The following is a 64,504-nucleotide window of genomic DNA, read 5'->3' as shown; positions in this document are numbered from 1 at the left end:
TGAGGTTACAGTCAAATGATAGATTCTGTGTAGTGCTGTGTGCAGCTGAAACACAACACCCCAAGCCATTCATTAGAGGTGATATGAAAGAAGATTGGTCATTGTTAAAACCGAGTACAAGCTACTGTGATCGATAAACCCTGCAATGATTGATCAGGTGAAAAAAGTAAATGAGAGAGACCCACATTTTTTTTCCACTGCACTGGTATGCTGGTGCAGTCTTAATTACCCTACTCTCTGTTCTCCTGACATGTAAGCCTTCAAATTAAAGCTGGAAGTCTCTGAAGGAAATATCTCTTGTACTATTAGCTAAGGGTGTCAGGTGGCTGAGCGGTGAGGGAAGCGGGCTAGTAATCCGAAGGTTGCCAGTTCGATTCCCGGTCATGCCAACTGACATTGTGTCCTTGGGCAAGGCACTTCACCCTACTTGCCTCGGGGGAATGTCCCTGTACTTACTGTAAGTCGCTCTGGATAAGAGCGTCTGCTAAATGAGTCAAATGTAAATTAGCAGTGTCGCTGCCAGTACCACATGGAATTATGGCTGTTAAGGTTTGGTTGGGAATGAACAGTTCTACACTGTGACACCCCCCTGTGTGTGTGTGTGTGCTGAGTCAGTTGGTTGAGATTGTTTCATTCTTAAAGTATTGGGTTAAAATAATATTAGGCATTAGGAATGACAAAGTGAAAAGAAACAAAGCAAACTGTAATAATATGAATTGTACTTTGTTTGCCTATTTGTAAAGATGCCCAGGAAGTCTCTAAATCAGGATCCATTTGTGGCAAGCAGCACTGTCACAATATAATGACCCTACATTCCTGAACATTCTTTCAGAGAATCAGAGAATCAGAGATTCTTTTGCTGAAGTTGAAAGTCCAGAGATCTGAGGATGATCTCCGAATATCTTGCCACCAGTGATGGAAGCACAGTATGGGCAGATCAATGCTCCAAAACAGTTCTGTCATCATAACAGTCTCAGGGAAGAGCGTTTGAAGAGCATTGCTTACCGTCCAGCCTCCTAATCTGCCCCCCCCCCCCCCCCAACACACACACTAATATATTTAGACTATGTGTCTTCCATAGAGGGTAGTCTCATCATGCTGCGCATGGCATGGGGAATCGCTTTAGGCCCTCTAGGCTTCAATGTCACCCACCCCTCCTTATGTTCCATGTGGCTGGTAGAAATCACATGAACACTCTTCAAAAGCAGAATTCAGAGACTCTCCTCTCCTCAGGGACAACTCTTTCGGTGAATATAGCTGTGCACTGACAGCTGATTTCATTAGTGTGAAGGTGACGCCACAGCAATTGTTGAATCACTTCAACTTATCTTGATAACCAATCGTTGCATGACAGCTTACACAAACCCTCAGCTGACATGATGTTAGTTACACACTTCCATGGTGGGGGTGGGCTCTAGTCAACCTTGGTGTTGTCACCTTAATGCCAAGCTTTGATCCTGATGACATTCAATATAAGCTCACATGCACTTCAGTATTGATTCGTAGCCCCAGGCCAGGCAACACTGCCCCCAGCCTCTGTTTATTATTGCTGAGTTCATACAGTATGTTCAAAAGTGTGTGTATGTGTGTGTGTGCGCACGTGCGTGTGTGTGTGTGTGTGTGTGTGTGTACATGCATGTGTACATGCATTTGTGCATGCGCATGGAGCCTGCCAGATCTTGGTGAGGGAAAATAAATGTTTGCACGGAATGATTGTGTTTGTATGGGAATACATCTTCTCTCCAGCATTCACTGTGCTACCAACAATCTGGGAGAGGACAGGTTGATAAATAATGTGTTTGTATCTTTAATGACCAGTTTTCACACTTGGATTGGAAATGTTTCATTTCCGAATTGTGCTTTTGCACAAGTGGAATATTTATAATATATACCGGTAATTGTACACAGAATTGATTTAATATGTAAACAGTTTATTCAAATTCAAGTCTTTCAAATTGTCGTATGGTAAAAAATGCTGACTAGATTAGTCTTAGTATGCCATGCATTTAGCTGTTTCACTGATATCAGGGCACAGTGTGATATCACATCAGCAAGGAATCACAGGTGCAGAAATGGGAGAACATGCCCATGAATGAACAGTATTGTTGATTACAGGAATGTAGAGTCGAAATAGTTTAGAGCTAAGCGCTTCGTTGCCATAGAGCTACCAGTGTCATTGTTTCCTAGGTCCTTGAAGCACATTTTGCATTTCAATCCCTTGAGGAAATGATGAGAAGTTTACTCACCAAGGACTGACAATAAGATGGGGAATTTGGATTCAATTTTGATTAACAATAGCCAGTTATATTTAAGAGTTACACAGTGCAGGGTATTAGACTACAGCACCATGCATAATCCCCTATCCCAACAATGCTCTCTTGGTGCAATTGAACCAGACGTTAGAAGAATTTCCACTCTGTAACACTAATTGACATTTTTACAGTTTTATTCCTTACACTTTTATTTGCAGCTTTATCAATTTATAGGTACGACGGCAGATTATGAATATTCTGGTTTAGGTCGGACACCGACACCACTCCCACAACAGCACACCCATTCCCAGAACCTCGTCTCTCTCCCTATCTCTTTCTCTCTTTCGGTCGAGAAGTGTGTTCCCTCTGTTGCCATAGCAACGGTCGTTAAGCATGGTCGTGGGAGTTCAGAGTCATCGAGCACAAGTCTGTTTCTTTGTCTGTCTGTGGTCTGCTTTGTCACATCTATAAGGGCTGATCAGTCCCAGAGCAACAGAGGAAACAGGCCGATCCCAGTCAAACTACTGAAAAACTGTCTGACGAAAAGATGTTAACCTAATGAATGATGTTCATGTGGCTTTTTTCTGGTGCTATTTACTGTCATCTCGTGTCTTTCATCTGACAGTGGTCATGTGTGCACTCCGGCCATTCTGCTTCTGGGCAATAATGCAGGCATGTGAATGAAAAGGAATTTATCAGTTGAGGATTTAAGATGGAATATATTATATTGTTTTGTAGTCAGGAGGCGAGAACCCCCCCCCCCCGCAAATGACTTGTGTTTTGCGAGCCACTTTCCTTCCGAATGACACAAATCATAGGTTGTTGACGGGGTTCAGTCTTTAGAGATGTAGAATGGATTGCCGATGTGATTAGGGTCAGTGTGGAAAGCTTGAGGATGAGGATGATGTCTGGCCCCCTCCGACATTCTTTCACAATGGGAGAGATCAGAGGAGATACAGAGGGGAAGTAGGTTGTCATGGCTCTGGCAGGAATGAACATAAGTCAAAAGCCAGAGCAGTAAAATGCCAATGCTTCCACCTCACTTACAACACAATGTTCAAAAGTAGCGTCGTTGCCGGACCCAAAGAATAACTGGAGGCTACAGCATTTGGAACTTCACAACCCCTCAATGAGCAGGTGCTTGTAACCTGTGAGATCAGCCTTGTCAAGGGTGAATGGATGTCTGGAGGTGTGTTCTCTTCACCGACAGATTCCCATCAATCAGAAACGGCAGCGCACGACTCGTCAAGAGATTCATGTCAGTTTCAGCAGTCCAATTAAAATAGCTCATGTGATTTCCAGTGTCACATCATTCATTTGGTTGACAGGTTCTGAGTATTTCTGTCTTGTCTTGATCTTTGCAAAAGTTGTCATCTGGTACAGTGAAGCTGGTATGGTAGTTACTCATCCATAATGTGTTCAGTTGATGGCGTTTGTATTTCATTCCAAATATTCAGTTCCAGAGATGTGTATCTGTAGATTGATTCAGCCTCTCCCATACGGTAACACAGTACCTCTGATCTCCTCTGTTCTAATCTTTCAAAGGACAGCAAGGTCACACACACACAGACATCCAAAACACCTTCTGTAAGCACAATTCAAGATTCAGTTTGACCAATGTCAGAAGAATTTTCCAATATCAGCACGCAATTTGATCCCATCGATTTTAAGAATTATTGATGTGTAATGAGTGTTACTTTCAGCGTCTATTCCCCCTCTGTGAAATTCCTGTGAGTTGGAAGCATATTTTTATCACGTCAAGTATGTGACTGTTCAGGAAGTCCGTTCAGAATGTGGTCCTTTGTCAGGAAATGAAAGGACATGAAGAAGTGGCACTACTGTCTGACTGACTGGACCATGTGACACGCTGCTTATGGCGCAGCGAAACAACCCAGGGACATCATGCATCGTTCTCTCCATTTGTCAAACCCAGATTCATCCCCGAGCTACATTCCACTGGGAGGGTCTGGAACATTTTTGATGTGATTTATTCCATTGTCCCTGGTCCCCCATCCCTCGTCATCCCCCCCTTCCCCCCCACCCCCCGCCCCCCACTCCTCCATCTCCTCTCTCTCCGTCAGCTTTGACAATCCCGGCCTTTGTTTTAGCGAATGAGAAGCAGCATTCTTCCAGAGCGATGACCTCCTCTGTCTCCACAGGGGCTGACACTGAGGACGTGACCCTGCCCACCCTGCCCGTGGATTGGCCAGTGCCCGGACGTTGTGTCCAGAGCAGGCAGCAGCCTGTCTAGTCCTCCTCAGTGGGCTGACCACTCTGCCCTGTTCACTGGTGAGGAGGATGCAGACCTGATGGACCTCTTTGACCGGGAGCAGTAACACAACAAACACATCATCACAACAACAACAACAAAAGACTTGGACTTTTGGACTCTGCATGGGAAGAGTGGAGGACCCTGTGTGAGTACAGTGTGCTGTATACATTCATGGCTGCTCTGAAGTCCAGGTTTTCTGGCAGGGCCTGAACCTAGTATGTATCCTATCTAGTATCCCAAACCCTCTGTCGCGTAAAAGTAGTGTAATGCAAAAATTATTTAATTGTATTAAAGTATACAATTAGACTTCAGAGTGAAGCCAAAGGCATCAGTACAATAAAAGAACAGACCATGCATTCATAACACAACACATATCTAAGTAACTCAACTACAGAGCAATCAAAAACAGTTAAAATTAGCCCCAGGTCAAGGTCTTTCCAAACTTTATGTCTGAACAGAGATCAACTCTGTCGTGATCGTGGTTCTCTGTGGCCCGATGCAGATTATAATAATAATGACAGCTGTCTATCGTGACTAGACTGACTAGCAGGCATAGGTTGATGAAATAATGATAGACATCATTAGGATTTGACTGGCTTTGACGAGGGTTAATCCTGGATGAGAGAAAGCTTTTTTCTGTCTAAGCAGATTCATCTTTATTATAGAGGGGACAAGTGCAGATGTGTTTGGGTATGGCTGTACAGTTCAACAGCACGGTAATCCTCTTGACTACTCTGACACTAGGCCTCCCCAGAGCCCAGTTGAGGTGCAGGGAGAGTATGTCTCTGAGTTCTCAACTACTTTCTTAGCAATTATAACAGCTATCTGTCCTCCTCCCACCACACTGATAGGTTGATACCTATGTGGACCCAATGCAATCTAACGTGACGGTTATTAGAACAGACTACACTCGGATGGATCTCCCTACGGAGGCGGGATTTAACTGACCCTGACTGAGAGGTCGGCTACGAAAGGGCTAGCTATTTATAGTTGTGGTGAGCCGTGCGCTTCATGAAATACATGGTAAGGAGCTTTCAATCTTTCTAAGTGCTAAATGTGCCCTGACAGTCTGGTCTTTTTCCCGCTCTCCTGGCCTCTGATCTAGTCTGGCTGTTTCGGTCGTGACTGGAGGATGGACTGGGCTCAGGGCAGCCGGTCTGATGCACACACACTCTGCCTCCTGTGACACCTGTCACGCGCGCCACCCATGCCCGACAGTCGATGACGTTAGTCCGATTGGTTTGGTTTGCATTCATCGGAACATCCCTGTCGTTGTGGTGATCGACACTGCCGCTCTTCCTTTGCGATTCTCAGCGTTCTCAGATGTGCACTCGGATGTTTCGTGGATGGGGTCTCTCCATGCCTTTGTCATACAGCAGAGACTTTAGAACATGCAGCACCAGCATGATGACACTTAGTGCTTTCTGTGGTTTATTGCACTCTCGTTACAGTTAGCTGTACATTCATCTTATACTGTAAGCTAAAGATTGTTCTGGCACCAGTGGTGAGGCATGAGAGGCTCTAGTAAATATATGGAAATGGATTTCTCTTTTTATGATTATTTCTTTTGCCCAGGGGTCCCATTTTGCCACATCTATTGATGATAGGAATTTGACTTCATGGCTCAGAGCCTGCATATAGAATTCACATACAGTGCAATTCACAGCTGACCTAATTTGCTTGGATGTGCTGCCTGGATGTGCTGTGTGTGTCCGATGGATCAAAATAAACAGATTCATTTGTGACTTTAGTATGTATGAGTTACACTGAAATAAATATGCCAAGCCATTCCCCATCTTAGAAATCTCATCTTATTTTATGTATCTGAAAATCATTCCATTTGGTGAGGTGGGAAATGAGTGCTCCGAGGGCAAGAATCAATCTGGGCGTTTCAAAAGGATGTCAGGGTTCAGGTGATGGTAAAGCTCTTTGGTAACCTATACCCAGGCTTGCAGTATTTGGTGAGCACAGCAACAGACTAAGGGTTAGTGAAGAAATTGACAGCTGTTATGTGACATACAACACTTTATATAAATAACCATGTGAAGTAAAAATATGGTAGTTCAGTCTTCGCAAGTCTAAAGGAAAATATATTGTATAATCTAAGGCCCCGACTAGAACAATGGCTAGGTGATAGGAATTAACAGGCAGCAACAAGTGTTAGTTCGAGACTGATGACTTGAAACAGAGAAATAGTGTGGCTGTCCTGTGGTAAGGAAAGAATCCTTTTGTGTTGCTTTTCTAGGTCTCTGTAAATCGATGGCATTGTTCTTGATTTATGAGTCTCTTGTCTGTGTTTGTGCATTCTCAGCTGATGCAGTTTGATTAAAAGGCCCGCAAATGTTTAGACAACCCACTCAGCCCACCGGAGTTTATGGCTGGACTGCTTAATTGGAACCATTTCCACATGTAATGCTGCATCCCTAGTGGTTCCCATTAGTTGGTCGTCCTGCTTCCTCTAGTGCGGTTAATGGTTTGGTTCCTGTCCAGCTTTCTGTGTGTGTGTGTTTGTGTGGGTGTGTATGTGTGTGTTTGTGTGGGTGTGTGGGTGTGTTTGTGTGGATGTGTGTGTGTTTGTGTGGGTGTGTGTGTTTGTGTGGGTGTGTATGTGTGTGCGTGTCCTAGTATTGGGTCTTTCTGTGACGCCTCAGTCACCACAGAGCTTGGTTCTGTCAGTCCCCTAAATAAATGGCACAAACAGAGCACAAACTCCAGCACTGCCAAGTCCAAACAAGAGCTACAGCTGCCAAGCTTTCGATAAAGTTTTAATGATCTTCATCATGCAAATCATCCAATGAGAAATCAGGGATGATGATCTGTCACATACGATTCAATTTACCAACCCAAATCAGTAACATCATACAGTACATACAATCTATATTGGAAGACTTCTAACCTTAAAACATCAAGGAAGTGAGCACATGGCAGCACTTCATGATGCAAGCCAGAACTCATCTTTATTAACATACTGATACCTTCTCTGGCCAGTTGCCATGGAGGAGAGGAGAAATTCTTGAATTTCAAAGGCATGTGACACTTTGAAGTCAAACGGGAGATGATCTCTATGTGCTTGCTGTTGAGTAGGGAAAGCCAACTTTCTAGCATATAATTGAGTCCACGCTCATTAATCCATGGCTCCAACCACCCGAGATGCAGTATGTAGACAGAGTATTTATACAAAAGGATTGTGTGAGACTCAACCCACATCTTCGCCAGAAATACCAGATATCTTAGTGATCATGCATGAGAGCACATTTTTCCTGATGGACAGCACTGAAAATATACATTTGACACATTATTCATTAAGCAGAAGCTTTTCTCCAAGGGGATAGAAAAAAGCTGTGCATGTGGTCAGAACAGCAAATAATCAACTGTCACAAGTCCAACAGTATTTCAGTGGTTAATGCCAAAGAAAGGTCTATATTGACATGTTTGGAAATGTGGAGTGTTCTTTCATTTCAATGCTCTCTAATATCTTTGGCCATTTTCATTGAAAATATTGTCTCCAAAAAGCAACAAGCCTTTGAAAGATTGGTTCAAGAAATACAGAATATATTAGTCCCGGTTGCGCTTTTGATTGTGTTATCTCCACACACAGCCAGTCTGAGTGTGTGTGCATCCTTTTGGGAGGCTTATGGATTGAATAATACACAGCTACTGGCTGATTTGTGGGCTATTGTGTTGCAGTGGCATTTACTGCAGAGGTATTGTCCCTGGAGTCCCATTCTGCTGTTGACAGTTTTCAGTCTCCAAGGATGAACATAGGCGGCTCAAAAAGCCGTCGTTCAACATTTCGGTTAACTTCGTGATGTGTCTGTTCACGTTCTTGGCAGCTACGAGCAGAGGAAGAAACACTGGATCAAAGCATTATATTTTATTACACCACCAATAAGACCACGGTACGATTACACAAGATTCCATAGAATATCAGGCCGGGAGAACCGTGGTTTCCAATAAACACTGATTTACCTGCATGGTAATCGTGTTCTGCATAATGTAGGCTGTAATAATTATTTGCATGAGGGAGCTGTATTTTTTTGCATAATAATGTGCTTTGACAGTGTTATGAGCTGTCCTATACAGTGGATCAGTAACCCACACTGGGTTACACTGATGGACACTTATATATGAATCTCACAGCAAACAGTAGACTGCTGGGAGGCTGAGGGTCTGTGATTGGAACAGCTTTCCTCTCCATTGTAGAGTAACTGCTGGTAGCCTGAAGCTTCCTGTGGCTGTCTTTTGTCTGCATGCCAGTATAGAAAGTACTCTCCTTGAACTGACCAGATGGATCCGTCTACAACGCAGGACATGTAGTGTTCCGTTTATTACAGCACTGGCCTGCAGGTGCAGCATAATTGTGAAATAAGTCATATGGACTGGGGGTTCTAAATTACTGATTGCTACCATATTCTGCATTGTCATTACCTTGCCAATATTAATGGCACCTCATTAACACAGCAACCCCATTAAGACCGGCATGATGGGATAATTACCCACCATGCCAATGGATTTTTTACACCGGGGTTTGCATCCTCTAATCAAGGATTAATTATACCTTAGTGGCTGTGATTAATGAGAAGACAATTGGTCTTGATCCCATGCTAAAGGTGAAGTAGGTGATTAGCTGTGCTCTGCATTACTTCTTTCCACTGGTCAGAGACATCTACTGAATGTGGCGTGGAAGGTAGAATCAATGTCATGTTGTGGTTCCAGCAATCAACCAGCTCTGAGCTCATTGGACGAGTTTGATTGTTGAGTTTGTTTATCGCTTGTGTTTCACTCCGGGAGCCCAGCAATCTCCTGCAGTGATTCAGGCACCTTTTTCTGGTGTCACAAAAGACGCTGGAAATCAGCAAGTCAAACCTACACTTGATTCAAATCAAACATGCTCTAACTACGTCAACAGCGAAGGAATAGTCACAGGTTTAAATCATTTATATTTACCACCATAGCCCTAACTCTTATGAAGGTAAATCAGAAAACATACCACATCTTCTGGCTGGTTGCACCTGTGGAGTCGACTAGCAGGTCATGTGTTATGCCTCTGCGGATTTGAAAGCTTTGTGTCATCACCTCGCCTGCAGTGAACCTTTAGATCGCTTTGGGCTTCATGATATCTGCTTCAGGCTGTTTTTTTTGTGACAGGTGTAGTCCACATTCACAGTTTGCCATTCAACCCAACATTATGGACTCCAAACACTCTTTTACAGCCTACTGTCACAGACCCATTGCCTTAGATCACATGCAAACAGAGGAATTTTGTTGTGTTTCAGATTGCCTTTTCATGAGGCGATGAAAGGACCGCTCGCAGCCCTTCCTGACCTATTTTCGGGTGTGTAGTGGCTCCACTGGGGGCAGCGGGATCGTAAATCGCAAATGTTTTTCTGCAGAGCTGACCCTGTGAGCCAGATCCTTGTATGGTGATTCAAGCTGACTTTTCATGGTGGCACAAAGATGGTTCATTAGAAGGCTGCTTTTCTACTTCCTGGGCCAGCTCATCATGGCACTGGCTGGAGGGGGGGATGCACTGTCTTGTATTGTATAAAGCCTTTTAGAAAGTCAGGGATCACCCTCACTCTCTCGAGTGTTGACTCTATACTGGAGACGTCTTTCAGCAAGTGTTAAGGTTGCAACTTGTTGTCTTTGAACTGTTAATAAGCTGCTAATAACATCCATGAATAAATATAAATGTCCTCAACCTTGATCATTCAATAGACTCAGTTCAACACAAGAGCTGAGTGTTTCGATTGATCTCTATGTCCTGACAAATGACTTTACTGTTGGGTACACGGTGAACTTAATCAAAAACACCTCCTTCGTACCAACGGTTAAAATACAGCGGCAGGGAGAAACTGCATGTATTATTAGCACAAACCCACTTCCTGTATTTTAGCAAAGGGTTTTCAAGTTAACATCTCCATTTTAGCTTTTGTATTGAGTGGCGTTCAGTCTGACCTTGAAGCACCCTCTGTGATGTGTGCCGCAGGTAATGACGTGGCTCAGGTCCGACCCCGGAGATGCCGAAGAGACGGGACATATTAGCCATCGTGTTGATCGTGTTGCCTTGGACTCTACTGATCACCGTCTGGCACCAGAGTACCATCGCCCCCCTGCTGGCTGCTCGAAAGGGTAATGGTCATTTTTGGGAGCTTCTTGTGAGAATTCATGGTTTCACAAAAAGCTGCTAGCCAGATCCAGACTATTTCATAAAAAATATTTTTGGGAACAATCTCACCAATTGCATCTTGCCAACCGTGCATTCTTTCAGATACCGAAAGTGTAGAACTGCAGTTTTTAAAATCTCAAATGCCAACGAACCCATTGCTGAGCCATGATGGATGGAACTTAATATTAAATCTATTTGGTGGCAAGCCTTCAGCCAATGATGGATTTCTTATATTTACATTTCATATAGCAGCTAAACTCATTTGACTCATCTAGAAGGCAAAACATTCTGAAGAATAAGTGGGTTTTGACATCATGTTCTTCCCTGCCTTAGATGACAGACATGAGAGTCGGCGAGACTCCCGGAACACCTTCGGCCTTAGGGAGCCCTGCTCCATGGAGAACCGAGACATCGTGGAAGTTGTCCGCACAGAGTACGTCTACAGCCGGCCTCCGCCCTGGTCCGACGTGCTGCCCACCATCCACATCATCACCCCCACCTACAGCCGACCCGTCCAGAAGGCGGAGCTCACCCGGCTGGCCAACACCTTCCTCCACGTCCCCAACCTGCACTGGATCCTGGTGGAGGACTCCCAGAGGAGGACGCCCCTGGTCACCCGGCTCCTCCGGGACACGGGGCTCAACTACACCCACCTCAACGTGGAGACCCCCAGGAACTATAAGCTGCGTGGGGACATGAGAGACCCGCGGATCCCCCGGGGAACCATGCAGAGGAACCTGGCACTGCGCTGGCTCCGGGAGACGTTCAGCGTCAACAGCAGTCAACCTGGCATCGTCTACTTTGCGGACGACGACAACACCTACAGCCTGGAGCTGTTTGAGGAGGTGAGCTGTCGCGCGCATTCCCGCTCCTCATCGCCAACCCCTAGATAGGCGCTATTTGTACTTTGCATTGAAATGCGAAATGAAGAAAATGAAAAAAAAATTGGAATGTCGTTCTCAGTGAAGTAGCTCATGCTCTCTGTCTCCATTCTAGATGCGTTCGACCAAAAAGGTGTCGGTGTGGCCTGTGGCCTTCGTAGGAGGCCTGCGCTACGAGTCCCCTAAAGTCAACACCCTGGGGAAAGTGTACGGTTGGAAGACTGTATTTGACCCACACCGGCCCTTCGCCATCGACATGGCTGGCTTTGCGGTCAACCTGCAGCTTATTCTGTATAAGCCTCAGGCCTACTTCAAGTTGCGAGGAGTAAAGGGAGGCTACCAGGAGAGCAGCTTACTGAGGGAACTGGTCACACTCAATGACCTGGAGCCCAAGGCTGCTAATTGCACTAAGGTGAGGATGTTTTTTTGAGGGGGTGTTAATTTTGAGAAGCAAAAATATACAGGTATTTCACGATCTTTCTTGATTAGTTCAGTCTAGAGACTGTGATCATATGACTCTGGGCACATGCAGTACACTTGTAACATACTATATGCAGCCTTAAAATAACACTTCCTGAAACTTAACAGCTGTAGTGTTCAGAATGGAGTGCCAATTCAATTTAAGCCTAACACATCTTTAACTTGCTCTCTGAGTGTGAGTGTAATAGTGACTGAGAAATGCATTTAACCCTTGTGTTATCTTCGGGTCGTTCTGACCCATCAGTCATTGTGACCCACCGTCGTATTGCAACAACTTTACCGCATACAAAAACAAAGTGAAGCATTTTCTTTTAACCGTTGGGCTGTCTCAGACCCCCCACATTGCGAAGGTTAAAAGAAAATTATTTTTATTTGTTTTTGTATTGGGTAAAATTGGGTAAACACAACGATGGTTCGTTATGAACCTTTGGGTCATGTGACCCGAAGGCAGCACGAGGGTTAAGCAGAACAATCCTCTAATGTCCTCTCTGTTTTGAGCAGGTACTTGTATGGCACACGAGGACAGAGAAGCCTGTTCTGGTGAATGAAGGCAAGAAAGGATTCACTGACTCCAATGTAGACATATGATACTTGGTCTGATACCAGGTGATGAAAGAGATATGTAAATGACTCTGACTCCCTGGAGGGCTGGCGGAGGGCCGACACGCTCTCCTAGGCCCCCCAGGGACTTGACATGAACCTGGAAACCTACTGTAGAATCGAAGCTTGTCCTGCTGAATATGTATTGCACATTTGTTATTCAAAATGTAAGAATACTGGATAGAACATGTGTTCGCTGCCCACTAAGCACACTGGCTTTTCAGGTACCTCCTCTGGCTGGGACAGTGGAGTATTCTGGCTGAGTGAGGGAGTCAGTGGTGCTTGTACTGTACAGTTCTTTAGGTCCACCCCTGGCTGCTATGGTAACAGTTCTAAGAGGGGAGCCAACCAGTCCACAAATACAGTACTGTAGCACACAGCCTCAAACACGGGCATCAAATATCAAAGCACAAAGTCACAGAGGAGAGCAATATTCAGCTGAGCGCATTGGCGCCCTGATGACAGGAAGGCTGCCAAGATGAGCTGGCCAGAGAGCAAAGAGAGAACAAGTCAGGCAATGCAGAGCGCAGGACTCATAGACGCTGGATCCAATAGGAAGCATCCTCCAACCAGCCAAAACAAGCCAACCATCCCATCAGTGTTCTCGAACCACACATTGGACCAATCAGTGGCCTGGTGGTCTCTCCTCTCTGTAGGGGGAGCTGGCCCCGGTTGTCCAGGCCTGGCCTGTTGTGGGGTGTGAAGCAGGAAAGAAGAATGGGGGCCTTGTCTGGCGGGGATCAGCAGTGACTGACAGACTGGTCAGGGAGGACATGAACCCATCCCGTGTTCACTGTAAAACACTGAGCTATTCAGACAGCGCCCTCAACTTCATTGCAAATGAGACACACGCATGCAGACACTCAAATGCAGACACACACACACACGTACACACAAAGCAGGGAGAAAAATAGCTAGTCTAACACTACGTTACTGTAATCAGAGCTTCATTTTTTCCCTTCCATTCGTATGCACACATTTCCTGATCATGCAACACTACTGATTTTGTTTCAGCACTTTCATGTTCAGATCAGGGTCTTCTGTACAGATTACAGTATATATCACAGAGTTCTCCAACAGAAATTATTGATATTTAAAGGTATGTGACACTGCTGAATTTAATTGTAGTGTTAGTTACTGAAGTATTATATCACAATGGACAAAGCATTGTGTAGTCACTGGACATCGGCCAACTAAGATTCTTCTTTGATTTCCATGTTTCCATTTTCTTTCAAATGTGGTGCCAAGGGGCCATTATACACTTTTTGATTGGATATTCAAAGGTTACTGTAAGTTGTCAAAGAATCTGCCTGCAATATAAATGAGCCACTGTAATTATGTACATATAAATAATAAAATAAAAAACACTACTCCATCTGCCAGGGTCTTTCTCTTTGTTGGATGGGACTGTGATATCTTATTTTTCCTTTGTTAATAATCAAAGCATTGTTTTCGATTGCTAGACTCTGACAGCTTTCATATAGTATTGGTCTCTAGGGAACCAAGTACTGAAATTCCTCCATATTGTAGCAACAGACAGAACAGTATCTATTTCCCCCAGCTGTCTAGACAATTTGGCACTTTGGGACTGGGATGAAAATAACAATCAGTCCGGTTTTACTCACAATTGTATTACAACCATGTTCGACTACAGCCATAATTAATACATAAAAACTGGGGAAAGGGAAAAGTTAAACAGGCACAGTTGTCGGCCAGCCAACATGATCATCACAGCTATAGAAAAATGGCATTAAGGTTTTGGAGGCTGTTCCAATTAATTCAGTCAGAGTGGCATTTTCTTTAAGCACAACTGATATTCACCCAGGGACTGAGTTGAGCTCCAGTAGTCACCCCCTGCAAAATGTCAAGCCCTTTTATGTTACAGCAAAATGCAATTCAGAGGTTGAATCCATATTCAGCCTGGTCCACCTGTAGCAGAGCGTGGTTTGAGTCACTGGATGTCCACAGCCATGCCCAGGTCAGGAACATCCTCAAAATGGACCTTATAGTCTGCCTCCTGCTCCTCAAACATGATGACCTGAGAGACAGCCCACAAAGGTGAACACCAGAATATCAAAGTGACAGGATTAGAAGAATGTGCAGGGTTTAAAGGTTGGAGAAGAGTGTTTGGTAGTAGTATTGTAGTAGTAATACCTCTACACATGTGTTAAAAATTCCACTAGCTTTATATTGTTTCATTAATAACTGTGTTAATGTACATGTGACAATAACTTTGAACCTGAACTACCTGGTTGACACCACTGTTGAGGAAAGGCCCAGGGAGGTAGAGAGTTTGCTGGGGGCCAATAGACCAGTACCGACCCAGGTTCAGTCCATTAACAAAAAACACACCTTTTCCCCAGCCCTAAAGACATTAGAATCATTAATAAGATTAAATAACTATCAAACTGCAACTTCAGTTATTTATAATTGACCTGAATATTCAACTAAACTGGTACAAAGGCAGTGTAGTGTAGTTAGCTTAGACAATACATGGTAGAGCTGGTTTGTATTTACCCACCGGAAGCTTAACAAAGGTGTCGCTAGGATAGCCATACGTAAACAATCTGCCCATGAAAAACCCTGGGAAGCTGGGAATGTGGGGAAGAGATTTCCATGGTGCCAGGTAGAGGCTGAAATGTGTTTAAATACAGTAGAAGGTGTTAGGTATCTGCTGCATACAGTGCTTTGGAACAGAAAATGACAACTGAAAAAGTGCAAACCTGTCAACGAAACTTGTTTTCATTTCCAAACTGTAGATTGTAAAATCCCGCAATGGAACATTGTTCAAGAAAATGTCTCCTACTAGACCTACAAAACAAAATAAAAAAAGGTTTAATCCTCAAAATAAGCTCATTTATCACAATTTCTATGATTGTGTGATATATAATTGGTTTTCACCTTTGCGTTGATTATCAAGAGCTTTCCCATTTTGCACTCGCCCACAGTTCTCTACCAGCAGACTTAATATCCTTTTCCCCTGCAGGGCGAGCATGACTTTAGTATTGGGCTGACTTTGTATCGGTTCAACCATTCATCTCTGCCATAAAATTAGATATTGACTCAAAAAAACTCATATCAGATTTTAAAGCAGATTCCACAGACCACCTTGATGTCGTACCTTACCATCAGGAACTGCTAGCTCGAGACTTTGGTGCTTAAAGATGCCAATGTAGTGTCTGTCCACAAACACCTAGACATAAATATCCCGCCTGTCAATAACATGCCCAGCCATAGGGATTCCTGTTCTTCTCAGTTATGAGAACAGGTTTCTTGAGACTTACCAGTGCTCTGTCTCGCACATGGTCTTCAGACTTGAGTAGACCTCCACTTGTGATGGTTGTCTCATACAGGGCGTAGCCATAAGACTGGCCATTCCCATTGTTGACCGGAAGATTCTCCATGTTTACAGGCGTTGGGGATTTAAAAGGCTTGGGGACAAGAAAGAGATGCACCGATCCTTATTGCCCTCCTGAGGAATAATCTGCTGACATGGATCATGTGTGCCCATCCACGCACGCACACACACACACACACACTTACATCTTCAGTGAAGCTCAATGCGTCCCACAAGGACAGATGGTGGTACATGATGGCTGGCTCGTAAGCCTCCCTCCAGCGCAGGGCTGGCATGTCTGGGAGCTTCTCAACTCCTGCAGGTAAAGATTAAGAGAGTCACCAGGCAACAGGGTCTAAACAGGGCCTCCTCTCTCTCACATGCTCATCCTAGTCCTTAACGCAGGCGGCGTTCCTATCTACCTGTAATGGACTTACTGTGGTAGCGGCTGAAGAGTTCCCTTAGGAGGTGGTACTTTGGAGTGTATTCCCCTGCTTCCGACAGGGGAGCATCATAATCTAGACGAGGACAACGACGAAAGGTTCACTTCGGGTGAGTTAATGAACACTGCCACTTAGTGGTGACTTGATGGAATATCACAGGAAGGAAGACAGAGGGACAGGGTGACCCACCGTAGCTTGTGATCAAGGCCTTGTAGGAGGGATTGGCCAGTGCTCCACTCTGGAAGCCAAAGCTTGTCCCTCCATGGAACATGTACAGGTTGATGGACATGCCTCGTCTCAGCATCTCCCGCACCGAAGACACCATGTCTGCACAATAGTGACATTTCCAAAGCTAGCTAGATGGACAGTTAACTTAGCGTCACACACTACATACCAGCAGAATTGAGTCATGCAACGTATCTTACCCTCAGGGGCGAGAACATGATGGAGATCTCCCCATACGTCAAACCAACCGGTCCAGTACTCCATCACCATCACGGGGCTGTTAGGCTGTCACCAATGACAACATAAACAACCAAAGGCATTCTCTTTGAATTCAGGGAGCTGTCAATCATAAATGCTTATTGATTGCATATGCAACTAATGTTGGAAATACCCAACGTGGTTTGTGCATACCTGAACAGCATTCAGATATTCTATGTTTCCCTGATTTAATTTCCGAAGATTTACAGCTCGAAGGGCTGGAAACAAAATAAGACATGAGATGTGTCTTTGATCATGATATACAGTGTGCCAAAATGATACTTAAAATATGAGTAAACCTAACACATTGTTATGATAATCTGTGAATATAGTATGAACGTTGTTTATACAATACCTCCCGTTACGCCCCCTGCCTGTAAGCCCTGGGGGGTGTCTGATGTAAGAAGGAGCTCACTGATCCCTCTCGACACAATTGCCTTTTTAAAGCAATGCAGACTTTTGGCACTAGAGACTTTACCAACACATCATGACCATAATGTGTGTGAGTGTTTGAATGTGCTTGTACAGTATGTCTGCGTTTACCTCCTTGATGAAAGGCATGTAACTGTCATCGCCTTTGAAGGATCCATATTTACTCTCTAATTGAACTGCAATGATGGGACCTCCCTTTTTGAACTTAAACAAAAGAAGTGATTTACAGGGCTAAGTTTACAATTCGGCCATGACAACAACTGCAAAGGAGATGTGGTGGTAAGCAAAATATACCTGTAGTGGAACCATCTTTGGAATGAGCTTGTCAAAGAATGTGTTCACTGCCTCAATGAATCCTGGGTAAGTAGTTCTCAACCTCATGTTACCATCCCGGAGAAGCCAACTAGAGAGAAGGAGACAGTGTAAGGGTACAGGGATAAAGGAAGTACTGTGTATGTTTTGAAAATGATTTGTACAAATGTAAGTAGTTCACACACACAGAGAAGATGAGTGTTGTTGAGTTATGTGAATCATAACCCCCACCAGCCCCACCTCGTCTCTATCCTGCTTTCCTTCCCTAGAGCATCTAACTTGTTTATAATGGTTCCCATGGAAACACATTACAATTAAAATAGAACGTTGTGCAGCAAGTTCAAGTGGCCTTTGTGTGAGTAGATTCACCAACCCCCTAATTGTGTTAACTCAGGAATGTTGCAAGGATAGGATACTCACTCTAAACCACAGAACACTTGGGATTTGATCCCATACACAATACACACCATATTCTCTGTAAAGAGTTACAGATTATTGATTGTATTATAAGACAGCGACATTACCTTGGCAGCCCTCCTAGGTCTAACTCTGAGGAACTGTAAGGGCCTGGACACAGAATCACCCACAGTCCCAGATCTGCAGCCAGGTTTATATAGGCTCTGGGAACACAAGAAAGTGACATGCAAACATACAACAAAACATGTATTGACTGTATTACACAGTCAGTGAGGCCAACTATTTACAGATACACTGTACAGCAGAGATTGTCTCCGAGTGGGAAATGCCCTTGATGCATAAGATGTTCATTACAGACTACATACGTACACATCCTATTTCCAACTGTTTGAGGTGCGCAACCTTTACTTAGCAACTACTCCTATCTCCTGAGGATCCTCACAGTAATTGCATCTCAAACTGTTGTTGTGGAAATGTTGCGGTCGTCAGGTGAGATGCATCTGCTACCTCCTCCCCACAGCATTGCAGCCCAATAAATGAAAATGCCTGATACCTATTCTCAGAAGGGGCTGCTCTCACTGCACTTTGTACCAGGTATTCACGTCAGGGGACCGAGGAGAGAGCAGCAGGTGTTTGCCTTTGCACCCAACAGATACAGCTGCAGCAAATTTGCATTCAGTGTTGTTTCATTTGCCTGATTCATTTGTGGTGGTGGAGAGGGGGTGGGGGGTGGGAGGGGGGGTTATCAGAGTGTGACAGAAGCAGAAAGCTTTCCTTACTCTAAGTCCAAATCCGTTTGAAACTGGAAAACGCCTCTCGCCGGCTCATGTAAACTCCAGGGTACATATCTATAGAAGAGAGACGGGTCGCTTTTAACGTTCAACAAGTGGAATGATGATTCAGACATTAGTGAAAATATGTGTAGACAGAATACGTACGTGGTGAGTGTGTTGATGCCACACGCCCTCATCTTCATCATCCGGTCCCTCCAATAGGCTCTGGGCACCCGGAAATAGTGAATGGACCCCCCCAGGATGCGGAAGGGTTCCCCCTCCAGAGTGAACTGGGATGAGTTGGCACGCAAGCCAACCTTCCTACTCATTGTCCTCCTCCCAGACAGGAGACTGGAGAATGGGTTGTAATAGTGATTTGGGTCATACACATTCAAGTAAAGAACTCACATACATTCAAATCAAATGGAATTGACAGCAAAGGATTGGAATTCCTGATGGAGCAGGTTCAGTAAGCTATTGTAAATGGGTGACACAGGCTGTTTGTATATTTGGTATGAAGATACTGGCATCACACTTTACTTTTTTCGCGTGGACCGCATTTACAACCAGTTCTTCAACATAAAGCTCATAGTTTTTTCCCCCGAGATCAAATACGGTTATAAAAACACGCAATTGATTTGCAAGTTGCAGCCATTTAACATTGCCAACTTCACAATTACAACATTACAACATAAACACTGTTTACGAGAATTCAGACGAAAGAAGTTTAGGAAAAATATGGATCGACTTACCCGATGCCCCTGTACATGAGAAAAGCAACGATGCTCAAACAGAGAAGTGCATAATGTCTTTTATGGGCATTCCTTATTCTTAGAACAACCATTGATCTGCTCAGGTTTGAATTAACAAAAACAAAATCAATTCACAGATTGCATGTGAGAAAAGGACTTCTTTCGCGATTTCAGTGTTTATTCCACAAAGTGAGAGGACCACACAGAATTAACGCCAACACAATAAACTGATAGTCCCAACGATGATCGCACCGCCCAATGGGTGGCTCTTATTAGATCGTTTGCATAAAAGTTAGGCTAATGAAACACCGACAAAATGTTGAGTAAGTTTTGTGGTTTGTGGGTTTAATCTAGCTTTGTGGGTTTCTGCAAACACTATATTAGCCTATGCTTCTTAAGATTATTTAAGATTAGAAGTGTTATGTGGAAGTTAACTAGACGTACATTTTGTGTGTGTTTGTAAGATACAAAAAAGTGACCGTGACATACTAGGCCCCTTTTCTTGATATAGCTTAAATGTTATGAACCCGGATGCCTAGGAAGTGACAGGTGAACCCAAATGCAACACTCAGATGCTGATGTGATATGAACCAGGTTTATTGTAGCCACACAGAGGGTGATGATGGTGAGGTCCGTGTAAGCCAGACAGGAGGGAATGAGGAGGGAGCCGAGGTTGTAGGTGATGGAATGGGTAGCCGATGATGTCTGTGGTAACAAGTGTCTGTTTGGGAGGTGAACTGGAAGATGTGGACCGGAGTATTGGTGTATGTGACCTGGAACACAGACTGGACAGACACATACAAAACCAGGACTGGACAACACAGAAACATAACACTCGGTTACTTTCAAGACACTGTTTCTATTAGTTAATTGAAAGCCAATATTAATGAATAAAAACATCCTGGGATGCACTTTATGGCTTTACGATTTGGCCTGTTTAACCTGGTCATGTAGCTCTGCGCATGTAATTTTACTATATTCAAAATACTGCCACAGATGCATGGTAAGGCCTACCTATGTGTCTTGGCTGGGAGGGCACCTGTGTTCTCTAGTCTAGGGCTATTCAAATAAATGTTGAGGTGAAGAGTTATATAGGCCTATTCGAGAAGCTCAATAACTTTTTCAAAATTGTACAGAAAAATCTCAAATATACACCATATTATTCTAATAATGTCTGGCCTACTTCCACACCCATTACTGTTATTTGTGTTTAAAATTAGGTAGTGTTGCCTTTTTAAGCCCAACGGCATTGATTGACACAACTGTAGATCGTTTGAATTGAAAGTAGCCTAATAAACATGCATTTAGAGAAGTTAGTCTTTCACTTTTGGGGTCATGCAAGAATGGCCAAACCGATCTGCATAATATGTCCTGTGGATTCCTCAGACAGTTTGATATAGACATTTTGTGAATTATTGAGCTTTTATATAATGTAATATTTTCAACAGTAGATGGTAATCTGCCCAGCATTGGAGTAAAATAAAATATCATAGTCAACTTAGTCTGGAACGAAACAGTGCGTTTACCATTTGTTACACAAACGCCGTTTGAAACGACTACGCCTCCGTCACATCACTACATATCCCACAATTACTTGACTGAGGCTGAGCTTGCGCAATACACAAGTTACGGCCCTGCGTTAGCTGGTTTAGGTTTTGTTGTTGTTCTTAAAAAAGGTGAAACCGTAAGAAGAGGTAAAGTGAAGACTTTTGTTTAGTTGTCGCATGAGGTAAGAGTGAATATGTGTTTAACTATCTGACTTGCCTACGAGCTTACTTGTTAAATCAGCATATATTGTTGCTGGTCAGCTACTGTAGGGACGGGTACAGTAGCTAAGTTAGCTAGCTCTGTCTAGCTAATGAAAAACATTTGTGGCCAGCTAGCTAGCCTTATTGCCTCGAGTCGTAAGTTCCTTGTGTTTTTATATGGATATTTAATTGCCCTGTTGTACAATAAGGCAACTTTCTTTTTTTGATACTGTATGATTCAGTAACGATTCATCGAATTTTGTGGTGAAATTAATAATTGTATCTTGTGTAGCTGGCTATTTTCTGTCGAACTGAAAGCTTTCTTTAGACTACATTACAGCTGTACTGGGATATGTTGTCAGACATCAGAACAACTCGTTAAAGTTGGATATTAATGCACGCTATCTAGTATCAGTTATCAGTCTAGTGCATTTACATAAGACTATGGTCCAACTGCATCTTCTAGGACCTAGAAGAGGGAAACAAAACCCTGGTGCTCAGGACCCACTGTCCTGCATGTTTTTTTGTTTCCCTGCTCCAACACACCTGATTCAAATGATGTTGGTTATCAGGCTTCTAATGAGCTTCATAACGACCCATTCATTACAGTAGTCTGAACTATTACACCATGGCTATAACCAGCAAGTAATTTAGTATCAAATGTTATCACACTAGTCATAATAACATGTTTCTGCTTGAAAATCATTAGGTTGTTAGAACTTAATTTGAACAGTAATTTACGGCATGCGAACAAGCCGAATGTTAAGTTGTTCAACTTTCTTCTGTGTTCAAACAGGTTGCTGGGTGAGCCCCTCCGTGCCATGATAGTTGAAAAGGTCCCCAGCCCCCCCTCCTTCTGCAGTTGATGGATCTGCAGCTGGCTTGGAGATGACCGACAGCGTCAGAGCCTTCCTCCGCAATGTTGCGACGGTCAGCAGTGCACTCTGCCTTCACACACAAGTGACAACAAACGAGGGCACAACCATGCAATCGTCAATAACATTTTCCCAAATGTCATTTAAGTCCTCATACTTTAGAGCTCAAAAACAGCGCTACATAACAGTGGCTTTGACCAAATATTGACATTTTATCTTCTGTTATTTACTTTAAACCTTATCAACCCCAGGTTGCATGGTAACCAAAAAAAAAAAATAATGTTCATACAAGATTTACTACCTGTTTTTTTCAGGGGATCAAGGACTCGATTTGGGGAATTGGCACCATCTCCAAGCTGGATGCCCGCATTCAGCTGAAGAGGGAAGAGCAGCGCAGGCGGAGAGCCAGCGGGGCGCTGGCACAGAGACGGGCCCAGAGCGAGGAGCGCAAACCAGACAGGTGGGCTTCTTCAGCAGCAGCAGCACTAACACATGTGAGCCCCGTGGCAGCAGGATTGGTTGTGGGGGGTTCGTTTCATGAACACAGTTGCTCTCTGTTACAGTGAACCCAAACTAGCCAGTAGGATTTTTCAGTGCTGTGCATGGAACGGGGGAGTGTTCTGGGTAAGACTTCAAAGCAAACAAACATCAAAACAATATATCTGCAGTTGTGGAATATACTGTATAAGTACAGAGCAGTTTACTGCTATGACATTCTGTGCAGCTTATTTGATCTGTCTTCCACAGCTCAGTCTGTTTCTTTTCTACCGGGTGTTTATTCCTCTGCTGCAGACTCTCACAGCAAGAATCATCGGTATGTATGACAGCTAAGATTTGTGGGTGGGTTCTTTCCGTAACTATCTGTACTGTGATTATTTGAAAAACATGTAACTCAATAGTGCTGTGTCCTATCAGGTGACCCCTCTCTCCATGGCAACGTGTGGTCTTGGCTGGAGTTTATTTTGACTTCAGTGTTCAGTGCTCTCTGGGTGCTCCCTCTGTTTGTACTCAGCAAGATAGTCAATGCCATCTGGTTTCAGGTGAGGCCTTTGGCAGTACAGTGATTCGTGGTGGATAATTAAAACTGAATTGTTGGCCGTGGAGTGTGTTCATACTGCTGTGTCGATCTTGAGAGGTAGAAAATCAGAATGATTTTGTTGTGTGCTGCAGGACATAGCCGACCTGGCATTTGAGGTTTCAGGTCGAAAGGCACAACCCTTCCCTAGCGTCAGCAAGATCATTGCAGACATGCTCTTCAACCTCCTCCTCCAGGCCCTCTTCCTTATTCAGGTACGGCTGTCCCTATATGACCTTGTCCCATGTACTCTAGGCCCCTGCGGATTGACATCTATCAATTTGGAGTTCAGTGTTTCAGCTCATCTACCTCTATTTTTCATGACTCTCCAGGGAATGATCGTCAGTCTCTTTCCCATCGATGCCATTGGACAGATGGTCAGCCTGCTCCACATGTCTCTGCTCTACTCCCTCTACTGCTTTGAGTATCGCTGGTTCAACCACGGTGAGTGGCAGATCGCTGCATCTGAATGAGGGTGCCCTTGACGAAGAATTGCCATCGCCCTCAAGCAAAGAAACTGTCGTTTTCAACCTAGTTATTACTTTTACCTAAGGAATTGAGATGCACCAACGGCTGTCCAACATTGAAAGAAACTGGCCCTACTACTTTGGCTTTGGTCTTCCCATGGCCCTGTTGACTGCCCTCCCATCTTCATATATAATTAGGTGAGACTGGTTGTCCCCCTCCAGACTCCACTACCCTCCACACACACTTTCAGTACAGGGATTTATGTCCTCTCATATGAGTCTGAATGTCAATGTTTCCCCCCTCTTCAACAGTGGCTGTCTGTTCTCCATCCTCTTCCCTCTCTTCATCATCAGCGCTAACGAGGCCAAGACCCCAACGAAGCTGTAGTGAGTACAGTGACAAGTTAATGACCCGAAATTGGAAAAGACTTGACCATCATCCACCCTCACACTGACTTTCCCCCTCATGTGTCCAACAGCCACTTCCAGCTGCGCCTCTTTTCCCTGGTGGTCCTGATCAGCAACAAGCTGTTCCACAAGACGGTCCACCTCCAGTCCTCCCTGACCTCCTCCACATCCACCGAGAAGCTGCCGTCCCCCCACGCCTCGCCCACCCGCCAGAGACCCCTGTCTTCCCAGTGATGATCCCTAGAGGGCGACAGAGAGCCGGCTATCAGTTCTAGTCAGTAAAAAAAAAGTGTGCGATTCTGGGAGAAGAATCACTCATCAGAAGGAGAAATGACGTTTGTGTGGTTCAAGGGAGAGTTTTTAGTGTTTTTATTGAGTCTGTGGCCCTTTAATATTCTTTAGGTGCACCTATCAGGTGTGTTTTTAATGTGAATAACTTTTGGGGGATTTGACTGCCCTGTGCCTCACCCTTAAACAACACTAATGTGATAATGTTTAATTTCCTTTATGTTAAATAGCTTTTTTTATGTATGATGTGCCATTTTGAGTGCTTTGGGCGTTTTCAAATACAGCACACAGTTGCATACATTTTTCTCTGCTTTTTTGCCCCTATGCTTACAATTGCAATGTTTACCATTTTACAGCAGTTGGTGATATGGAGGAGTACAAGGAATAGGTTACATTTTTACCAAACCCTAAGCTACATTAATTAGAGTTAGAGACAGCTTTTTACACTGGTCAGGTGATTCTTTGTGTTCTTTATATGAAAGAATGAGTGGAGACATAAATCATCCAAAGTGTGTAACAAAAAGAAAACGCATGTTCTCCATCCCTATTGAAGGAGAATATGTTCATTGATATGAGAAGCACATGGTGTTGTCTTGTGACATTCTTCTGGGTTGCAAGTGACCTTCTCTCCCAGACTGGTTGTATTCTTGCACATGCATTGCTTTTTGTCTGTGTAGTCAGGTTTTCACAGCTACGTCTTTGGTCTAACAGCCAGAAATAATATTGTGCAGTAAAAACAAAGGGAGACTTTTCTTTTAACTATAAGTGCTTTTTTTTCGAGGAATCACATTTTACATTTCAGCAAGGGAGTTGGTCTAAATATCCCATCAAAAGGAAAGAGCATCCTTACTAACCAAATTCAAAAATGACTGGTTGTAGTGTTAATAGGTGACGCAAACTGTTTTGAACAAGTGGTTTTCTATGGGTGTGTAGAAGGTTGACAAAGCTACATGGGCCCTGCTGCTGGGTCAGAGGACACTGCCAAACTGCTTGATCTTCTCTGTTTGGATTCATTTTACTTTTATCAATGCGACACAAAGAACTGCAGTACACTGTAGGAAGGCATCACAGATCACCGATCTAACAGGGTTTTGTATGAAGGATGGTGCACACCTTATAATAGAGGAGAATCCCTCCACTGATTGTTATATGTTCTCCACTGGCAAATCCATACAGACTATGGGCATCTTGTCACTTGTACTGTACATGATGTCAGTAGGCTCTGAATGTTTAACCAAAACTCTACCGTGGGGTATCATCCCCATCTAGCTTTCTTTCTGTCATATTATGGGTTGGTGGGAGGGGAAGTGTTTTTGAAACGGTATGTAATTATTGTAAGAAGTGCATAGTGTTTAAGTATGCAGATTGATATTTGTGAGTGAAGTTTTGTAAAAGTATTATGCCTAATTTCAATAAAATTGGTCAGTACACATTACATGTTGACTCCTTCACTTGTTTTTCATTGGAGTTACAGTAATGGTGCAGTCCATTATACCGTTTTCATGTTTACTGCAAGTGATTTTGTAGATCTTTGACTTTATAAACCGTGAGACCTATGTGATGGGAACTTAGGGTCAGATCTTATGTGATTAGACACTAACTGTAGGTCCAACAGTAACTACATTTATAGCACATTTCTAGTGTCATTTGCTGTCAAATTATGGATACACCCCCTAAAATATACATATTTTTTTTATATCATAATGATTTCTCACAGCCTCCGCACTCACTAGGTAGCAAGGACACGTCACTATTCAGGCCCAAGAAGAGAAAAAAAATGACAACTTATTGGCGAATCAGAAAAGAGTAAGGCTACTGAGGACCGATGTTAAACCAATAATCATGTCGTATGGGCTTATTGGGCGGGATCGAGATACAAAGCAGGGTTGTATGTGAAAAGTGTTTGTGATACAGGAACGGAGTGGGTAAGTGCAGGTCTAAGATTTGCAAAGGAAATTGTTAAAATAGACTAATAACGTTATTGTTGTACTGTCCTCCTGTATGTACTAAAATCAACTTCAGGGGAATAAGAAAAAAATGAAGGTTCCCTTTCCTTGATAGACACCGTAGTTCACTAGCTAGCTGCATAGCATTAGCATGTCGGCTTGAATTGAATGAAATCATCTGCAGCACTGCACTGGTTTTCAGCCACGTACCCGAGAAAACCCGAACAGACGTATAATCCATAGTTCGCAAACTCACAACTGTTTAACGAAAGTTATTGCATGCGTGTCTCGTTAACATTTTGTAACAGTTACTACTGTCAAAGTAAGTTTACTTTATCGCTTTCTTTAAGACAATTGGAAGCGTTTGCTAGCCCCACTATTTTGGCTAAGGCTAACTAATCACATTGACATGTTGCACAGTGAATTAATCAAACAACTAGTTGTGTTTTGACTAAATGGTCAGTGTCATGTCGTTAATGCAATGAAAGCAGCGCGTTAATGACAGCTCATGTTAGCTAGCTAGCTAGCTCATATAGCTGTATAGTTTCTCAAATACAAAGGCGTTGCAGCTAGCCAAGTATTTCCTGGTGTTGGTCCACGCCACACAAACCCTGCGTGTCCTTATCTGGTTGGTACAGGAGTCAGTTACCATGTCTTTGACCTCAGTGATTTATTTTAGTTTGGGACATTTCTATCAGTTCAGGTTTTTTGTCAGTGTTCATTGCATTCTTATATTTATATCCTACATGCATGAATAACCTTAACTCATGCATTGTTTTTTTAACTTGATTTAGGATACTAAGGGTCAGTCGTCCCACCCTGTTTGAAGATGACCAAGTTAGGCTTCTTACGGCTGTCCTATGAGAAACAGGACACGCTGTTGAAGCTGCTCATCCTGTCTATGGCTGCTATCCTCTGTGAGTCTCCTCATTCTACATCTCTGTACTTCTACACAAACTCCAAATGAGGCGCACCTATGCAGTCTTCAAACAGTTCCTCCCCTGTAGTATCACTCAAACATAAGTATCCTTGGCTTTTGCGATACAGTGAGCAGCACATTGTTGAGACTTGATCTCTTTTTTTTTTTTTTTTCAGCATTTTCTACTAGACTATTTTCCGTGTTGAGGTTTGAGAGTGTCATCCATGAGTTTGATCCGTAAGTTGAGTAGGCTATTTAATCATTTAAATTCCCTCATTTGTGACCAAGACAACACCAAGTATGGTGCCTGCTCATACTTTGTTTCAACCCAGATACTTCAACTACCGTACCACCCGCTTCCTGACAGAGGAGGGTTTCTACAAGTTCCATAACTGGTTTGATGACCGGGCATGGTATCCTCTGGGGAGAATCATCGGCGGTACCATTTACCCAGGTGAGAATGAGATTGGGTCGAAATTGAATAAAGATGTCAAATATTCCAGTGCCGTTAATAGGGTTGCTATGAGACAATAGGGGGGGGGGGGGGGGGGGGGGAGCTGTTCTACTTTCCTTTGAGAAATTTTCCTTTGATTCGAATGGGTTTCAATTCACTTTTATGTGACGGCCACTATAATGGCCACTTCAGCCAATTTGACACCGATGCACCTTGACTTGTTCCCTCCCTGCAGGTCTGATGGTCACCTCTGCAGCCTTGTACCATGCCCTCCACTTCTTCCACATCACCATCGACATCCGCAACGTCTGCGTCTTTCTGGCTCCTCTCTTTTCTTCCTTCACGACCATCGTGACCTACCACTTCACCAAGGAGCTCAAGGTACTCCGTCACACGCGCACACTGTATGCGTCAACGTTTGGTGAATTTGAAAAAAGGCAACAAGCACGTTGACAGAATTTATTTTGAGCTAATGCTGTAGAAATAGTCGGTGGTGGTTTTGGCACAGCAACTCAAGACTTCTTTCTTTCTGTAGGATGCAGGCGCCGGGCTCCTAGCGGCCGCCATGATTGCCGTGGTGCCCGGGTACATCTCTCGTTCTGTAGCCGGCTCCTATGACAATGAAGGTACGGGCCTCAACCACACGACGCCCTCAGTTAAAAGCTTCCCCTGTTCACAATTTAGTTGAGCATGCTTCCCCCCCCCCCTCTCTCTCTACCCAGGGATTGCCATCTTCTGCATGCTGTTGACATACTACATGTGGATCAAGGCAGTGAAGACGGGCTCAGTATACTGGTCTTCCATCTGCGCTCTGGCCTACTTCTACATGGTGGGTTGAACAGAGTTGGACGTTCGGTATCGGAATCGCTAAACCTCGGCTCTTTTGGGTGATGATCTGGCCCCCATTTAACCCGGTGTCCCGCTTGTGCAGGTGTCGTCCTGGGGCGGCTACGTGTTCCTGATCAACCTCATCCCGCTGCACGTACTGGTCCTCATGCTCACTGGACGCTTCTCCCACCGCATCTACGTGGCCTACTGCACCGTCTACTGCCTGGGAACCATCCTTTCCATGCAGATCTCCTTCGTGGGCTTCCAGGTACCCCTCCACGACCCTCCACGCGTATTCGTCCTCCGAACTGGTTAAATTGCTAATCGTCTCGGACAGGACTGGGATCAGTGTTGTATGCTCCTGTCTAGATTTAGAATAAAACCTAATTAAATTGTAGGTATCTATCCAATATTTGGTTAGAAGTTAACCTGTGTGTCTGTGAACGGGACAGCTTAAGTTTGATTCGAGTCAGTGGATTCACCACCATGTCTCTCCCCCCCCCCCCTGTGGCCCCTCTAGCCAGTGCAGTCTTCTGAGCACATGGCGGCCTTTGGGGTGTTTGGCCTGTGCCAGATCCATGCGTTTGTGGACTACCTGCGCAGCAAGCTCAACACCCAGCAGTTTGAGGTCCTCTTCAAGAGCGTCATCTCCCTGGTGGGCTTCGTCCTGCTGTCTGTGGGCACGGTCCTCATGCTCACCGGTAAGACCGCGCACTGCGCCTCTGCCGTCACAAGAGGGCGCCGTCTCTGGCTACACATGATAAATGTGCATGTACAGTGTGGCGGCCGTAGCAGTTGGATTGCTGTTGAAGATTTGAAATGGTTGCAGATCCAAATACACCGCAGTATCTCGCAAAGTGTTTGGTGTGGTGGCAAATGCATATGCGATCGTTGTCTCAGACGTGGTGAGAGGTTCAGAGATGGCAAAACCGGGTCACATATGACTGAGGCCACTGTGCCACGCTGTTGTGCGTTCTAGGTAAGATCTCCCCCTGGACGGGACGTTTCTACTCTCTGCTGGACCCCTCGTACGCCAAGAACAACATCCCCATCATCGCCTCTGTGTCAGAGCACCAGCCCACCACCTGGTCCTCCTACTACTTTGACCTGCAGCTGCTTGTCTTCATGTTCCCAGGTAAACACACTGGACTCGCTCTCTCTCTCTCGTCATACATCAGGGATATGGGCCTTCCGCAATATACATGGGCCCCATGTATATTATGAAAGGTGGTGTGGTCATGGTTGCATTAATGGTCGTGTCACGGTTCTCTTCACAGTGGGTCTGTATTACTGTTTCAACAACCTGTCCGATGCCAGGATTTTTATCATCATGTACGGAGTTACCAGCATGTACTTCTCAGCTGTCATGGTAAGTCCTAAAAAGCACCACAATTCCTAAAAGGTCTTGAATTTGTAGGGTCAGCGTTCAATTTTCAATGCCAATGACCGAGCATATGTTTTGACCGACTATTGTTCTTGGTTAGGCATATGCCAAGTTCCTCTGTTTTGATTGGGCTCTGTTGTCCCCAAGGTGCGTCTGATGCTGGTGCTGGCCCCGGTCATGTGCATCCTGTCAGGCATCGGCGTGTCCCAGGTGCTGACCACCTACATGAAGAACCTGGACGTCAGCCGGCCCGACAAGAAGAGCAAGAAGCAGGCGGACGCCACCTACCCCATCAAGAACGAGGTGAGCACCACCGATGCAACACCTGACTGACGAGGAGTGCCCCCTTTCACTAGGATAGGGGTTAATGAGTAACTCCTCGCTGTAATGGTAGTCCCATTCGTTGGAAAGGATGTTGATAAGTCTGGTGGTTTCATGTCTGGTCCTGGATCAGGAAATAACTTCTCTCGTATCCTTCTGTCAAGGTGGCCAGCGGGATGATTCTCGTCATGGCCTTCTTCCTCATCACGTACACCTTCCACTCCACCTGGGTCACCAGCGAGGCCTACTCCTCCCCCTCCATTGTGCTGTCAGCCCGTGGTGGCGACGGCAGCCGCATCATCTTCGACGACTTCAGAGAGGCCTACTACTGGCTTCGCCACAACACCCCCGAGGTCAGACCCAGGGCTCCATCTCTGTCTGTTCCCACCTAACCACTGGCTTAACCTGACTCACTTAGGAAATCCTTGTGTTTTCTGCTGTGTTTCCAGGACGCTAAAGTGATGTCGTGGTGGGATTACGGTTACCAGATAACGGCTATGGCTAATCGAACCATTCTAGTGGACAACAACACGTGGAATAACACGCACATCTCCAGAGTTGGACAGGTAGCGATCTTGTTGTTTTACTCCTTTCTCCCTTCCTTTGTACAGAAGGATGGGAGTGTGTTTGACATGGTTTCAACTCTGTTTGGTCCCAGTCATGTAAGGGTAATGTTGTCTTTGTCATATGTAGGCCATGGCCTCTACAGAGGAGAAGGCCTATGAGATCATGCGGGAGCTCGATGTCAGCTATGTCCTTGTCATCTTCGGTGGACTGACAGGTTATTCCTCAGACGGTATGTTCACACACCGGTATCAATACTTCCTCTCTCCCTGCTGGATTTGCATAAGTTCTGACCTTGACTACAGCAAGTTATTTGAACTTGAAACGCGTTATGACACCGTCTCTCTCTCTCTGTGTCTTATAGACATCAACAAGTTCCTGTGGATGGTGCGTATCGGGGGCAGTACGGATACAGGCAAGCACATCAAAGAGCACGACTACTACACCCCCACCGGGGAGTTCCGTGTGGACCGCGAGGGCTCTCCTGTCCTGCTCAACTGCCTCATGTACAAGATGTGCTACTATCGCTTCGGCCAGGTCTACACAGAGGCCAGTGAGTGACTCCACGGGTTTACCTGTATGGCAGGTCTACACAAGAGATTACTGGGATCATGTATTAGGTGTCCACAGTGTCATATCATTGTCAGTGTATATATCAAATCATTTCCTTACTAATCCCTTCTTCTAGAGCGTCCCCCTGGCTATGACAGAGTGAGAAATGCTGAGATTGGGAACAAAGACTTTGAGCTGGATGTGCTGGAGGAAGCCTATACAACAGAGCATTGGCTGGTCAGAATATACAAGGTACACAAGTTCCTGTTTTACATTTAGTCATTTAGCAGACGCTCTTATCCAGAGCGACTTACAGGAAGTTTTATCAACTGAACCTTTCGGAAAATCAAATAAGGGTGCGGTGCACCAACTAAACGGGCTGTCATACCACTGTGTGTGTCATATGTGCAGCTGTACTTGAGAACATTAGCTCATCATGAGAACAATAGCTTCAGTGTGGTTATGGCGAGTAAACCACATCCCGTGAATTTACTGTGTGACCTAAAAAAGGCCTGTGTTTAAACCTTTCGCCTTTTTCAGGTGAAAGATCTGGACAACCGAGGACTGTCACGGACGTAAAGCCTCCCTACCTGTCCGCGTTCACACACCTGTTAGCACACAGCACTGAAGCCTTTCCCTGTGGTCAGCAGACGAGTGTGAAATTCAAACTTTTTATACTTTTTGTTGGGAATTCCAGAATGAGATTTGTTTTGATTTTGTTTTACCTACCAGTGTGGTGTTTTGTCTGGATAACAGAGGGATGTGGTGTCATAACGTCCAATTCAATGTCAAGAGGTGATTTCTGCAATCAGTGGCCAAAAGATACATTTGTCAGTGAGCTTTGAATTTTTACAATGGTCAATTAAAGAGGGATAAACAAGTTGTTGTTAAATTATTCTTGTTTTTAAATATGCTTTGCCAACGGTTAAAGGAGAACTTAAGTTGCAATGCTTTTGAGTTTTAGTTGCATAACACAATTGTTAAGATGCCAGAAATCTAACAACTCACTATAATTACAGTGTAAGAAGAAATTTTTTTGTGACTAGGCCATCATAAGTTTATAAAGTACCACACACAATACAAAAACATTTAGAGATCACTTTTGTGGATCTCATCACAGCATAACCAAATACAATTATGAAATGGAAAGTACCCACTTCTTTATCTAGATTTTATTATGTTGATGATAAAATTAAGTATGTTTTTGACTAAAGAACAGTAGGTTCTGTCTAATCATTTAGTGACCTATTTCTGGAGCTTTAGGGTTAACTACAATGTGGGTCTTGTGGCCACATTTCCAAAAACTTCAAAAGTAGGTGCACCTCATGGAAAGTTTGCAGTTTCAAAAAGCCATTGCAGTTTCTCAAGAATTGGATACAAGACATCTTGCCATAGTTCAAGAGTCACTTATTATATTGAATGTTACAAGACATGGTGAAACAATTTACCTTTCATTTTTTGTTATTTCTTTATCACCATGTTCTTTTCAGAGAGGATCTATATACATGTAGTTACAGAATTGTGCCTTTCCTACTTACAAGATAATGAATACAACTAGATTAATACTCTTTCTATGACCATCTCTTGAGTTTTATTCAACCCTCAAATTAAGTAAAAATATGATTCTTGTCTTGACAGGTCTAGTCAGTCAAATTGTTCTATTTCATTGGGAGAATCAATTTAATTCAGTATTGAATTTTTTTAAATGTGGAAAACACCCTGTTAAGCATTGTTAATTTACTGCTTCCAAAATACTTTGATTTAGCTATCCGTTCACTGCATGTCACATAGAAACTGTGGTATGTTTGTGGGTGGTCCTTTTTCCAACAGGTATAAATGATTGCTGAAGCTCATTTTTTGACCTTCCTGCATCAAACAACCTCATCAGGCTGCTGATATGCCATCCCAAGATGTTGAGTCGCAGATGCAAAGAGGAGCGTTCGAACATGTCCAACAGTCTGTGCCCGACTACAGGTGCTGGTCTGTGCTCAATTTGATCTTCTGCTGCTTCCCATTTGGTGTTGTGGCTCTCAATTACTCCAGACAGGTGAGTCTTGTTGTCTTTGTGTGATGTGAGCAGTCTACTCTTAAAAAGCCTGAAGTCTATCTCAAATCTGAATCTTTTGGCATTTTAGGTTTCACAAAAAATGGCCCAGAGAGATGTGGAAGGAGCAAAGACTGCCTCAGACTGGGCACTGGCATGCAACGTGCTGTCACTAATGACAGGAATTGGCCTTTGGATTTATATTGTTATTAGATATAATGATGAATTTAATAGACGGTCCTATAAACTTCATTTGTAACTGCAGTTTGCTATGACTATCTGCTAATTTGAACAAGAAATGTTATTCACAAAAGATTTTATTGTAATTTGACTTCCAAACATTTATAATTTACACCATTTCAGCATTTCATTAAAAAGATTAACTAAAGATTGTCATTTGTCTTTTTAAACTATACAAATATTATCATGATTATGATCGCATGACCAGATAAATGCGCTCCCCCCAAACTCCCCTCAAGAGGGAGTTTGTGCGATACTAGGGGTCACCAACACGGTGCCCGGAGGCACCAGGTCGCCCCCAAGGACCACATGAGTCGGCCAGGCCTGTTCTAAAAAATAGCACAACTCACAAGTGAGCTGGGTACATATGCATCTGAAAGAAATGCTGAGATTAATAGAAATAAAGTGAATATTGACAGACATCCCAACCTGCAGAGACTCATTTCAGAGAGGTGGCTTCTCACACCCCCGAGATGCAATCAGGACGTGCAATATGCACCTTTCTCTAGAGATCACCATTGGACACAGGGCCGGATGCAGCCTGCTTTGACCGCATCCATGTTTACCGATAAAAGTGAAATCAACCTCGAATCTCTTGCCACTCACTCACTTGTTCTCGAAGTTGTATATCGGTCTTTTGTGGAGGGCTTTTGACGAATAGTAAAGTGTAGCATTGGTGTTTAATGTTAGACCCTGGAATTTTATACTTCTGTTTCGGTTGTAATCTTTATTTGTTTTCATAGAAGATACACGGGTTAAAGACGTTAACAGTAGTCTTTTAGCTTCGTTAGCCATCGATTGTTCTTTGCGTGCGTGTTTGTACCTACAAAGAAAAACTTTTTATCATGCATCGATTTCTGATCTCCAAACCATCTACTACTGCCCCTGCGACAATCCTTTTATGATTAATGATAATCTGCAGCAAAGGGAGACCGTTTTTTTGTTGACGACGATGACGACGACGTAGTTAAGGCGGAAGGCGTGTTTTGCTTATGCGGCCGCCTTAACTGAAAAGTGCTGCGGGAAACATTTTTGTAATGTCAGTCGTAAGACAAACATTACTTTACTCCTTCAAATAAATATACTGAAACATTAACACAGTGGGATCAGTCTGTGTCCTACGTAAACTGGGACATTCGAGACAGAACGTTTTTGTTTTCATCCCTCGGGTGTTTACATTATGTTTAGAGATTGTGATTTTGTGATTTGTAGGGGTTCTAGTCAATGATGTAACTAACTGACAGCTACATTCCAGAAACATTCCCTCGCTTTTTTATATTGCTGCAATCACGTAGGCGAGATATAGGACAACACGAAAGACGTTTGTGAATCAGTGGGATGCACATCAAGTTGTCAGTCAGCTCGATGTCTATTTGGGTGTAGGCAACCTGAACGAGGAATGTTCTTGCATGTTTCAAACATTCAAACATACAGTAGTCCTTATTCAGAAACAGAGCCCGCCTCCCAAATATCTAATGCCCAATACATTCAGTCCGTTTCTCTAGGAAAAGGCATTCAATTGGCTAAACGAATCGTCTACCAACGCCATGTTGACCAATGCAAAAGAAGCATTTCGTATCTAATGCAGCGCCAAACTTAAATGTGAATGAGACCGTAAGAAGACGTTGTTGCGACGCTAGACCTAGGATATCTGACAAATCCTCAGTTTTGTAAGTGAAGTTGCACAGGTAAGTCGTATACATTGAAATAAATCTGCTGTATTTCTGAACAAATTACTAAAGTTGTGATGTAATGACTACTCGCCGTATACGTTAAAGTCAGTGAAGTGAAGCTAGATAATGTTCGTGCACATGGACTGCCAGCATTTCTGTAAACTATACGAGATCTAACTGTACTGTAGCTGCCTATGGAAAGCTAACTAGTTTGTTTTTGTAGAATTGTTGATTTCATTGTTGTTTAACTAGCATGCTAATGGCTGTCTTTTTTTATTAGGGACTGTGTTTGGGGACGTCGAAAACGCAATGGAGACTATTTCAAAAGTAAAGGTCAACCTTAAAAAGGTACAGTAGGCACATTTTTACGAAAGGAAGAATTCAAAAGGCGAGACTACAGAGATTCTTGAATTACATTGGCACCGTATTGCCAATTGGTATTTTTAAAATGTATTCTAACCTGTAGCTATGTCTATTTTGTCTACATTAGGGTAACAAAGAGAACACGAGACCAGCAAGTGGTCTCACTAAGACCTTAAATACAAGGGAGGTCTCCAAAACAGTGACAACTTCATTTGCTCCTTTGCATTCAAAGGTTGATGAAAAGGAAATTATTCTGGGACAGGAAGCAGATGTTGTGAAAAAGGTCAAGACAGGGCAGAAAGATGCAAGGGCAGCAAGTGATGCTAAATCACGCCATACACTTAGCCAGGCTTTCCTCACCAAACAGGCTGTCAGACAGAGAAAGCTTGTCACAGAGGCTCCAAAGCCACAGGCTTCCATACCCTCTAAGCCTGCACCAGGCACCTACAAAGGCAGAGTTGTCCAGTCCAAAATTGGGGCTATCTGGAAGTCTAGTTGTAGCTTGGATGGAGGAGTAGAAAACAAAGCATCCACAAAACCATCAGTGCCCAAGGTTGAAACACAGAAGACAAAATTTTTTACCAAAGTCAAATCCAAATCCATCGCTGATTTGCATGGGCGTGGCACACAGAAGCCTCCTCAAGGTCAACCCTCCAAATCCGTGTCTGACGGGCCAAATCCGGTCTCCAAATGCCCTGCTGCCAGCAGGCCTGCCGCCGCTCGCGATGCAGGTCCCCCTGCCAGACATGCTTCATGTGGATACCTGGCACGTGCCAGCTCCACTAAGCCTGCTATGGTATCCAAGGGAACAGAGTCACGGAGAACCAAGCCCAAGATGCCTGTTGGAAATCCGAAGGTCAACAAGCCTGCTGTATCAAGCACCCTCAGTCAGTACAGAGTACACACGGACACTGCTGAAGAGAGAAAGTGTGTGCCCTTTTTATTACCACAATTCAAAAGCATTTGTCAGTGAAAACGTCTTAATTGTGTAAATTCCTTTTGTAAGTGATCTGTTCTGAGTTAACAACCATCTTTATATTCTTGACCACCAGAGCAAAGCTGGCAGAGTGGTTAGCATCCAAAGGGAAGACTTTGAAAAGACCCCCGATGACATCGCGGGCAGCCCCAATAACCAGACTGGTTGAAGTGATTGAAGTCCAGGCCCCATCCCAAATAATCCCTGAGCCAGAGTACAGTGGTGAGCCTCAACCTCCTGCCCAGACTGAGACTAAACCACAGCCTGGTCTGCAAGCTCCAGAGCCCAACACTGCTCCTCCACCTGACAACAACCAGGAACCAGAGCTGCTGACTGCATGTGCCTCAAGTCCTCTGATCATGAACACAACTTTAGACCTGCTTGACAATTCTGATATGGACCTCCCGGTTGACCCAGAGGTCAGAATTGATGATGTAAGAACTTTATGTTTATATATATTAATAAAAAAAATGGTGGGGGTGGGGCTACTGTTTAACGGTCCCTGTTTCTTAGTTTGTCATATAGTAAAGTAGAATTTGTGCTGCTAGGGGGCAGTCTGGTCACTGACTGACCCAAGGGAGAAACGACATCCCTGGTGGGGGACCGCATGTTTACTATTTGCTCTTTTTATTTATGATAGTGCCAGATTGTATCCTAACTTTCTCTTGTCCATTTTTACCGTAGGTTGTAGTAAACCTTTGTAATGTTTTGGAGGCCATGGAGACACCCTCTCAGTGTGTAGATGGTAAGTGTTGGGGTCGTTTGTTCCTTGAAGTAATACATTCATGTTAATAAGTTATTAAATTGACTATAATCAGGTGGTTGGCATTTATTCTCTAACTTTTGTATTTCATATTATTATATCCATATTAGAACCACAAGAGACACAGGATGAATTTGAGGAGGAGAATGTGGTACACTATGAGCCAGATAACAAGGAGAACGAATTGCCTGAGACTGTTTTAGATGTCAAGTCAGAGGATGATGTAAAGAGTGAGGCAGAAGAGATAAACGAGTCCTGTAGCGAGGAAGGGGAATCTGATTGTGAGGACCTGACGGGGACCACGCCAGAGACTCAAGGAGCATCTGTGGTGAAATACAGCGTGAGGACAACTCCGTACCTGCAAAGGTGAGTCTCGTCTCCTCCTCTGAAAATGAAAACCATAGACTGGGTAGATTCCCATGCAAGTGTTACTAGCTCTCAATCCATTTCTCATACTGAGTTTATATTTGTTCTTCAGTGTCAAGAAAACCATGGAGGGTGAAGCAAGTGCTACTGGCTCGAGTAGGAAGAACACCATAAAGGACCTCAAGTTCCTGACACCAGTGCGTCGTTCCTGTCGCATCCAACGCAAGTCATCCCGCTTGCCTGGCATGCTGACTGACCACGACCCCTGTGTGTCGTCGCTGGCTGAACTGGTGCAGCTGGATGATGATGCCAATGCCTACATTTACAGGAAGAACCCAGCTCTCCTGGAGGAGCTTCCAGACCATCCAAGAGACCTTGGGAAGATCTGAGTGCTGTGCTGCTTAGACTTGGGAATGCTCTGTAATGCATAAGATAGGTACCAATGTTTGTTCATGGTAACTTAAGGGCACCTTACATCATTGATTTTGGTTCATTGATGGAAAAAAGTTAACTGCAGTTATTACATACACATACGCTAAGAGGAGCAAAAGTCACTACATATGTACTAATCCCTATATGACTCATGGAGGTTGTCAAGGAAGTCAGACCATCTAGGCCTTTCACTTTTTCTAAAGTTTCTAATCTTATATTATGTTTTGTATTATACCTTTTTGTTTTAGTAAATCAGTTTTATGAATGTATGTTGGTGTTCAGTGTTGACAACTTTCATTAATAAAGATGAAAGAGGCTTTGTAAAGAATTGTGTTGCAGTTTAAATGAGACAAAATAATATCAATTTCGTATTGTCCGTATTTAACCGCCGGCCTTATACTCCTAAACAGTAGGTGGCGGCAATGCAAATCTCAATGTTGATTTAACTCTGCCATTAAAACCAAAGAGGGTTTTTTTGTGTTTTAAACAAAAGTGATTCATGTGGTAGGAGGCTCATTAGAAAACAGCACAAAACGTAACCTTAATTATAACGTAAGACAAAACATAATATAGAAGAAATAAAATTGCCAGGGGGCCGTGCTTTTTCTTACAGTGATTTGCAGGACAATGTCCTTTCTTTCATGTAAACCACCAATAACGGTTTTGTCTTACACATTAAAATTTGTGAATTAAACCTTTATCTAAAATAAATGCATTTTTCAACTGAAATTCCTTTATTTTCCTCCTATATGATTCCGGCTCTTGGTGACATAGGATGCGACGTAACTTTTGAGACATCGCCACGCGCGCTTTTGCCATGTTATGCATGCAAAGGTTCATGGGATACTACGGCAGTTGTCGCTTCCTGCACACTGGCTTGCATCGAGTTGTGGTAGTTTGATTATATAGTTAGCTAATGCAAATGGTGTACGTATGAAGTTGAAACACATTTGACAGCAATGGCGAACAACTGTGCTTTTTCAAGTTGCACAAGTAACAACTGCAGTCTGCCCAGCCTTCCTCCCCTCTTCAGGTTCCCAAGAAACAGCGAAAGGTAACAGCAAGTTAGCTATCTATCTAGCTAGTAAGCCTAATACTATTAGTAATTGTCTTGCCTTTTAGCTAGTTAGCTGGTAGTAATACTAGATACTACATCTTAGGTAACTGACTACATGGACATAATAATAGATAATTCAGCAGGGGCCTTGTGTTATTTCCGAGGCCTTACACCGCTTATGTAGTGAGCCTACTGGGCTCTGACTATTGGCATTATCTGTATAATGTCCAATGTTGTTGTTTCTCCCCTTCTCAGATGCAAGAAGTGGATTGAAAACTGCAATCGCATTGATCTTGAAGACAAAACCCCAGACGAGTTGTACAGACAGTACAGACTTTGTGCGAAACACTTCGAAGATTCAGTGATGGAAACAACTGTAAGTGAAATCATTCACAACATTAATATTAAACCATTTCTGTATTCACACTGCTGGAGTAGTCAATACTATGATTAACATATCTGCTCACTTGTTGTTCAGCTTCACAACACTGCATTGAAGGAGGATGCTATACCAACCATATTTGATTCATCAGGCCAGCCCACTAACCCCACAAGTGGACAGTGCAAGCGGAAGGGAGAAGTAAGGATTAGCTGCATGAAACTTCCAAATTCATAGACTTATACTTCAAACACTTTTTGTGTTTCATATTTGATGTTTTATTTTCCAGATTCAAGATGATCCACAGGACAGTAAAGTGAAGAAAGGTGAGTTTTAGATGTGTCGTTTACCTGATTGTCAACTTCACTGTAAAATACCAAAATGCATTGTATTTTGTTCTGCCTTGTCTTCCAGATGACTTAATAGAGAAAACCGAAGATGACTCCCAAATAATTATGGAAGACACAGACCCCAGAGAGATCCTAAAATCCATTTGTGAAGTTCTTCTGGTGCTAAGCAAACAAAATATTCCCTTGAACAGGCATGCTGTAGATGTACAGGAGAGCGTCACTCTGAGTAATGTGCAGGCATTGTTAGAATATAGAATGAGTGTTGGGAATCAAGTGTTGACTCCTGGAAAAGAGCTCTGCTCCTCCACACAACTGAGTCAAATGTTGGAGGTGTGTGAGAATGGGGTTCGCGAGGAGTTCCTGCAGGAGGTCAGAGAAAGTCGCTTCTTCTCACTAGTCACAGATGATTTGGTGGACATAGAAGAGCAGTGCCACCTCCCTGTTTTTTTGCGATTTGTGGACCAGTCTAACTGCCTGCGGGAGGAGTTTGTCGGACTGCTTCCTTTTCAGGGAGATGAGGAGACCCTAACAGAGCAACTGCTATCTATGGTAACTGACAAGTGGGGCCTGAATATAGAAAACTGCAGAGGGCAAGCCCACTTGTGCTCTGGTGTGCATGCCAGCAAAATGAAAGCCATCTCTACCAGGTTAACAGAGAAGTATCCTATGATACTGCATTCGACATTGTCAACATTTGCTTTGAACACCTTTCTGGTAAATAGTATGTCACTGTCAGGGCCGCAGATTGTCATGTCTACTTTTAAGAAGATTGAGTCCTTTTTCAAGGATGCCCCTTCACTGAAATTAGAGTTAGAAAATGCCATCTCGATATTCTATCAAGGCAGGGAAGAGAAAACCAATGAGTTGAAAGAGGCATGTCGTACCAGCTGGACATTAAGGCACGATGCGTTTGAGGTGGCGGTTGATATCATAGAATCTCTTTTGCTCTGTGTGGATAGTGTTCATGACAATGAAGACATGAGGTGGAGCGATGAAGTCACTCACAATGCTTTAGAAATATCTACAGCCCTGGCTGATTTTGAGTTCATTATAGCTTTGGTTGTGCTGAAAAACACCCTGTCGTTCACCCGTGCCTTTGGTAAGAACTTGCAAGGGCAAGCGACTGACACCTACTTTGCTGCAAATAATTTGACAGCTGTGTTGCACTCGCTGAATGAGGTCTCTGACAACATTGATGTGTATCACGAGTTCTGGTTTGAGGAAGCCATCAACCTAGCTTCTGCAATGGAGATCCAAGTTAAGGTTCCCAGGCTGTACCTGAGAAAGCATCGTTCCGAGTCTGGAACCGAGGTGCAGCCAGAGAATTACTACAAGGAACACCTGTCTGTCCCCGTCGTGACCCATGTCCTCAACGAAATGAAGGATCTGTTTACTGAAAGTCACATCAAGGCCATGAAATGTCTGTTGCTGGTCCCTGCTGTCATGGGTCAACTGAAGTTCAACGCATCCGAGGAAAACATGGATGTGTTTAAAAATGACCTTCCGAATGCAGAGACACTCCCTGCAGAGCTCCACTGCTGGTGGGTGAAGTGGAAGCACAGGGTCAAGGATGTCACCACTCTGCCCTCCAGTGTCCCCGAAACCCTGCTGTTGGCTGAAGTGAAATTCTTCCCCAATGTGCTTGCCTTCCTGAAGGTGCTTGCCACCTTGCCGTTTTTGACGGCTGAGAGCAGTTGTGATGCAGCCCGCAAACGGCTTAAACTGTACGTGGAAAATACACCTGGCGACCACAGATCCAAGAGTATTATTTTTTTGAACATGCATTATAATGCTACACACAACTTGGACTTCATTGTAGACACCTACATGGAGAAGTACCCTGAGAAAGAATGATATGACTGGAGAAAGTGGCATCTTTATTAAAGTCAATGTAAATATTGTTTGATTACAATGTGTGTGGTATACATAGATGAGTCTGTTATATGTTGTAAACAAACAAAAAAAACCTGAATAGATTGAATAGATGATGATAGAAATGTTTTAGGCCAACATGGTGCTGTAAAATGTAACAAATACTGTTTAATAGTCTTACAATCATACAAAATAATTTGATGGGTGCATTTATCATTTTCTAATCCAAACTGTTAACGTGATTACAGTATTTTTACACATTTGTTGTTCAATAAATAAGTATATAGCTTCTGTTTATCTATTTTTTGCATTTCTCAATTGTTGATTTAAGAAAAGACATGGAAATCTTAGTTTGTTTGATGAAATAATGACAGTGTTCTAAGATTAGTGTTATTAATGGATTAGTTAACTATAGAATTATGATTCTGGCACTTATTCATTATATACCACTAAAATGTTAAGTGAACAGATGAGAGAATGACAATTCAGATTCAAAACACATCTTGAGTACAAAAAAAGAAAAGAAAAACCTTCCATCTAAAGTGAACGCCGATCAAGCGGCCTATTTTCAGCACACGTTCCATCTATGATGTCCACAGATGGAACCGAATCTGAAGCATACGATAGAGCTCTAAATGTCACGTGATAAATGCACCGTTTGGCGATAGAGGCCTCGTGGTGGGATTATATATTCTGTAAACTCAACCTGTAATTCACGTACAGTCATAATATGAAATAAGCAGAATTGTAATGTGTGTACATTGAAATTATAGATGAGTAAATGCACAATAATTACATTATTCCAGTGCAGAACACATGGTACTAAGATCAGAGATCAGTGCGCCATTCAAGCTCTGCATAGAACCATTTCCGTCCCTCGGTAGACTTCTTCCTGGTTGAAACACTCGAGAGAGCCCCACGCATCTCATCAACTTTTTAAGAATGAAATAAGTTATTTCAACGCAAAGTTAATTCTAGCATTCCGTTAGAATTCGTATCTACAAACTCGACACGTAGGGTTTCGGATTTTTATGAGAGGCATGGTTTATTCTGATCTACAGTAGTACATGCAGCCCAAAATGCCCGACTGCTGTGCCGCACCAAATTGTGATCTACACAGAGAGGGATCCAACGTCCTCTTTTTTCGATTTCCTTTGGATGCAGAAAGGTAACTAGCTACTAAAAATAAGTCGACTTTGGTGATAATTTGTGTTCAAGTACTACTGCACCAGTTTATAAAGTTCTGCGTATCCCCTAGCTAACAACATAAATAAGCTATTCAATGCTAGCTAGCTAGTTTAATTGAAAATGGCCAGTCTAATTCCTGGAACCAAAGCATTGCATGCAGGTTTCGTTGCATAATACGTCAACATAATGCCCGATGCTTTCACTAGGAGTCCGTTGGAGTTTGTAAACTGTTTTGTTTCTGTTGCATGTTATGCATGTTCCATTTTGTTCCAGGAATTATACAGGGCCTTACAGTGCTTAGCATGCTATTTGGGGCTAGGTACAGTAAGCTAAATGTTAACTTGTTTTAGCCACTAGCTCAACTCGAAGTTGAATTGTTTTGAATTTATAAAGGCATAATTGGTGTGATTGCATTGTATACATCTCATGTGTGGTTACTTTTTGTAATCTTGTGTTCTATGGTTACATTACAGATGCAAACAATGGCTAAATAATTGTCGTCGACAAGATCTGGCATCAAAGACTCCTGAACAACTGCACAAGCTTTACAGACTATGTGCTAATCACTTTGAGCCATCCCTGATTTGTCCTCTTGTAAGTATTACGACAAAAACAGTTTGTGTCCATTCCTGCAATTTATTTATTCCGGATAATACAAATACACACGTTTTAGGTTGTGTTTCACATTAAACATAGACCATACAATGTTGGGGTTTATTTTAAATTATAATCTGGTCCTGAATCAATAATGATGGAATGGAGGTTATGTTTCAATAAATAATGGTGGCCAAACAATCCTGCCATAATTTCCCATAATAATTGGTATTAATAATGGTATAAGAAGTGGTAGTAGTAGGTACTTTTGATCCCCAGTGGGAAATTGCAAAAAAGTTATATCAATAAATTATAAAGGGCACCATCAAAGAAGACAACATGATTACAAGATCAGTAAGGACAAGGCATTAGGTTTAGATAGAAGATAATAATGAGCCACTCAACATAGGAGATATTCGACACAATTAGTTAAATTAGGAAGTTTTTTTTTTTTATAGGGCATGGACAGCACTGAGAAGGTGCTGAAGGAGGATGCCATTCCAACAATATTCATCTTCTCAAGCCATTCAAACAATCCATTGACCCACACTAGGAAAAGAACAATAGTTCCAGTAAGTATTTGGAATTCACACTATTATATCAATCCTCTTAATTAATGCCATGCAAAGAATGCCATGTCATGAAATTCTTTACATCCTGTATTTCCTCAACATTCAGACCGTTTGGTTATTAAATCCTGTAACCAGTAATTAAATATAACCACACTGCAAGTAATGAAAATATTGTTTCATTGCCTCATTATTGAAATAATTCCAACCCACAGGCTGAAGAAGAGCTTGCTTCCTTGAAGAAGTCTAAAGGTAACTGACATGTATTTGCCAACTGTGCCTAGTTATTCACATCAGTGTATAATCTTACGGATCTGCTATGTATATATCAACCAACTTTATCTATTTTCTTAGATGACGAGGTCACACCTGAGTTAAGTGCTGAATTGAAAGAGGAGCCTGGAGAGAGCATTGTATGTGAATCACAGGAAGAGGACCAAAAGACTGAAGAGACACCCAACTCCAAAGAAAAGGAAATCCTTAAAGTCTATTTCAAGGAAACTCTTGCCTTTTCTGGTTTCAGCATTAGGAATGATGCTAACCCCAACCCTGATGAACCTTTGGGAGGCCATAGAGGTCAGCAGTCTCTTAACCCTATCTGTGTGGAAAAAATTGACCAGAAAGAAGTGCTTCAGTTCACTGAAGATCTCATGCAAGAGGAGATCCGGAACAGTTTGAGATTGGCACGTTATTTCTCAATATTGCTTCAAGATGTCACAAATATCGAGGGGAAGGAACAGATCCCAGTGTTCATTAGATCAGTTACCGTGGCCGGTTTCCCTCAGAAACACCTCATGGGTTTCCTGCCCTGTGATGCGGATGCTGAGAGCCTGTTTTACATGCTACTCTCAGAGATTCGAAACAAGTGGGAATTGAGGATGGAGCATTGTCGTGGACTCACATACATAACCACAGGTAGCATGTGTCAGAAGATGAGAGATCTCACAAACAGGATCCTTCAGGAGTTTCCTCAGGTAGTACTAGCTCCAAGTGACCCGTATGCATTCAATATTTGGCTAATTCGCTCCATGCCCATACCTTCAATTCAGAAGGTTGTGAATTCAGTTGAGGAGGTAGCCCAGATACTTAGAAAAACACCTGATCTTAGGAAAAGATTGGAAATAAAGATCAGGTCAACATATGGCCACCTTAAAGGGGAAGCAGATAGGATCACAGAGGGTTGCCAGGACAACTGGGAGTATGGCATCGATGCATTTCAGGTCATGCTGGAGATCCTTGAGCCATTCCTAAGTTGCATCAATGAGATGACCACGTCCTCAACAACAGATGCAGACACTGCAGAGCAAATGGCTAATCTCAAGCCTTTCCTGAAGAATTTCAACTTCATCATGACCCTAGTTGTTCTGAAAAACACTCTTTGTTGTGTCAGCATACTCAACTCAAGTCTCAGAGGAGCCATTAGCATCAGCAGCACTCTGCAGTATACAATCTCCAATGCCTTAAAGCTGGTCAACAAGTATATGCAGGAGATTGCAATACTCCACAGGAAGTGGTTTTCTGACGCTGTGGGCCGGGCTAAGAAGCTGGGTGTGGCAGTCTGTGTGCCGGAGACCTTACCTGAGACAGACAAAGGATCAGTGACTGACACCCCCCTGGAAGACTTGTACAGAGAAACTCTAAGCAGGCATGTGTTGCAGTATCTCACTGATGAGGTGAAGAGAGTGTTTAGCACTGAGATGGTACGGATTCTCCGATGGCTTTCATTGGTTCCCTCTTACATGGCTGATCACAATTTTAGTATCCGCAGGGATAAAGTGGCAGACGCCAATCTGAATAACCTTGCAAGGCCCGACACATTTTATGATGAGCTTGGTTATTGGGAGGTGAAGTGGAGACATGCTAGCAAGCGCAGGATCCTGCCGACAACAGCATTTGCCACTTTGAAAATTCCAGACATTGGGTTTTATCCTAATGTGCAGAGCCTGCTCAGGGTTCTGGGCACGATTCCCTGTGTGAATGCACAGGCAGATGTGTACGGGCAGTACAATATGGTGTTGGAAAGATTCCAGTCCTACCTAATGGCCACACCAGATGACCAGAGACTGTGCAACATGGCATTTGTCTTTGTAAATCAAGATGTGCACTTCAATGTGGAAGATGTGGTGGAGACCTATGTCCAGAAGCACCCTGAAATTTTGGCGTTGCTGCATATGGTAAGCTGTCTATTTGATATCTCATAAATTGCTCATTGCAATTATAAGGGCTTTAAATTATTTGCATATGATGGATATATGATATATTTAATGATGATGTTTGTTTTGTAGGAGGATGTGATAGAAGTGCAGCCCACAGGTAAGACAATTATTGTATTTAGTTTGTGATGTTGTCTAAGGATGGACATGTTAAGTAATGCAGTGTTCGAGTACCCACATTACCATATTATAGAGTACTCAAGCACTTGCAAACGTAAGAATAGAGTCTGAAATGAACACCCTATCAAAAATGGGGGTAGGTGTTTACCTGTGCAGCGCTAAACAGCCTACATTAAGAAAAAAGACATCCACAACCATTTAAATGTTGCATTAAATTAAATAAAATCTAGTTGGCTGGTGAAAAAAGGAATGTTTCTTTTACTAAATTTATTTTTTTATCTGCACCTGCCTATCCTTTTTGCTGCATGGATCAATGCAGATATTCATAGATAGCAGTTGCATCACTGCATACGCTCCTAAAAATGTTAACTTTGAATATAGAACAGGGTTAAAATTACTTTTATCTTGGGTGATTTACTCTTGACGTTTAACATACTGGTGTCCAAACTGATTACTCGAGTACACATGCCTCTCACCTAATGTCTTCTCATCTGGTGCCATCTGCAAATTAATCAATTACATTTTCCCTTTTTTCCTCTATTGCAGCTTCGGTCCCTGAGGAGAATGATGGAAACCACACTGAAAAGGAGCAGGAAGAAGAAACAGAAGTCATGACCATTGAGATGGAAACCGAAAGAGTCGTGCAACCAAAGTGTGCCGAGACTGATAAGGAGGCCCTCAAATCTGCTCTGCAAGCTGCTGTGACAGCTGCGTACAACAGCCAAATGAGGCAGGGTAGTGAGGCGCCATTGGAACAAGACGGAGAAGTTGAATATGTGTCCAAGTCTGAGATGAAAGAAGTGCTCACGGTATGCGAAGATTCAGTACGGGAAGGCATTCTGCTGGAGGTGGGGAGTTCGTTCTTCTCCCTGTTCATTGACAGCGTTGTAAGGCTTGGAGAGACCGATTATCTACCACTTTTCCTCAGGTTCGTAGACAGTTTTGATGTCATGCGATTGGAGCTAATGGGATTCATTGATGTGGATCTCGACTGTGATGCAATGTCCGAGCGCCTTTTTGAGACTGTCACCAAAGAATGGCGCCTAGATTTACGCTATTGTAGAGGGCAAGCCTACCTCGGATCTGGTGAGGTGTCCTATAAGCTGAAAGCCTTTGCCTGCAAAATCCAGGAGAAGTACCCTCTTGCTATATGCACTCACAGCTCTTGTTACTCTTTCAATACATGGTGGTCTAAAACCATCCCTGTGCCCTCTGTAAAACGAGCACTGGATACCTTTGAGGAAGTGCTGATGTTTTTTAGCAGCTTGCCTACACTTGAGAAACAGTTAGACCATGTAATTGCATTTGGGCTCAGGGAAAGCTTTGAGAAAATCCAAGAGTTACAGGGAAAGTTCTGTACCGTCTGGCAAGAGAAGCATGACTCCTATGAGGTTTTTGTGCAGATGCTGGAACCCCTAGTTGAATGTCTGGAGAAAATCAAAGACAACCCACAGCGATGGAAACCACCCATCTCAGAACAAGCTGGCAATCTGCTACGTCGAATAAGGGACTTTGAGTTCATTGTACCCATGGTAGCCTTGAAGAATTCCTCCTCGTTCACCAGAGAGCTTAGTGCTGGCCTGCAGAAGGATCATTTCAGTGCCGCCTCCCAGCTCTGCCAGATCAGTGGCATTGTGGCTACCCTAAACAGGGTGAAGACTAACATCAAGGTGTTTCACCAGAATTGGTTTGATGAAGCTTGTGCCCTGGCACAGAGTCTAGGTGTGCAGATTAAAGTGCCTGATAATTCGACCTTGCCCAGGGATAGCATGTTGAAACCAGCTATGTACTACAAAGATGCTCTGAGTGTGCCACTCGTGGACAACCTCATCAATGCTGTGAAAGACCATTTCTCTGAAGACCACAAGGAAGCCCTGAACTTCCTCTCCCTAGTTCCATGCTCTGTGACCGTGAGCTACATGTTTGAGATCCTGAAGTCCAAGCCTCCACTCTACAGCAGCGACCTCCCCGACGCCGACAACTTCTTCACCGAGTTGTGCTGTTGGAGAGTGAAGTGGAAGACCAAAGTTGCATCCTTGACTATCCCAGAGAGCATCTTTCAGACTCTCCGTTTGCCAGTCATGCAGTACTTTGGGAACATCAACACCCTGCTGAGGATCATGTCTGTGTTGCCCAGCACCGTGCTGGAGGACTGTGGTGTTACGATGCGCCACAAGAAGTATCAAGAGTACTTGAGGAACACCTGCCCCAAAGACCGGTCCCCATGTTTGGCTATGCTACAGGTGGGAACCAACTTCAGCAGAGATCTGGACCGGATGGTTTCCCAGTGCTTAAAGGTCACTCCCCAGACATTGGAGGGGATCTGCTTGGTAGGTTATTCTCATGGCTATTGTTTGTGTGACTTTGTATTTAGTTTTGTTAAGAAGCTTACATGCCAGCGAGCCAGCGTGACCTGCATGTCCTCCCCTCTATCTCACTTTCCTCTTCATTTCCTATCTCGCTTCACTGTATCTGTCCAACTAAAGAAGATGTGCAGTAAAAAATAAAATAATAATATCTTTTAAAAAAGGCGCTTACGTAGACTTTGTACTTAACAAGCATGCTATATGTTTTTTATTTTTGTTTTCTCAGGATAAAGAATCCAAGTGTCTATTGAAGAGCTCTGAAAGTAACATGGAAGGTAAGTTTCACAAACCATTGTGTATAATGGTAATTATATTTGTGAAACCTCTGCGCAGGAGGTAAAGTAAGCATATGCAATGAGTACATTTAAATTGAATGTATTAAATTAGCCTCAACTTATTTTAAGTTTTATAAAAAAATAATGCTTTGTGTGTTGCAAAATGTTGTGACACTTTATTAAAATGTTTTTAATTAATGCATAGGTAACCCTAACCCTCTTCTGATCTGTCTGTCTTTGCAGTGGATGACAAAGATGGAGTAGAGGAACTTGAGATGCCACAATCTACTGAGAAGAAAGAGGAACAGGAAATCAAACCCGTGGATGAGAATGGACACAGTGGAGATAATCGGCAAAGTTTGGAAACTGTGTTCAGACTGGCTGCCCGCTTAGGAAAGAATAACTGCTCTCTCTCAGAACTTTCCAAAGAAGAACAAGAGCTTGTCATTCAAGAGCTCAGCATGTGTCACTGGTTTCCAAGTGATGGCAAGTGCTCACTTAACATTGGCGAAGAGGAAATGGTAAAACTACTCACAAAATCAATCAGGGAAGTGATACTCCAAGAAATCCAGGAGTCCCCTTTCTTTTCATTGATCACTGACAGACCAGTGTCAATCACTGGTAAAAAGTATCTGCCTGTGTTTGTCAGGTATGTTGGTGGTGAAAGTTCCCCAAAAGTGGAGCTCATTGGGTATTTACCTTTTGATGAAAACTGTGACGTTGACGTACAAGCAAAGTCTCTTGCTGTGACTCTGACTGAAGACTGGGGGTTGCAGATGGCTCAGTGTCGTGGACAAGCATTCATGCGCATGGGCTCAGGCTGTCAGAGCCTAAAGAAAATGTCTCTGGATTTTCTCAAGAGCTATCCACTGTCAGTGATCACACCCAGTGAGTCTTGCGGTCTCGCCTGCTGGCTTGCTGGTAGTTTGGCTATTCCCTCTGTCACGAATATGCTGGATGTTGTGGAAGATCTGCTACTCTTCTTTGACTCGTCCCCTGGACTGGAGGGAGCGTTGGCACAGGCTGTGGACGGGCTACTCAACACACCTAGGGAGGCCCTGGACGAGTTTCCAGAAACCTGTTGCTCCCGATGGAAAAAGAGGGAGGACTTCTTTGATATCCTGGTCGACACCTTTGAGGGAATCTTAAGTTGTTTAGATTCAGTCAGTTCCAGTGCCACAGGTGCAATTTCGTTACATGCACAGGTCCTGTCCTCTGCTTTGAAAAGCTTGGACTTCATTATAAATCTGGTGATCCTCAAGAATGCCTGTGCTCCCCTTAGAAACTGCAGTACCGTCTTTCGCTGTGGCAACCCAGCTGACATCATCTGTGAGGTGGAGAAGATCCCTGCTATCATAGAGACACTGGGTAACATGCAGGAGAACATCGCCGCAATACACTCCCCTTGGTTTGAGGAGGCGTTCCAACTCGCATCCAAAGTGGCCCCCGAACAAGTCTGCTTCCCAGAGGAAACCAACAACTATTCTTCTCCGGAGACGTACTACAAGGAGAAACTCAGTGTGCCCCTCCTCAGCTGTCTTGTAGAAGAAATGAAGTACAGCTTCTCAGAGAGCCATTTGAAGGCCCTTAAGGTCCTGTCTTTGCTTCCCTCATGTAACCCTCAGCCCATCCTCCAGGACTCCACTGACAAGCTCTACAGCCTGTACCTGAGTGATCTTCCGGACCCCGACACAGCAGAGCAGGAAATCAGTAACTGGGCCACAGTGTGGATCGAGAAATATCAGGATGTGGCACCACCGGCGTCCATCTCCGAGACCCTGCTCCACCCCGAGTCAAAGACCAGCCCCGCTGTCACAACGCTGCTCAGGCTGGTGGCTGTCCTGCCCAGTGTGAGCATGGAATGGGACCTCATGAAGACGACGCTGAACTCCATGAAGGATATCCTGAAGAACACTATCTGCAAAGGAGGCAAAACCGACATTTTGATGCTCCGCATGCATCACCTGACTATTCAAAGTCTGCAAGAGGTCATCGATAAGTGCATCGAGGTTGATTCCGAGAGCAGTGTATGCCTGTCACGGGTAACAACAACTTGTATTTTTTTTAGACAACAAAACCACCATCTTGTTGTAATAACGTATGCTGTGGTAAATTGTCATATGCATTCAAAAGAAAATGTTTGGTTCTAATCTGAGGTCTGTTATGTTTTCCAGGTGAAGATGATAACAGGGGGACTGAGACTGGAAACTGGTATGTAAAAGTGAAAAGTATATCACATAATGTTAATGCATAGAAATATTTGTTTTCCATTACTTCCCTGGCTAGGTTAAGATTGGATAGTTTAGGTTGGGTTAAATTTGATTTTGAGTGACAAGGGGGGAAAGGGGTATTAACAACATCTTGTTTCATGCATTTCTATCAGAAGTTGGGTCTGCAACCTGCCCTGGAAGACTTCAACATCCAATGGATGTGAAACCTACAGTTGGAAATCTGAATGTAGGGGACAGCGATACGGAACAGAGACAAACAATGTCTTTCTACGAGCCACCCGTTCGAGAGGAAATCCTCAAGGAACTCTGGGACTCCCAGTTCTTTACAATAATAACTGAACGTGAAGTAGACATCGAGGGCAACTTGTATGTCCCACTTTGCATCCGATACTTGGACAAGCAGGACACTCAGTGCGAGGAGACTGTGGCTTTTGTCCCATTCGTTAAGGACACAGCTGTCCTGGCCGACTATATTGAGACAGCCTTGTCAGAGAAATGGGGACTCAACATGGAATACTGTAGAGGTCAGGCCTTTTTGAGTGTCGGAGAAGTAGGGTCTCAGATGAAGGCAGTCACAACAGTGATCTCCCAGAAATACCCCCTGGCCGTGCGCACGGTCAGCTCTGCTGTGTCTTTGAACGTGTGGCTGGCCAGGTCCTCTCCAGCAGGGGACACAGCGGAGGGGGCAGCCTCGATAGAAGACATGCTCCAGTGGCTTACTGAGGACACAGAGAGACAGACCAAACTGGACAACATGATCATTCATATGTTCCAGCATGACGAAGGGAAAGGGAATGAGCTGAGGGACAAGCTGATCAATAATTGGGAGAAGAGCCACGATATGCATGAGGTTATGGTAGAGCTTCTAGAAGTGATCATGCTCTGTTTGAGCGAGCTGAAAGGTGAAGCGAATAGCCCAGCGTCACGCTACCTTAATGCAGTCCGAAGTTTCGAGTTCATCTTCTCCACAGTTGTGCTGAAGAACGTTCTGAGCTTGACCCGAAAGTTCAGTCAGTCTCTCCAGGGAAAGCCCCTGGATGTGTTGATAGCTGTGAGTAACTTGCCCGACCTCCAGACTTCCCTCAGCGAATTGATGAGTGATATTGACCACCATCATCAGGCCTGGTTTGAGGAGGCTGTCACTTTAGCTTCCAAGTTGCAGATAACCATGCTACACCCACCACTTCTAGAACCCCTGAGCGAGTTTTACAAAAGAGCAGTGAGTGAAAGATTGGTAGAGCATGTCATTGCTGAGGTCACAGAGCTATTCACCGAGCAAGTTCTGAGCACCTTGAGTTGCCTGGTGATAGTGCCTTACGCAATGTCCAAGCTAGAAAGCAACAGTGTTGCTGTGCACATGCTCCGCATGTACAAGGATGACTTGCCAGATGTAGCCTCGCTCCACACCGAGTTGAAGTCTTGGAAGGAGAAGTGGTTGGATCCCATGGCAGGCTATCTCCCTGCCACAGTCCTCGACACCCTGAAGGTGTCGCACATACGGAGCTTCAGTAACTTTGAAACTCTCCTTCGTCTCCTCGTCATCTTGCCCTTCTCAAGGAAAGAAAGTACCTTTAGACAGGGAAAGAGAAGTCTACAGGGCTTTGTACAGCAGGAGAGAAGGTGCATTGCCGAACTTCATCCTCTGTAATAGTTAATGGTCTGCCCTCAAAGCTCGTGAGTATAAACCTGGCTTCTTAGAGGGTGTCATATACTGCTGACCCATTGTATCCTCACTCTTTATTTAGGTCTCAGTCCCTTTTTTAACTTACTAGGTGATATTTCTATGTATACATGAATGATTGAAGATTTTATTGTTTTCCTGCAAGCATATATTCTTTTTGTTGAAACACTTGTACTGCCTATTGGGACCAATGTCTTGCCAAAAAAAAGCAATGCTCACCTGAGGGGTTACCAATGCTTGTGTGCCTTTATGCAAAACTTAGTCTACTCCATGCATCATGATAATACTGATGTCAACAAATAATTCAGTCCCATCAGGCTTTTGGAATAACTGTTTTACTATTATTAAAACATGATCTAATTAATTTTCTCTCAATTAAAGAATCACTTGCATCAATTCACTTAATTTGTATCATTCCCTCCCATGGCACAAATAGATGGTTAGTTATTTCATGTTTGTGTTTTATGATTGCCTAGGATTCCAGTCTAGAGGGGTCTTAGAGGGGTTAATTTGCTGCAATGTCTCCAAATACTGTCTCCTTAAGAGGACAGCCTTCATATATATTTGTCAAAAAATTAATAAAAACTTGTGGAAAAAAAAATGTATATAGTTTTTATTTTAACACTGGTACAGTAGCAGTTGAAGTAACATTATTTTGGAATGCCACAAGAGGGTGTTGCGAGTCTTCTGATTGCACTGAATGAGGGGACTAGTCTTTCAGTTTGGATCAGAGTTGTGTTTTTTAATTATTCAAATGATTTTACTTACTGAAACTATATTAATATTTTTTGTTTCTTAATTGTTAATTCTAGTAACTGTAGATTATGGAGATGTATATATTTGATGATATCAATAAACCATCCAATAGGGAGCTATACAAATGCAATCTCTAAAGTGTTCCATTCAGTTAAAATTTGTTTTTTTTATTGGAAGGTATGTAGTTGTAGGCATATACTCTTACTAAAGACTGTTTTAATACTAAGTAATAAAAGAGGATTAAGATAGCTGAGGGATTTCCTGCTTGAATCTTACTGTTGTGCAAAACTTCAGAGGTTTGGTGAACAGAGGTTGTGCAGGACTGCAAAATCCTTTTTCCTATGTATTCTTTTTAATTTTTGTGCCGGTTTCTTGTCTTTGGTTCTTGCTGTTAAAAGAAGGAGTAGCTTGGACTGTGGACAATATGTCTGCATTTGAGATACACAACTGAACTGGACTGGTTTCTCTCTAAACCAGATATTCACTTCAGACGTTGTTTATGGTGTAGAGAAATACTTGATTGTAGCATATTCAAATAAAAATGAGAAACATCTTGTCCCTCTGTTTAAGTAAGATATGTTTTTGACGTTTAGGTGGTACAATAAGTATAACAGGACACAAACTAGAAACACTGTCAATCGTATGCAGCAGTATATAATACTCAGGCTCCCTGAAAACAGTTTCACTCCATCTTGATAGAGAGCATCCTCTCCTCAAAGGCTGATGACCTCACCTTGTCTTTAAGGGGCATGTATTCTTCCTGTAGGCTGTAACACCAGAGGGCCCTTTCTAACAATGGGTTGATTGTTGGTGCTCAGCTTAGTGTGAAAGGTGCATCTCTGTGTCCTCAGTCAGCTGCTGAGAAAACGGATCTGTCTGACTTCTGTGAGCCCCAAACAGCCTTGTTTACCTACAGGTTTAAAGCTCAGCCCATGTGGTTTCCACATCCAGTACTAGAAACTCCTGTTACTCAATCTTAAACCCTTGGTTAGACCCCTCCACACGGTAATATAGAGGTGGGCTTTATTTCAGGGGTTATGTGTCCTTTCTTGTTCCAAAGGTGAACATTCTTAGATTGGGAAGATACTGTGACAAGTTGAGCCGTTTTGGTTATTGGTGACCTTTTATACAGCAGGCAAAGAAGGCCTCCTTGTTTCAGCAAAATGAGCAAATACCATAATTGAACTTCGGCGCTGGTTTCCTGCTGGAAGTCAAGGTTCTGCACTGATCTAAGACCTGTGGCAGTCTGTAATCATGTCCATACACAGGTCGGATTTAACTACTCTGGAGGGAAAGGCAGAGGGCTTAAGTGGATTTTATTTCAAGGTTTCTTTGCAGGGGAAAAAATGGCTGCCTGGGTCAGGATATGTACAACCACCAACAAATGGTTTGAGTTATTGCAATATGGACTTGCCGATCAGACACAGAAACACTCATTTTTATTCTCTCGCTATGTAACACGCTTCGGTATAGAATTTTCCGGAATATCAATGATGAACCCGTTGCTCAAGAGCAGAGCGTTGTGTATCTAACCGTCAGATTTTCTCAGGTTATCAGTACTTTACAACTTGAAGACATTTGGGCTGCACAGTCACTTTTCCAAAGCTGGGGCGTCAGTGATTGGTCACTGATTGCTTGTGCACTGAGGTTGGCCCAGCAAAAATATGCCCCTGCTCCAGCAGAGGGCAAGTAGGATTACCTGGCGATATGAAGTGATTAGGTTACTGCTTTGGTAACCCCATTTCGTCTGCTCCACTTTCAGGTTGAAGTATCACTCATTTATGTTCATTTCTCCGGTTCTCTGTTACCTCTCTTGGCATTTCTAAAAAGGGAAGAAAATTATACGAAACAGATGCGTCTGCACAATTTATCTATTGTGCTGCTCAGAAGCCTGTGGTGGTGACACTTGCCCCTGAAATGGTGTGAGCTAGTGTTCGTGGGGGTGTTAAAAGAGAGGATTGGTGATAGGAGTTCCTACCCCACCATGATCCTGTCGCTGCTCTGTAACCAGCTCCTTTTGTATTCCTCTTTCAATTACACTTGGAAGACGTAGTACTGATACCAACCAAGAAAATTGTTTCCCTTTGAAGATGAACAGAATTGTGATCTAAGATTTTGGAGTACAGTATGTGAAGAATATAGGCTACACTGTCTTGTGGATTTGATTGAGTTATCTCTTGTTCAGCTTTTGTGTAACTCTTCTGCTGATTCAATTTTTCTTTTCTTTTTTTATCACAACTGTACAAGGACACTACTGTCTGATTTATTCAGACCATTTGTGTTAAATCTGACCTTTTATGAATCGAAGTCAAATCTACCTTAGATTCTAAAAGCTGATTGTTGGTTACTTTGAGTGATACGGGAAGTCAGGTGGCTGAGCGGTGAGGGAATCGGGCTAGTAATCCGAAGGTTGCCAGTTCGATTCCCGGTCATGCCAACTGACGTTGTGTCCTTGGGCAAGGCACTTCACCCTACTTGCCTCGGGGGAATGTCCCTGTATTTACTGTAAGTCGCTCTGGATAAGAGCGTCTGCTAAATGACTAAATGTAAATGTACTTTACTATTACAAGCACATTTTCAGGATTGTTAGGGAAACATGTCAAAATAATCAAATGACTTTTTGAAATCAGATCCACTGTAAATATTATTTGGTTCACATGCTTCATTGAAGCTGTGGATAAATAATTCTGTTGTAGCAATCATTACCCACTAATTTAACCATAATTTGAACCATTATTCTTACTGGATTCTCAGTGCATGTAAACAGAGCATCCTGTGAGAGAAAATACCATTCATAAATTATGCAGACAACAATTCACCTCAATGAGTGAATGCAATAGCATTCATATCATTCAAATAAATAAGCAAATATAAAGTTCAACCAGCATTTGTTTGGTACTGAATAAACACTTCAAAAGTAACATACAGATGGCAATAATATTGATGTCATACCAACAGCAAATAATTGTTTACCAGCACAAACATTACAGGACAGTGATGACTGTTTACATACTGTTTTATGTGATTCATAATAAAGACAGTTTGTAATCAGAAAAGCACTACACATTCCTAATCAATTAATGGTGAAGAAATGCTACATCAATGGACCTCTTTGGAGTTCCGTTCAGCAATGTGAAAAAGTAATTTTGCTTTACATTCTCAGGTGTCGCCCTTGGGTAAACAGACAAGAGTGTATGTCACAGCAGGAACCACTACAGAAACAACAATCCCATCCAATTCCCATTCTACAAGAGAAGATTGGACCAAATACTCTATGAACCATTTGTGTATAACCTTTCTTCAACTCTGCTTTGAGGATCCAGATCCCTTTCAAGTGACAGATGGGTGGCACTTTCAAAACAGTTAATGCAGTCTTAAAGAAGCCCCCACACTCATACCGACATAATATATGGCAGTATAGGGTTATTTATCCATTCATGAACCCTTTGGCAAAGGTTCTTACTGGATACAGAGTTTAACCGTTGAAACATATGTTTCTAACTTAACATCTGTAAGGGGACATTTGATTCAATTGTATTGTTTGTTAAGTTTCTGATCTTTCGAACTAAATCTTTTTTTTGTCTTTCTACTGTAACTATGACATGGGTTAATTTGGGTTCCTTCATTAAACTGACAGCATTCCTATGTGCCAGTTGATGGGAGCATGACCAATGAACGCCTAAACAAATTGTCCTCAAATGTCACCAGTCCTATATAGCAGAAATAGAGACTACGTGCCGGTCGCCCATCCGCTCTCCATCGCACATTCTCAGTCTGTCATCGTGACTCATGTTTAAAGCTGATTTAATAAAGATGCCCCTTACTAAAAAGGGGATCTACAAGATGCATCAACCAGCAGCGTCCCGACCAAGCTGAAGAACGGGGGAGAGGAGGAAGAGAGGACTGAAAGGCTGGTCCTCAGAAAGTCCTAAATGCCTGCCAGACAGTTAGAGGGGTTTTTACAAGTAGAAAGGGCTTGGGAGGCTGCATCTCAGGGCCTATTCAGGTCCAGATCCCAGAGGGGAAAGGTGAGTGGCCTTATCTTCTCCTGGCGAGCCTCCATACTCTTGATATAACTCTGATCCTCTTAAGATAGGAGACACAATGGGCCGACATTGTAGGCAGTAAGAGCCGTTCCCTCCAAACGTTTCATCATTATATTCAAACCAGTTTTGCCGTTCTGGAAGACAGACTGGGTGTTTTGTGAGTAGAACTGCCCAGATGCCTTGTCTATCTTCAGTTGTATGCTAACACTGAAGTGTGATGATTAATAAACTATTTGTGGCAATGTTTTTGGTAAAAGGTCAGTCTTTAACAGTGCTTACAGTGCTAACAGTTATTTTAATTCTACAAAACTGTGTGGTTTTCTGGTCCCTCTATTAACAGCAAGAAGATTTCCTCTCCCTCAGTGTATTGGTTGAAAGGTGAGATGGGGGATCAAAGTCCTGTGTGTTGATCCTGGCTTAGACAGGAATGGAGAGCCTGTGTGTAAAACGTTCAGGTTTGAGATGCCGGTGGTTCTACAGTAAGCTCTGCGACCCTTAAACTCCATACACTACAATCCATGCCCATTCACAGTTGACTTCTATCAAACATGTTTCACCCACTCTAGAATCAGAAACAAGGCACGGCACTGTGACAGGATACAGACATACATAACCTTACAGTTCACTACAAACCCGCGCTGGGCTGTGAGGCTCACTATGTTTGCCGAATATTTTTGGACACAGTATCCCCATGCTCCTAAGAGGAAGTGGCTTCTTCCCTCTGGGGAAGCCAGATGAGTATTTGTAGGCATGCAGGGCACAGGTAGCAACGTTAATGCATACGTAAAATAATGCCTCTGGATAATATCGGTGTACAGCCCACTCAAGGCAGGATCCTACAGGTGGAGCTAGAGGTAGAGCTGGAGATGGAAAGAGAAAAATAGGCTCTTCACATGCATACAGTTGGTCTCCACCACCTTCTTGTCTTTATTTCGTATGATAACTAAAATGCCTCTCTAGATTTCTCGCTAGGAAATGTTTGGTTCATTTTTCTAAATGTATAAAAGAGAGGGGGAAAGACTATCACTGTATGTATGAATATGTACTAAACAATATTCGTTGTTGTGGAAAAATATCATACAGCAGTAGAGTAGAATGTTGTGAATTGCTTTGCAACAGTGTTTTCTTGTAAAGTTTTCCACTGTAAAGAGGCCAATCTGAAAAGGAAAAACCCCACAATTACCGGAGTTCCCTCTCGTTTAAAATAACGTTAAGACTGTGGAAACAGTCTTAATGAAGGTATCTTAATGACATGGTAATTTAGCAACGTAGGCGTGTGGCTGCAGTTAGCATTATGTAGTTCAAATCACTAGGAGGCCAAAATAAAAAATAAAATCTAGAACCAACATTTAAAAATCCTCGTGGCAATGAATATACTAGGGCCAAAATTGATCGCTAATAGCCTACATGTTATAACAATTCTGGCAGTATAGGTCTATTATTTTATTCACATAAGAAATGTGCCTATAATCCAATACTTACAGGATAGCCTGTCTTAGATTTTGGAAATTTTAATCAGTAGCTCGTGACTGCGACTTTTGAGCAGCTTTCAGGTTAAAACAGATGACCTAATTCAGTTAACTGGAAAAGTTTAAATGGAAAACAATTGATGTGAAATGGATTGCAGTTTAATCTATGATGGGGATGCAAACACTGTTAACTGATATGTAGCAAGCAATATTCATGTCATTATTATAAAATTGCAAAATGATCATTAGGTCTTCACAATAATATATTAATATTGCCAATAGGCTATGGTGAAAAAAGGAGACATTTTTTATTTAATAAATTACTTTACGTTTTATCTGTTAAACAGGAACAGATAATCCAACAAAACTGTATGTCAAACTGTCCTTGAAATCCAGTCTGCTTTGTTATGCTAATTGTGCCTGACATCACCAGGGAGATCAAAGCGGGGCAGGAGTACTTATAAAGTGAAGCTGTTCTGCTGCCGAGAGTCCGACAAATTCCGCAACGCGAAAGACCATTGAGGAACCTGCGAGAGATAAGCGCTGTTGGGGAGTTAAAGGATGCGTAGTCTACTTCGCACTTGGAATCACTTTTATTGCGATCCTGTGGATTTACAAATATATTTGGTGGATATTGAATGAAAAGGATATTACACGGAATTTATAAATCGACACTAAAACAAATATAACTCGTGAAAAGGTAAGGCACGATGATAGAATGATAGGCTGGTCTTATTTCGAGTAGAGATGGCAGACAATGAAACCGTGAATGAAGTTGTGTCTTTATGGCTATATAAAGAGTTGGAAAACTTTGTAAGGATCGTATTGCCATGATTTAAAACATAGGCTATTTGCGTAAGTCTTCAAAGGGAGTCAACGCTTCTTGTATAAATTGGTAAACATTTCTAAAATCAAACATTTTTGCAAAACATTATCAACTGTATGAAGTTAACAAAGTTGGATGTATAGAATCTACATGATTTTCTGAACTAAAATTGATTTTAAATTTACATGATTGGGGTAAAGAGAAATAAAAGTATTTACAGCAGTGATACTGGCTATAGCAATTTACTATTTCTGTCTATCCTAATTCAATATTAAAAACGTTTATATTAATTTGCCTTAAAATAATAGGCCTAATCTTTAGAATATTTGTAGATAGGCCTACATGTTCAACTAGCATGACTAGCTGTAGGCCAACTGAAATGTTGTAGACGACTTATGTACAGTAGGTAGGCTATAACACTCATGTTTAAGGGACTTGAACAATATATTTGCCTATAGATTCCACAAAGAAGAATATAGCCACAATGACGCTTGAATCTCAAGCTTGTTACTTGGTCCCTACTTCTTATCACCTCAAATTTAAAAACAATAGTTTGTGTGTTATACTAAATAGATTTAGGGCACTCTTCAAGCAGATTTCTTATCATCACACGCACAAATAAAAAGCTATCTGATAGAGGTAACGTCAGATATAGCCTACAGTCCTGCCCACTGGAGGGTAGAATGCTGGTTTGTGGAAATGTTGTAGTGATCAGAGATCTTCAAATTCCAGAGATTTTTCCCCCCGAAATGGACCAGCGTTGTTAATTCAACTAGAATATATCACGGTTGAGTATATGGTTCAGGGCATTGGCCAGCCATGTTGGACAGTGGCTGGTGTTTGACATTTTTGGAAATGAAAATAGGTTTGAGAAATATAGGCAGTTGGTTTAGGCTACTTAATATCAAGGAGGGTCATCATTTAATTCTTTATAGTGATTATTCTTAAAGTGTTTTAAAAAGTATGTGTTTAACCCCTTTCACATTTGTGTAGGACTATTTGGTGTAGATTGGTCGTACTATAATGCTCAAAGTATGTTAGGACAACTGTATTCGGATAGAATATTTGGGCGTGATAGTGCTAAATGAGTTTTTGTGATGTCGCCTGATGCTGAGATGTCTTTGATTTTGTTAAACAGGGATAGGCGTTGCCATGACAGTTGACTTTTGATTGCACCTCCGTGCCAAGAAGCCAACAGCCACCTGTGTCTCGTGCCGTTTAACTGGAACACAAGCACCATGAAGAGCACCTCTCAAATCCTCTCCCTGTGTTTGCTCACAGTTCTGCTGCTGCCGCATATCTGCTCTGGCATCAAATGGCTGTAAGGACCCTCCTCTCTCTTCTTTCTGTAGATTGAGGAATGTTTGTTTCACTCTTTAAATGTTTAATGCATGTGGGTAAATTGCTTTGGCAATAAAAATTAAATTCTCTAAGGACATTCCTTTGAATAACTTGACTGAATCCCAATGAACGTTGAAGTGAAGTCAGGCCGTGGGTTATTTGTCTCAAATTATCGGATAAGAAAATTATTTTAATGCCACTCTGTTGAAGTAGCTGATGTCAATGAGCAATATGAATTCTATAAATAGTAGCCTATTAGCAATATGACTTTGCAAAATGTGCTGCGTGCGTTTTACCTTAAGTTGGAAGTGAGCGATTACTTCCATTTTTGTATAGTCTAAGTTTTCTGTAATTCATAGAAGACTGACACAGGCCGCAGCACATTGTCAATCTACACTATTCCTGATGGAACGTATCCGTAGTCGTAGCATACTGAAACTTTTGAGAGTATTGTTGTCAAATTTACCTTTTACACTTGACCAAATGCACCTCGGGGACATGGTAGAGCATGTGCTAAATCCAAAAGCAGGCTCCTCTAGCCTTGATAATGCACGGCCGGCGATGCAAAACAGATGCGGCCGTAAACACCTGCGAGCGGGGCGAGAGCTGGGTTACCACGAGCACTGGGGAATCACAGCTTATCATTGGGCACGGAGCAGTGGCCAACCTCTCTCTTAATGCGAAACAGGCCAAGTTGTAGGAGGAATGATCTGGTTCTCACGAACTCAGAAGCAAAGACGTTTCCAAAACAGAGTTCAGAGCCTGACCAGCTTTGCTTGTAGTATCTCTACCAGCTAATCCTCTGTAAGTGCAAAGACGGTGTCTATTTTATATGTCTATAAACAGATGATTCACGTCATAACTGAAAAGTCAGAGTAGGTTAAACCCTTTGACAGGAGAATGTTGATGGTGACAGATTGATGCTGTGTGTGGTTTGTCAGCTAAATATGGGTCAAGGTGCATGCGTTCTGCAAAGAAACGAATTGCAGACTTGACTTTAAGACCCCACCATACTTAAATTATAGACGAGAAACACACAATTCCAAGTTATCTACTGTTAGCCGGCATGTAGGAATGTTTTCTGTTGTGTTAATGTTAAAGATCATGCATTGTCCATGTACTGTCCATGTAATGTGCCTGTATATTGATCCGTGTGGTTGTTTTTCCTGTTGTAGAGCTTTGTCACACACGCCTGGGTCTTTACACATCAACCAAACCCAGCACTGCAAGATACTGCCTGGCCTGGTGTCCTCCCAGGCCCAGCTCTGTCGCAGCAACCTGGAGTTGATGCACACCATCATCCAGGCGGCGCGGGAGGTCAAGAAGACCTGCCAGAAGACATTCTCCGACATGCGCTGGAACTGCTCCACCATAGACATCCCTAGTGACTCCCCAAAGTACAGTCCGGACTTGGACAGAGGTACAACTGGTCCAGAAACACAAGTTCATTGAGTTTAAAACATGTAATTATTGCCGTGATGTGTTTTTTTTGGACAGGAAATCATTGAAAGATCATTGAAATTGTTACCAGTGAGCGTTTCTGTCTTAAGTAAAAGCACGTAAGCAACTCAGTGACCTTGGTGAGGTTTAAGGCCTACTCAAAGTGTTTTATTAGCAAAAGAAAGAGAGAAAGCCTTAATAGTCGTCCTCGGTGGTCCTTCTTGTCTATGGGCTTGGAGAATGTGCCAACCAGAGACCTTCATTGTGTCCCGTTCAAAGAAAGAATATGTCCTCTATCACCCGTACCACCCACCTCCAAAATATCTGTGCCACAATGTCTTTCTCAGTTCAGTATTTGATGCAGCAGTCTATTTCACTTGACGGTTCCTGAGCTGAATTTCTTCAGCATGTCACAATAGATTCCATTCATGTGAGAGATAGAGCTGGAAATGAGACAGGATCTAAACATCTTTTTTTACAGAATCCTTTCTTCTTGTCTGGTTCAAATCTCTTATTTATGTTGTATGGATAGACCTGCCCAGCATCTGGATTTTATATTGCCAACCAACTAACTCTGTGATACGCGGAGGAAAAGAGAAGCCCTTTGTTAATACTTATAGTTGAAAATACTCCCTGTTGAACTAATTATTACTAATGTATAAATGCCACAGTCTTTGATTAATCATGTGTCTGTATTCCCAAACTTCCTGCTGTCATGTGAATGCACCTCTTCCCATACGTTTTCCCGGACTTGTCCTTTGATAAGTTGATCTCCATTGCCTTAAAAAGCACTTGCCAGGCTAGGAAACACCAATGCAAGATGGGTTCATTGAATTTGGGTAAAGATATAAACCCTCCCACAACAAAGAACTGGCTCTTAATCAAATGTTTGAGGAGAGAGCTAGATGATGTGCCTTAGAAGATAGAGCCCATCTGCCCAGAGTTAGAGAAGTCTATGGGAACAGAGAACACTGGCTTCTTCAGACAATTATGTCTTTGATGTAGTTATACTTCGTCCAGGCATGGTTCTCCTTTCACGGCCATTATTCAGTCTTGACTTAAACTGATGGGCCCTTTGTGTACACATTTCATCACCAATTACATCTATTTTCTGTGAGGGCTCAACATTACATATCATTGTCCACACGTTTTCTATCTTCGTTCATATAAATAAAGCTGAGGGAAATTATAAACATTGAACCGTAAAATATCTGTGGCCATGCTGACAACAATTTTCTCTGACCCCCCCCGCCAACCCACCAGGCACAAGGGAATCAGCGTTCGTCTACGCACTTTCGGCAGCGGCCATTAGCCACACCATCGCGCGGGCGTGCACTTCAGGGGACCTGCGTCTGTGCTCGTGTGGGCCCATCCCTGGGGAGATCCCCGAGCCGGGCTACCGCTGGGGGGGCTGTGCCGACAACCTGCACTACGGCCTGGTG

The 64,504-nt window shown here is 43.1% G+C and overlaps 8 protein-coding genes across 11 annotated transcripts in view; 7 read left to right on the top strand and 1 right to left on the bottom strand.

The window, feature by feature from the left end:
- Nucleotides 1–4,539: 4,539 nt before the first annotated feature.
- Nucleotides 4,540–14,014, top strand: b3gat1b (beta-1,3-glucuronyltransferase 1 (glucuronosyltransferase P) b). Of its 2 annotated transcripts, none has more exons than XM_067257006.1 (5): nucleotides 4,540–4,669; nucleotides 10,514–10,656; nucleotides 11,027–11,538; nucleotides 11,690–11,986; nucleotides 13,311–14,014. In XM_067257006.1, the coding sequence occupies exons 2-5, from the start codon at nucleotides 10,545–10,547 to the stop codon at nucleotides 13,566–13,568; spliced, it is 1,179 nt and encodes a 392-aa protein (XP_067113107.1). In that variant the 5' UTR covers nucleotides 4,540–4,669; nucleotides 10,514–10,544; the 3' UTR covers nucleotides 13,569–14,014. The 2 variants fall into 2 exon arrangements, with proteins under 2 accessions (XP_067113107.1, XP_067113108.1); XM_067257007.1 differs by having other exon boundaries at nucleotides 12,556–13,442.
- Nucleotides 14,015–14,177: 163 nt separating this feature from the next.
- On the bottom strand, nucleotides 14,178–19,687 carry LOC136963204 (beta-galactosidase-1-like protein 2). The gene is made up of 19 exons (XM_067257254.1): nucleotides 19,604–19,687; nucleotides 19,017–19,202; nucleotides 18,858–18,926; nucleotides 18,186–18,281; nucleotides 17,644–17,752; nucleotides 17,461–17,553; nucleotides 17,273–17,354; nucleotides 17,071–17,135; nucleotides 16,860–16,944; nucleotides 16,624–16,761; nucleotides 16,429–16,509; nucleotides 16,198–16,304; nucleotides 15,939–16,085; nucleotides 15,776–15,847; nucleotides 15,556–15,634; nucleotides 15,378–15,465; nucleotides 15,176–15,287; nucleotides 14,903–15,019; nucleotides 14,178–14,692 (listed from the first exon to the last, which is right to left on the bottom strand). Exons 1-19 carry the CDS (start codon nucleotides 19,618–19,620, stop codon nucleotides 14,606–14,608), a joined length of 1,830 nt encoding a protein of 609 aa, XP_067113355.1. The 5' UTR covers nucleotides 19,621–19,687; the 3' UTR covers nucleotides 14,178–14,605.
- Nucleotides 19,688–21,211: 1,524 nt separating this feature from the next.
- On the top strand, nucleotides 21,212–25,899 carry ei24 (EI24 autophagy associated transmembrane protein). 2 transcript variants are annotated; one of them, XM_067257721.1, is made up of 11 exons: nucleotides 21,212–21,332; nucleotides 22,148–22,281; nucleotides 22,541–22,686; nucleotides 22,790–22,850; nucleotides 22,974–23,040; nucleotides 23,142–23,266; nucleotides 23,397–23,516; nucleotides 23,634–23,745; nucleotides 23,855–23,966; nucleotides 24,081–24,155; nucleotides 24,248–25,899. In XM_067257721.1, exons 2-11 carry the CDS (start codon nucleotides 22,240–22,242, stop codon nucleotides 24,408–24,410), a joined length of 1,023 nt encoding a protein of 340 aa, XP_067113822.1. In that variant the 5' UTR covers nucleotides 21,212–21,332; nucleotides 22,148–22,239; the 3' UTR covers nucleotides 24,411–25,899. The 2 variants fall into 2 exon arrangements, with proteins under 2 accessions (XP_067113822.1, XP_067113823.1); XM_067257722.1 differs by having other exon boundaries at nucleotides 21,227–21,297.
- A 430-nt stretch (nucleotides 25,900–26,329) lies between these two features.
- Nucleotides 26,330–32,312, top strand: stt3a (STT3 oligosaccharyltransferase complex catalytic subunit A). Its single transcript, XM_067256987.1, has 18 exons — nucleotides 26,330–26,389; nucleotides 27,205–27,327; nucleotides 27,506–27,566; nucleotides 27,662–27,783; nucleotides 28,019–28,164; nucleotides 28,319–28,409; nucleotides 28,506–28,612; nucleotides 28,715–28,879; nucleotides 29,132–29,312; nucleotides 29,591–29,746; nucleotides 29,889–29,980; nucleotides 30,143–30,298; nucleotides 30,481–30,669; nucleotides 30,766–30,882; nucleotides 31,010–31,112; nucleotides 31,245–31,433; nucleotides 31,569–31,684; nucleotides 31,973–32,312. Exons 2-18 carry the CDS (start codon nucleotides 27,240–27,242, stop codon nucleotides 32,009–32,011), a joined length of 2,118 nt encoding a protein of 705 aa, XP_067113088.1. The 5' UTR covers nucleotides 26,330–26,389; nucleotides 27,205–27,239; the 3' UTR covers nucleotides 32,012–32,312.
- A 3,031-nt stretch (nucleotides 32,313–35,343) lies between these two features.
- On the top strand, nucleotides 35,344–38,942 carry si:ch211-266i6.3 (cytoskeleton-associated protein 2). Of its 2 annotated transcripts, none has more exons than XM_067257393.1 (7): nucleotides 35,344–35,404; nucleotides 35,670–35,737; nucleotides 35,880–36,679; nucleotides 36,805–37,162; nucleotides 37,413–37,473; nucleotides 37,695–37,857; nucleotides 37,970–38,942. In XM_067257393.1, the coding sequence occupies exons 2-7, from the start codon at nucleotides 35,699–35,701 to the stop codon at nucleotides 38,244–38,246; spliced, it is 1,698 nt and encodes a 565-aa protein (XP_067113494.1). In that variant the 5' UTR covers nucleotides 35,344–35,404; nucleotides 35,670–35,698; the 3' UTR covers nucleotides 38,247–38,942. The 2 variants fall into 2 exon arrangements, with proteins under 2 accessions (XP_067113494.1, XP_067113493.1); XM_067257392.1 differs by having other exon boundaries at nucleotides 37,602–37,857.
- A 242-nt stretch (nucleotides 38,943–39,184) lies between these two features.
- thap12a (THAP domain containing 12a) lies at nucleotides 39,185–42,184 on the top strand. Its single transcript, XM_067256986.1, has 5 exons — nucleotides 39,185–39,343; nucleotides 39,602–39,722; nucleotides 39,825–39,926; nucleotides 40,015–40,051; nucleotides 40,140–42,184. Exons 1-5 carry the CDS (start codon nucleotides 39,249–39,251, stop codon nucleotides 41,927–41,929), a joined length of 2,145 nt encoding a protein of 714 aa, XP_067113087.1. The 5' UTR covers nucleotides 39,185–39,248; the 3' UTR covers nucleotides 41,930–42,184.
- A 719-nt stretch (nucleotides 42,185–42,903) lies between these two features.
- Nucleotides 42,904–54,219, top strand: si:dkey-250d21.1 (uncharacterized). Its single transcript, XM_067257246.1, has 11 exons — nucleotides 42,904–43,115; nucleotides 43,609–43,729; nucleotides 44,188–44,301; nucleotides 44,514–44,550; nucleotides 44,653–46,472; nucleotides 46,584–46,611; nucleotides 47,178–48,961; nucleotides 49,224–49,272; nucleotides 49,516–51,314; nucleotides 51,447–51,483; nucleotides 51,656–54,219. Exons 1-11 carry the CDS (start codon nucleotides 43,015–43,017, stop codon nucleotides 53,149–53,151), a joined length of 7,386 nt encoding a protein of 2,461 aa, XP_067113347.1. The 5' UTR covers nucleotides 42,904–43,014; the 3' UTR covers nucleotides 53,152–54,219.
- Nucleotides 54,220–60,009: 5,790 nt separating this feature from the next.
- The window catches only part of wnt11 (wingless-type MMTV integration site family, member 11), an 8,659-nt gene continuing 4,164 nt past the window's right edge, over nucleotides 60,010–64,504 (top strand). Inside the window, exons 1-4 of the mRNA XM_067257187.1 lie at nucleotides 60,010–60,155; nucleotides 61,420–61,602; nucleotides 62,798–63,042; nucleotides 64,326–64,504. The exon at nucleotides 64,326–64,504 is cut by the window's right edge and continues 99 nt beyond it. Coding sequence (XP_067113288.1) covers nucleotides 61,520–61,602; nucleotides 62,798–63,042; nucleotides 64,326–64,504 — 507 coding nt within the window. The 5' untranslated portion in view covers nucleotides 60,010–60,155; nucleotides 61,420–61,519. The remainder of the gene's footprint in view (nucleotides 60,156–61,419; nucleotides 61,603–62,797; nucleotides 63,043–64,325) is intronic.

This window comes from Osmerus mordax, chromosome 19 (assembly GCF_038355195.1).
Source record: "Osmerus mordax isolate fOsmMor3 chromosome 19, fOsmMor3.pri, whole genome shotgun sequence".
Taxonomy (NCBI): Eukaryota; Metazoa; Chordata; class Actinopteri; order Osmeriformes; family Osmeridae; genus Osmerus; species Osmerus mordax.
The sequence above is the reverse complement of the archived record's forward strand: the minus strand, read 5'-3'. Positions and strand labels throughout refer to the sequence as shown.

Excerpts from the sequence above, each read along its gene's own strand:
- b3gat1b (XM_067257006.1), top strand. The coding sequence starts at position 10,545 with ATGCCGAAGAGACGGGACATATTAGCCATCGTGTTGATCGTGTTGCCT. Across the intron at positions 11,539-11,689 it reads GCCTGGAGCTGTTTGAGGAG|ATGCGTTCGACCAAAAAGGT; the intron begins GTGAGCTGTCGC and ends TCTCCATTCTAG. Across the intron at positions 11,987-13,310 it reads AGGCTGCTAATTGCACTAAG|GGGGAGCTGGCCCCGGTTGT; the intron begins GTGAGGATGTTT and ends TCCTCTCTGTAG.
- LOC136963204 (XM_067257254.1), bottom strand. Across the intron at positions 17,136-17,272 it reads GGCAGGGGGCGTAACGGGAG|CCCTTCGAGCTGTAAATCTT; the intron begins GTATTGTATAAA and ends TTTTGTTTCCAG. Across the intron at positions 16,305-16,428 it reads ACTCTTCAGCCGCTACCACA|TTGAGAAGCTCCCAGACATG; the intron begins GTAAGTCCATTA and ends TACCTGCAGGAG.
- ei24 (XM_067257721.1), top strand. The coding sequence starts at position 22,240 with ATGACCGACAGCGTCAGAGCCTTCCTCCGCAATGTTGCGACG. Across the intron at positions 22,687-22,789 it reads GAGGAGCGCAAACCAGACAG|TGAACCCAAACTAGCCAGTA; the intron begins GTGGGCTTCTTC and ends TCTCTGTTACAG. Across the intron at positions 24,156-24,247 it reads AAGACCCCAACGAAGCTGTA|CCACTTCCAGCTGCGCCTCT; the intron begins GTGAGTACAGTG and ends TGTGTCCAACAG.
- stt3a (XM_067256987.1), top strand. The coding sequence starts at position 27,240 with ATGACCAAGTTAGGCTTCTTACGGCTGTCCTATGAGAAACAGGACACG. Across the intron at positions 28,880-29,131 it reads TCTCCTTCGTGGGCTTCCAG|CCAGTGCAGTCTTCTGAGCA; the intron begins GTACCCCTCCAC and ends TGGCCCCTCTAG. Across the intron at positions 29,313-29,590 it reads CACGGTCCTCATGCTCACCG|GTAAGATCTCCCCCTGGACG; the intron begins GTAAGACCGCGC and ends TGTGCGTTCTAG.
- si:ch211-266i6.3 (XM_067257392.1), top strand. The coding sequence starts at position 35,699 with ATGGAGACTATTTCAAAAGTAAAGGTCAACCTTAAAAAG. Across the intron at positions 37,163-37,412 it reads CAGAGGTCAGAATTGATGAT|GTTGTAGTAAACCTTTGTAA; the intron begins GTAAGAACTTTA and ends TTTTTACCGTAG. Across the intron at positions 37,858-37,969 it reads ACAACTCCGTACCTGCAAAG|TGTCAAGAAAACCATGGAGG; the intron begins GTGAGTCTCGTC and ends TTTGTTCTTCAG.
- thap12a (XM_067256986.1), top strand. The coding sequence starts at position 39,249 with ATGGCGAACAACTGTGCTTTTTCAAGTTGCACAAGTAACAACTGCAGT. Across the intron at positions 39,723-39,824 it reads ATTCAGTGATGGAAACAACT|CTTCACAACACTGCATTGAA; the intron begins GTAAGTGAAATC and ends CTTGTTGTTCAG. Across the intron at positions 40,052-40,139 it reads GGACAGTAAAGTGAAGAAAG|ATGACTTAATAGAGAAAACC; the intron begins GTGAGTTTTAGA and ends CTTGTCTTCCAG.
- si:dkey-250d21.1 (XM_067257246.1), top strand. The coding sequence starts at position 43,015 with ATGCAGCCCAAAATGCCCGACTGCTGTGCCGCACCAAATTGTGATCTA. Across the intron at positions 43,730-44,187 it reads CATCCCTGATTTGTCCTCTT|GGCATGGACAGCACTGAGAA; the intron begins GTAAGTATTACG and ends TTTTTTTTATAG. Across the intron at positions 48,962-49,223 it reads CATTGGAGGGGATCTGCTTG|GATAAAGAATCCAAGTGTCT; the intron begins GTAGGTTATTCT and ends TTGTTTTCTCAG.